Genomic DNA, 72,089 nt, shown 5'->3' with positions numbered 1-72,089 from the left:
GTTGGTGGGACACAACTTGATGATTCTACCCCCACTACTGAAATGAGTGAAGATGAATTACATGACGATATCATTTATGGGAAGGACAAGGAGGAGGGTTCTACTAATGAGCATGCCAAGGCACAAAATTTTGATGTCAAGGCAAAAATAATTTCTTTTCATGCAGTTAAGGACGCTAGACCTCCACCACCCTTCCTGCAAAGATTGAAGAAGCATAATGATGAACTTCAGTTCAATAAGTTTGTGGGCATTCTTGATCAGCTCCATATTAATGTACCTCTCTTGGAAGCTATTGAACAGGTGCCAACGTATGCAAAATTTCTTAAGGAAATTTGTACCAAGAAGAGGAAAGTAGAGACTTATGAGACATTGCCAAGGCAACAGAATTTTGTTCTTCATTGAGTAAGTTGCCACCAAAGTAAAATGATCCGGGCAGCTTCATTATTCCATGTTCTATATAAGCTAATTTTGTTGGAAATGCACTATGTGATATTGGTTCAAGTGTAAACTTAATGCTGAAATTTATATTCTTGAAGCTTGGCATAGGAGATGCAAGACCCACATCGGTTATTTTACAACTTGCCGACAGATCCCATGTTAAACCTGAAGGAAGAGTCCAGGATGTCATAGTAAGGGTGGATAAATTTGTGTTTCCAGTCGACTCCTTAATTTTGAATTGTGAAGTTGATGCCAAGACACCCATCATTTTAAGAAGACATTTCCTAGCCACTGGTCATATTTTGATAGATTGTGAAAAAGGTGAACTCACCATGAGAGTGGATGATCACTGTGTGACTTTCAATGTGTTTCGAACTATCAAGTATGTCGATGACACTTAAAAATGCCAAGGCATTTCTGAATTGAACTCAGTAATTGAAGAAGAAACCGAACAGCTTTGCCAGAACAATTTTTCTCATCTAGCAGACAATGAATATTGGATGGATGATGAAAGCGTAGTGGAGTATCACAACTCCCCAATTTTGGAGGAGCAATCTATCTTACCACTAGCTAGATCAAGTATGAATTTTGATGAATTTATTCCTCCTAAGCCATTATTATTGCTTGCACCTACCCTAGAGCTAAAGACTTTGCCAGGACATCTTAAATATGTTTACTTGGGTAGCGATAAAACTTTACCAATAATTATTTCCGCTAACCTTACTGCTAAACAAGAGCAAAGTTTGTTAAGTGTTTTTATGCAACATAATAAAGCGCTTGGTTGGACTATAGCTGACTTGAAAGGAATTAGTCTCACGATTTGCATGCATAAGATTCTACTCGAAGATTGCCACGGTAATTCGATTGAACCAAAAAGAAGACTCAACCTTGTTATGAAGAAAGTGGTAATGAAAGAAATTCTAAAATGGCTTGATGCTAGAGTGATTTACCCTATATCAAATAGCTCATGGGTGAGCCCTGTACAATGTGTACCAAAGAAAAGAGGCACTAATGTGGTTATCAATGAGGATAATGAGCTATTACCCACTCACACTGTTACTGGATGGAGGATATGCATAGATTATCGTAAAATCAACAAAGCTACAAAAAAGTACCATTTTCCTCTACCTTCCATCGACCAATGTTGGATTAATTGGTATGCAAAGTATTCTATTACTTTTTGGATGGGTACTCAGGGTACAATTAAATTGCCATTGCACCAGAGGACTAGGAAAAGATTACATTTACTTGTCCCTATGGCATTTTTGCCTTTAGGAGGATGCCTTTTGGACTCTGTAATGTCCCGACAACATTTCAGTGTTTTATGCAAGCTATATTTTTAGACATGGTTGAGGATTTGCTAGAGATATTCATGGACAACTTTTTTATTTCTAGAGATGATTTTGAGCGATGCCTCGACAATTTGGCAAAAGTTCTCAAAAGATGCGAGGAAGCTGATTTGGTCTTGAATTGGTAAAAATGCCACTTTATGGTGACTGAGGGCATTGTGTTAGGCCACAAAATATCTCACAAGGGCATTAAGGTTGATAAAGTAAAAATTGAAGTAATTGAAAAATTACCACCACCAACTTCGGTCCAGGGTATAAGGAGTTTTCTTGGACATGCTAGAATCTATAGAAGATTTAACAAAGATGTCTCCAAGATTTCTAAGCCCTTGTTCACATTTCTTCAACAAAACCAACCCTTTGTGTTTGATGAATTATGCCTCGGTGCATTCATTGAGCTGAAAAAATGATTGATCTCGGCACCTATTATAGTTTCTCTTGATTGGACATCATCATTTGAGCTGATATGTTGTGAGCGATTATGTTGTAGGAGTTGTTTTAGGGCAACGACAAGGTAAACTTTTTCATGTTATATATTACTCTAGTCGTACATTGAATGAAACACAATTAAACTATACTACCACTGAGAAAGAATTACTTGTTGTGGTATTTTCTTTTGATAAATTTAGACCATACCTAATAGGCACTAAAGTTATTGTTCACACTAATCATTCGGCTATACAATACTTAATGAATAAAAAGGATGTAAAACCTAGACTTATTAGGTGGATCTTACTTTTGCAAGAATTCAACTTAGAGGTTTTAGATAGAAAAGGTGCTGAAAACCAAGTTGCTGATCATTTATCTAGATTATAGAATAATTTTGAATGTCATGACACAGTAAACATGTAAGAGGAGTTTCTTGGTGAGAAAATTTTATATGCCACGGCAATCCCGTGGTATGCTGATCTTGTTAATTTTCTTGTTAGTGGAATACTGCCTTTTGATTTGAACAACCAGGGTAAAAATATTCAAGCACGATGCAAGGTATTATTTTTGGGATGAGCCATATTTGTTTAAGAATTGTGTTGATCAGCTCATTAGACGATGTGTATCTGAAGAAGAATAGCATGACATTTTATACCATTGTCATTCAGCCCAAAGTGGAGGACATTTTGGAGGAGCAAGGACTGTTACTAAGGTCCTGCAATCAGGCTTTTACTGGCCAACTCTGTTCAGAGATGCTAAGGCATTTTACAAATCTTGTGATCAATGTCAACACACTGGAAACATATCCAGACGACACAAAATGTCACTTCAAAATATTTTGGAAATAGAGATGTTTGATGTTTAGGGCATCGATTTCATGGGACCATTTCATCTTTCGAATGAGATCTATATATCTTGCTTGGTGTGGATTATGTATCCAAATGGGTAAAGGCAATATCAATATCAAGGAATGACTCTAAAATCGTACTCAAAGTTTTTGCACAAACATATTTTCACTCGGTTTGGAATACCTCGAGCTATCATTAGTGATGAAGGAACCCATTTCGATATCAAGTTGATTGCCAAGGCATTAAGGAGATATGGAGTTCGTCATAAGATTGCCACAACATATCATCCACAGACAAATGGTCAAGCAGAGATATCCAATCATGATATCAAGCAGATTTTAGAAAAATTGGTGAACCCAAGGAGGAAGGATTGGTCACCAAAGTTAGATGAAGCACTTTGGACGTATAGAACAACATTCAAAACTCCTCTGAGCATGTCACCATTCAAGTTGGTGTATGTAAGGCTTGTTATCTCCCAGTTAAACTTGAACATAAGGCGTACTGGGCCATTAAGCAATTGAATTTTGATGCTTAGTTAACTGGGGAGCAGAGATTACTGGAACTTAATGAAATGGAAAAGTTTAGAGCACAAGCATATGAAAATGCACGAATATACAAGGAAAAAACCAAGAAGTGGCACGACCAAAAACTGATGCCATGACATTTTCATGTTGGCCAGCAAGTATTACTTTACAATTCCAGACTTAAACTTTTTCCTGGGAAGCTTAAATCTCGATGGTCATGATCAGTTGAGGTGCATTATGTTTATCCTCATGGAGCCGTTGACATCAAGAATATAGATGATAAGATGATTTTCAAAGTCAATGGCTAGTGTCTGAAAGCTTATAATGGAGTTCCACCTCTGCAGGACAAGGCAGTGTTGTACCTGCACGATGTTGAAGTATTCCCAACTGAAAACCAATTTTCAATGCCACGACATTGAATTCCGCTGAATGTGCATAAATAATAAATTTATTCTTTCCTTTATTTTTATTTTTATTCTTATTTTATTTTGTATATAATTCTGGTTTGTTTTGTTGGGGACCCACAGTACTGCAGTTGTGCAAGGAGTGGTTATCAAGGGATAAAAGGACAAAGAAATTAAAAAAGGGGAAAATATTCTTTTTGATTTATTATTTTGTTTTATTTTATTTCCTTATTTTACTTTTCTCTCTCAATTGTCTTGTTACATCACATTTAATTTTACAGTTTACTTTTTCTTTTTCTCACATGCCCATTTACCCCATCAATTCATTTCTTTACAACCGTCCACTCACTCAATTTTTTTATTCACTTTTTCCTTTAATCTTTACTCACATCTTCTTCTTCCCTCATTTTCCTCCATAGCCAAAACTCTTCAAGCTTACCAAGCACACAAAGCTCACTCATTTTTCATTTTTCTTTCTTCAAAACACTGAGAAAAAATGGTACGTACGAGACCTACCAAGGCAGAATCTCCTATTACTCAGTAGTTCAAAAATGATGAAACAAAAAATAAGGTTTCAAAACTTCAAAAATATGAAGCTTTTCTTTGAGTTAGGGTTCATTTTTACATATGAAGAGGATGGCGGTTTTGGACCAGACGTGATGGATATAGTTGTTCCACACAAGTGGCACAAGTTTGCAAGGCACCTTGGTTCAATGAATGCATCATTGGTGAAAGCATTTTATGCTAATATTTCTAAACCGAACTAGCATGCAATTTTTGTATGAGGTAAGTATATTTGGTTTACACCAACTACTATTAATCGTTACTTTCAATTGCAAGGTGTTGAAGACCAACATGCAAAGTTTGAAAATGACACTGACAATACCACTTATGATAGAGTTTTGGAGGATTTATGCTTTGCAAATACATCTTGGAATGGCCGCCAAACAAGTCGCTACTCGGTTAACCGTGAACACCTTCAACCGCGTACCAAACTGTGGAACCATTTCCTGAAGCACAAGTTAATGCCAACATCCCACAATACGATAGTACCTCTTCCCCGATTAATGCTCTTACATTTTATTATGGTAACCCGTTCTATTGATGTGGGTATGATTATTGTTCAACAAGTACATGAATGCTTAGGTAAAAAGGCTAGTGTTTTAGTTTTTCCAAATTTGATTATTGCTTTGTGTCGCAAGAAAAAAGTATATGTGAATTCCTGTGATGAAATTTTATCTAGAGTTTTGGGTACTACTAGGGCCCGCTTACCATTATTGTTGGGACTTAAAAACCCAAAATCTAAGGCCCATGTTAATGAAAAGTCTGCAGATGATGCACAATATAATGTCGTGGTAAGACTGGTTGCTCTCAAAGAAGCTTTTATGCAAACTCAGACTCATTTACACGCTTTACACGGTGACATCAAAAATTTCTTTGGTTATGTGAAACACAGAGATGATGTGGTGGAAACTATGTTCCAAGAAATACTTCCCCATGTGCAACAGAATTTTTCAGGTTTTCCGGATGAAATTCTGCCAGTATTCAATGCAGAGGCATATCCAAAACCAGATGACGTCGATCCTCCTTTTGAAGAACCGAATCCAGACCCTCAACGTTCCCAGACTCCTGACTCGCCTGTTGTTCCAGCTGAAAAAACCCCCAGTCCAGTTCCTGTGACTAAACCCTCTCCTTCACGACGCAACAGCTGATGTACAAAAACATCGACTGGGCACATCAGCATCTCGCATTATTATTCTACATCTTCATATTCTAGCCTTGCACCACTTCGCAAGCGTACAAGACGAGGAGCTGCCAGCACCTCCACAACAACATCACCACAAAAAATATGAGGTACCTCCATTTGCATTCATTTTGCATTTCATTACATGGCATATAATTTTATTTATTTTAGTTCTCTTTAAGCATTAAGGACAATGTTTCCCTTAAGTTTGGGGGAGGTAGTGTTCTTTGTAGAACATGTGCATGATAGTATTAGCATAACATTATGACATGGCATCAATAATTGGTAGGATAGTTACATAAAATGTCTTGATGAAACACGATGATGATGAACTTGTTAGGCTAGAAATTGAATATAAATGACTATTAAAAATGATAGAACTGACTCTAGGGCTTAATGCTTTGTGAATTATTCTTACACGATTTGTATGTTCTCTATACTTAGGAATTTAGAAAATTTTTATGAAGTAACTCTAGTTAGTCTTGGCATTGAAATTTTGTATTGTGCTTGGAAGATAAATAAAAAATAACTCCCTTATATCTGAGATTGTGAATAAATGCTTCGGCATAGTTGTAAAGGGACACTCTGCTTTGCCGTGGAATTACCTAGAACTCTCTTTAATAAATGACAGCCAAACACATATGAGTGAATGAAAGTAGTCACTGGATGACTCTACTTAACTAGCTTGGGGGTGGAAGGTATGCTCCCTTTGACCTAGAGTATGAGAAGATAGGTGTGATGAGCTGACTCCCTTCGTAGCAGCAAATATTTAAAAAAAATAGTAAGTAAAAAGGGAGTATAAATGTGCTTAATGAATGAGTAAATGTCGTGGAAAAAACTAGGGACTTGATTAGAAATTATTTAAATTTATTAAGTATATATTGGATACAATCACGCACACACACTACCACAAAGACTCTTGACCTAGGGAAAATACTTGAATTATTGATATGTCTAGCATGTTGAAGCCAATTTTTATGAGGGATGAAATTCAATTTTTGTCCTTCTGTCCTACTGTTGAAAATTGATATGACATTTCGATTGTGTTAATTGTTATCCATTGCTTGATGACAAGAAATAGTTTAAGTTTGGGGGTGTGATAACTTCCTTAAAATGTTACTTTTAAGGCCTTTTTCACTTAAGTTATTGTTTGTTTAAAAGCTCATTTTAGTCATTTTAGGATCATGTAGTTACATATAGTTGCATTAGTGGTGGTATTGTTATTTTATCTTTTAAAGATGTTGTGTAAGAGAAAGGTGTAGTTGTTTATGGTGTGCAGGAAATAGCAAGAAAAAGGTTGCACTGGAAGGAATGTCGAAACATCACATGTTGCTGAAGCAGATTGAAATGCCTTGGCATTTCTGGCGTAGAAAAGGACTAAAAGATATTTTTGTAAAATGACAACTGGCAAGGCACATGCCTAATAGTTATAACCACCTGTTGGGGACCACTACCACCTGAGAGGATAAGATTCAAACCCTAGGAGTGACTCTAGGGATATGATGGGTATTTTGAGTGCAAAATTTCATTAATACTCTTATATATTTTTATTATTTAATACACCTCACATGAGAGAGAAAAGGTAGAGATCACATTCAGCAAAATCTTCTTACCTTCTTCTTCATATCCTTCTTTTCATTCTCTAGTGGTGTTCCTCCATTGACGAGCTCTAAGGAGTGGCAAGCTAGGTGTCCAAGAGGAGCTAGCGAGCAAAGGCTATCATGGTGGTTGAGGAGAACTCTGGCTGCACTCGTTGAGGAGCTAGCGAGCACAGGCTAGTCATGTTTGTAGGAGGCATGAGAGTGTACATTACTTAGATGAAGGCTAGATGTTCGAGAGAAACTTAACTATTAATACTTGTAGTATTCGAGAGAAATACAAGTAAGATACACATAATGGGGCGTAGTATTTTCTTAAGCTTTGAACTGGCCTAGTAATACTATATCCTAATCCCTTAGTACTTGAGAGAGACTAAGATAGGATTTCAACGACTAAGAGGGGTAGTTTTTATCAATAGTGTAGGCTGCCATAGTTGAGACTGAGAGGAGATGTCGTGGCATTCTATTCTATTAGGTTCCTTTGACTAGAGATAGGGGAGCATTCTCAGCAAACCCTGCCGAGCAAGTAAATTTTAGATAGATTAAATCTATTTGAGAGATAAGTTTAGCATCCTTAAATCAATCCTTACCATGCATTCCCGTGGAAGCTTGTTGTGTGAGGATTATCAAACTATCATTTACTTACTTTTTTTACTGTTTTTAATTGCCTTGACATTTCCATCATTTTCAATATTATAATCTGCTCTTGCCACTACATTTTTATTTGCTACCCCATCAGACTTTCAATCCATATCCACAAACATACACTTTCCATTGTCGTGACATTTTTCTTTAGTACATATCAACACTAACTATACTTAGATAGAGTAGTGCTTTCTTTGGTTAAACTTTTAATTTCCACCAATCTCTGTGGAAACGATATTCACTCATCACTTTATTACTTGAGCGTTGTGTATACCTGCATATTATTTGCGTATAATTTATAATTTTATAGTACTCACAACATGAAACAACATACTTACGTAGATTAGTCAGAAAAAAATCTTAAGCCTCTATCTTTTCTCCTTCAACAATGGCGAATGCAATCGGGAAGATATTTCGTTGACCATCTTGCGCAACTGCTATCAATAATATATGTTTATATTGACCGTACAACCACGTACCATCTACTTGCACCATACATTTGCAAAATGGGAAACCTTCTATACATGACCTGAATGCCCAAAAGAGTCTATCGAATATTCTCTTCCCTTGATCAAGTTGACCTTCTGGGTTGTATGCAGGCATGGTCTGAGACTTCAAGATGGTTTCAGGTATGAATTGTTTCATAGCTTGTAACAAATCAGGTAGCTCACTGTATGATGTATCCCAATCAACATATATCAATCTCCTTACCTTCTCATTCGCATACCAAACTAGTTTATATTTTTATATTGTATCCGAACTGGTCTCGAATAGATGTAGCTAACACCGATCAAGGGATCCTTGGATTTTTTTCAACCAACACCTTCACATATTGACATATTACATCGGAGTCTAGTAGTCGGTGATCTTGTTTGATAGAGTTTTGCAAACATGTGAGCGAACCATTGTACCTTGTGATGACCCAAGCATATTTCATTTTCATTTTGGACACTCTGATCAGCCACTTACACTTGGACCCTTATTTAACACACTTCACATACAAAGTTTTCTTGTTGGTCTCTGCAACCTTGCAATATACATGGCCTTTTATGCAATACTCTTTAATCACCATTGTAGCTTCTTTTTTTCCTCTATATTGCTTCCCAACTGATAATTCACCAGAGTTTTCAGATGATTCAGTCATGTAGCCTGAAGTTAAATGTGGCATCTTCGGGATTTTAGGTGCCCTCATCCTATCATAATCTATCTCGTGCATGTGAGGAGTATGTTGATACAATGGGGAATATTCATCAATATTGATATCAGGTTCATCGCCATCGAAAATATCATCATCCTCAGCTAAAACGGGTTCCTCGATTTCTTTATCTTCACTGGAATCATCAAGTATTTCTCCCCAGTGGTTTTTAACGTCAACATCAATAGTCGAATGCAGATGATGTATGCTTCTTGCCCCATACTCTATGGCTCCAGATGTTCCACCGACTTCATTTGCACTTTCCAACATCGCCACAAAATTATTTATAAACCTATATATCAAGTTCTCAATCTGACTTTTGAAAGCCATTTGAGATGAAGTTTCAACCATATTTCTTGATGACCCATGTACATCAGATATATTACACACCTCAACAAACAACTCAATAATTGGAATATTTGTTGAGCCATGTAATTCAATAATAGTTGTAATATCATCATCTTCTTCAAGTGGTATTGCAGCATACCTGATTGGATTGGGACATATCATAAACTTGTACCTCAAACCATCAATTGTAGCTCGAATTTTCCTTTCTATCATCTCATTCATTTCTACAAATGTAATGTCCATTATAAACATCATATTTATAGGTCATTCATACTGAAAAATAACTTCGACCTTATTTTCCATAATCTGTTCATTGTAATGGACAATTGTGAAAAAATTGTTGCTCATTTTCTCTACACATAAAAATATAGATATTCAGAATAAATTAAAACTTTTATAGTAATGACGATAAATTACATTTATGATTAAAATGAAAATAAATTAATTTCTAAATATTATTAATTTAATTATAATAAATATTATTAAAGTTTCAAAAAAATGTAAATATATTAACAATATATTTTAAACATTTTTACTAGAAATACTAAATCAAATGTTGATCTAATTATTTTAACATTTTTACAACAAATACTAAATCAATCTTATTTAAATTATACTAAAGATTTGTAAGGTAAAAATGTACAATTATATTAATGACAAAAAATAAATTTCTGATTAAAATTAAATTAAATTAATTACTATAATATTTTTTAACCTTGCAAAAAATGTAAATATATTAACAATATTTTTTATAAAAATAATGATTAAATACTATGATTACATTATAATAATGATTAAATTTATTATTTCGAATTTTTTATAATTGCTTATGATTACTTCGAATTTATTACTCCCCAATTATCAACCAAAACATCCCATTTTATAACATCCCGGGGTATTCATTATACTTTCCCGTTCAACCACCAACCAACCCGGGTTATTAATGGATAATTAATTGTGCCATTATTTTTCTTCATTATAATAAATATTATTTTTTTCATTATAATTATATTTTTTTACATTTCTACTACAAATACTAAATCAAATACGTTCATCTAATTATCTTAACATTTCTACTACAAATACTAAATCAATAATGTTAAAATTATAATAATGATATTTACATAACAATAAATCATAAACTGATATTTACTAAGTCAAAATGTAAGTAACAATAAATCGTAAAATACTTTAAATAAAATATTTTTACACTTACTTGAGATTTTCTTCCGACAAGTTGATGTTATAAAAAAAACATTTTTGAATTTCTTACTCACTTCTTTTTTATCTGTAACAACATATTAAAATTAATATTTCAATATTAAATAATACGAGATAAAATAGAGATATTTTATTCGAATATGTATATAATTTTATTCGAATAATACTTACAAATTAAATATTGGAAGAAAATTTCGTTCAAAATTTTCTCTAATATTCTTCCTCGATGTTCACTCTTTCAATTCTTCCTCCATATTTTGCCTCTTCTCCCCTTTCCTCGCCATTGCTTTACTCCCCAATTCTCAACCAAAACACCCTATTTTATAACATCTCGGGGTATTTATTATATTTTCCCGTTCAACCACCAACCTATTCGGGTTATTAATGGATAATTAATGGTGTCATTATTACTTACATGCTTCCCAATCGGAGGCAACCTATCACCCTAGACTGAAGACGCCAGGTAAGCTTGGAGTCTTCCTATTTTGCCTGAAGACGCCAGGTAAGCTTGTTGGAGTCTTCCTATTTTGCCTGAAGACGCCATGCACTCTTGGAGTATTCCTGGTTGGCCTGAAGACGCCATGTAAGCTTGGAGTCTTTGGTTCGATATTGTAGATTTCACCCTAGATGAGAAAATAATATGAGAAATGGATTATTTTAAGAATTAAATATTCCAAAATGGATTATTTGTGCATTTGCGGAATTTTTCTTTAGTTCGTTTCTAGATGAATAGAATGTTCAAACATGTTTTGATGATACAAAAAAAATTACGAAAAGGAAAGTTGTAGGAGAAAACATTAAAAAGAATGTTAAAAAAATTAATTATTTTATTTAAAATGTCAAACAAAATCATTTAAAATATTATAAAACTATTTATATTTTATGAATATATGAAAAGTTTTACTAATTGCTTAAAAGTTACTAGAATTATACATTCTGTAACGAGTGTTGTAATTTTTACTTGATAAGATTTGATTACACAACTTTTAAGTAAATATAAAAGAATATTACACGATAATATAAAATTTGAGTAATTTTGTAAATTTTTAAATAATAATTTTAAAAAGTATAATTTTTTTTGAAATTTAAATATTTAAGAAATTTTTTTAGTATTACGAGTAATTATTTTTTATATAATAGAATTATTTAGTTTTATTATAAAAGAGATGATATTTAATATTACAATAAACATATAATTATGACAAATCCCTATAATTATTAATATAGGAAATTATTCAATTGAGATCATATAAAAACTATATAAGAAAAAGATAAAAATCCAAAAAAAAAAGTTCGAACAAAAGATATACAAACATATCTGACTGTATTCGTAAATCCAGGCTATTATGAGAGGTGTCAAATGATGGAGGAAAGTGTGTCATAAAACTAAACAAAAACATACCATAGAGATAGAATTATTAGAAATTAAAAAAAAAAAGAAAAAAAAAACAAATTGTGATATAAACAAATAAAGAAAAATAAGAAATACATACCTTCCATAATCAATACTAAAACTAATGTTATTGTCTATCAAATGTTATGAATAATTATTTAAATATATTATAGTATTTATAATAAATGTGTAATTTTCGTGAATTTTTAAATAATTACTAGTGTGAAAATGTGGCCATGATGGCCAAAAGTTATGAACAATCGGTGGCCGAAGTGTGCGACGGAAAAAAAACAAAGGTGCGGCTAGAGAATGTATTAACAGAAAATAAATAAAATCTCCAAATTCAATATCGAAATATGAGTTGTAATATATAGTCACATCTACTCTTTTTTCTTTTTTCTTTTTTCTTTTTGTGATCGTTGATGGTGTAGACACTCATTTTCGTCCATATTTTTTTATTTATATATTATATAATTTTGAAAACATTTTGAAAATATATGATATATAGTTTTTAAAACATTTTAAAAACATTTATATATTATATAGTTTTAAAACGTTTTTGAAAAGAAATATAATATATAATTTTCAAAACATTTTTGAAAATATATATATTATATAGTTTTTAAAACGTTTTGAAAATTAATATATATATAATTTTTGAAAAACATTTGAAAGCATATAATATGTAATTTTTAAAACATTTTAAAAATTATATGGTTTTTAAAAAAAGATTTTTGAAAATTATATAGTTTTTTAAAATGTTTTTTTTATGTTTATATATAATATATAGTTTTTAAAAGAAACAGTTTTAAAAATGTATATTATATAGTTTATATTTATATATTATTATATTATATTATATTTATTATTATTTTTTATCACTTATTTTATTTTATTTTTTCCCGTTTCAGGTTCAAATGGGTCAACTGTCCAGTCCAACAAGTCACGGTCAAAGTCCAAACACAGATGGGCCTGATCCAGCCTGGTAAGTTTAGGGTTTGGAAACCCTGAATGATATCAATTTCAATGGCACCGCAAAACCGGGGAGATGAACGGTCAACAGTGCCAACGACCAGCCGAAATCCCCGGGACTGACCCATCCCGGGGTGACCGGCCACAACGGCCACGAGCACCCTTATTTCGGAACCGACAGGCCTCCGATGGGGGTATAAATACCCCCACCAAGCCACTGCCATGGGGGAACCCCCGAGCATCAAGTATCACCGAGAACATCAACCAAACACACGGCCAACAGAAAACCAGAGTACACAACAGTTAGCCAAACGGCAGAACCGAAAACACAGAGCCATCACAAACGATAGTATATCGAGAGAAACCATAAAAACAGTACCAAAATACTACCAACGGATCTAAATCACAAGAGAAATCCAACCTCAAAACAATAAACACAACAAAGCCAAGCAAAACAACAGACAAAGAGCCTCAGGAAGAAGAAAAGCCGTGGAGGAAGGTAAAAACCCGAAAGGTTTTTCTTAGATCTACGCCGGTAGAGGTAAGTTTTGGTATTTTAAGTTTCAGATTTGGGTGTACGGGGTTAAGGAGAGTTTGTGGGTTGAGTTTGGTTTTGCCAGCCGCCGCTTGCGGCGGCCGAAGTGGCGGTCGACGGCGTTAGGCTGGGCGGTCGGTCTCCATCCGGTGGAAGAGGGCTAGAGAGAGGCGAGAGAACCTAAGGTTCTCTCTTTTTATAGAGGGAGAGAGCTATTGGTGAGAATGAAGAGGTGGGCTGTTTTGGCCTTTGAAGCATTTATTTATATTAAATACGAAACGACGCCGTTTTACTGAGGACCATTGGGCAAATACGGGTTTCTTAAATTCATTCCGCAGTCCCTGGTGTTTTGATTCGCTTTACAATATGGTCACTGTATGCAATTTAGCCTTTGGGTTTCGATTTATTTGATTTAGTCACTGTTTACACTTTTTATACTTTGCGAATTAACTCCCTAATTTTGTTTATTTTCTATTGCAGTCCACTTTTTTCATTTCAGTCCATAAATTTCAATCTCATTCATTTTGATCCTTTTTTTGTTTTTATTTATCTTTTTAATTTTATTGTAGGTATTATACTATCTGTTGAGTTAATCGATTGACGGAATCGGCCAAGAGGGGGGTGAATTGGCAATTAAAATTTTTGTGGAAGCTTTTGCAAAAAATTGAAAGTAATTGCACAGCGATTTACAGTGGTTCGACTTTCTTAAATGAAGTCTACGTCCACTACCTTAGCTATCCACACTAAGGATTTTCCAACAAATTCACTAATTTGTTCTTTCTTTTGAGGCCAAAGAGATAACCTTACAATTCCCTCAAGAGTATACCCCAACTCTTGAGAACACTCTTTTTCCCAAAGAGAAGATTACAAATTTGCAAACTTACAAGAAAACTTCACAAGGTAAGATGTTTGCACAATTCTAGAACAAAGAAAAGAACACTCAAAGATGAATACAATTGAGCACAAAAAGTGTTCTTGAAAGCAAAATGAATATTGAATGAAAATAGGCTTGAAATGCTCAAACTTGAGGTTTGATGCTTTCTCTTTGACTCTCTCTTGATTCTAGTTGCTTGATGTTTCTTGTTGTTGATCAATGACTTCTAAGCTTGCTTAAATACACCTTGGATCACTTCTGAACGTTGGGGATGATTAGAGAAGATATTATAGCCGTTTTAGTGTGAAAACATTTAATAAAACATCTTGGAGCGTGGGGGGAATCGGTTCCCCCTTGAAGGGAATCGGTTCCTAAGTGTAAAATTCAAATATTTCGACCGTTGTACAAGGGGGGAATCGGTACCCCCTTGGGGGGGATCGGTTCCCTCCGAGCATACTGGAATTCTCGGAGCAAAACTGTTTAGGGGGAATCGGTTCCTCCTATGGGGGGAATCGGTTCCCTCCGAGCATTCTGGAAATCTCGGGGCCAAAACCATTTAGGGGGGATCGGTTCCTCCTATGGGGGGAATCGGTTCCCTCTGAGCAATCTGTAATTTTTGGCTTTGAATTGGTTCGAAATACTTTGTAAAATTATTTTGAAATTGTTTTATGATTAAAACTTAATTTTACACTTAAGTAAGGATTAAAATGATTTTTGAAATATTGGAGTAATGTTTTGATATTCGAATAGTTATATCGAATATACTTAGAAAATCATTTGGAAAATCTTAAAATCCATTTAACTTAATTTGTTATATCGAAATATCAAAATGTTTCAACAATCTCCCCCTTTTTGATATAACAAAACATTTTAGTAATTTTAAGATTTTTGAAATCAAGTTTTGAAATTACTCCCCCTTACTTTAACACTTCTTCAATTTATTATGTAAAACATTTAACACCTTCAATTTATTATGTAAAACATTCACCTATTCTTCTCCCCCTTTTTGTTAAATCAAAAAGACATTGTAAAACAAGGTTTTGAAATCATTTAGCCAATTGATTTATTAATTATAAGCTTAAGCTGCTAAGATCACATCAAAAGAGAGGTTAGCCATTAGTTTCATAAATCAATATTCATAAATAATGTGATATGGCAAAATTGGTCATATTGCTAATGATGATGTAAAAATGAATAAAACATATAAGTTCACACTATTCATAAATCCAAAATCCAACAATCCACAAAATCAAACAACCCAAAATATCAAAAATGTTGAAACAATATTCTTTTAGTTCAAAGTCTTAAAACTAAACACATAATCAAACATCCGGATCGGTAGGAGGAAAACGGGCTCGCATAGCAACCATTTCATGAGTTAGTTCATTAATACGAGCATTGGTTACTTCATTTTTTGCACGCATCTCCTGAAGAATCTGTAATTGTTGAGCTCCCATTGTGGATAAATGAGACTCTATAGAGGAAAAGCGTGAATCCATTGTCGCATAACGGAAATCAAATGTCTCCATAAAGGATTGAAAATATGGAGGCATTTGAGTCGATTGTTGTGCGTGCTCCTCGGGTTGTTCAGGTTCTTCTTCAGCTTCATCGATATCCCTCATTAATTGTTCAAACTCGGGATCTTCGTCAGCTTCGGGTGGAGCTTGTGAAGAACTAGCTCCCGGAGTAGAAGATCGAACCCATGCACTGGTTTCCTTATTTTTGACCCATCCCGCTCTTGTTAAAGAGAGAAGATTGATTTGTTTCTTAAGAGGAAATGAGGCATCTAGACCAACTCGGAGTTCGGCTTTAGAAAAGAGATTACTAAGGATACAACCGTAAACTAGTGAAGAACAGAGTTTCTTATTTGGCACTAAGTTAACGGTTTCAACGATCTCAGCAAAGATAATCTCGGAAAGGTTTATTTTTATATTGTTTTCAAAACAATGCAACCACCAAAGGTCGAAAGCTCTAAGAGTAGAATAACGGCCCCCAGATGGTCGAAACCACCAAGTGATCATAAGATGAAGAAAACGCTCATGGAGATCTAAAACACTTGTACTATCATTCCGTTTATATCGTGAGCCTAAAACTTGTTTTTCGTTTGATAATCCTTCATTGTCCAAGCCTAAGGCATTGGCTATGTAATCCGGATCAAGATGGAAATATTGACCTAGGAGGTAGGAACGCACTCCTATGGTTTTGGTTTTGTCACGATTTTTGATACAAACGGCATTACAGTAGAAGATACGAACAAGTTGATGACAGACAATGGGTTCAAGTTCGAAAAGTTTATCAAATTTCCATTCGTGCAAGATAGGGAGATATTTAAAGTTAATATCAACCATGTTTGAAGAGATGGGATACGTTCTTCCCTAATCTTATGAGTCAAAATATTGGTAAAACCAATAACGATAATCTTTAGGACCCGGTTGATTGAAACAAGAATTTTGGATAGTCAAGTTAGGATCAAGATTTGGAATAGGATTTTGAGGAATAGGAGGAGGATTTGGTTGACGACTAGAACGACTAGATGAAGACCTAGGACGTTTAGGATTTGACATGGTAAAGAAAATCGGAATAGATAGAATAACCTGCAATTTTAAAACAAATGTATGCAATTCAATTAATCCCAAAAATTCAATTGAGTCATCAATATTTCAAGGTTCTCTAAATCAATCCTAATGGGCAAAGCTTTTGAGAAACTTTTGAAAAATATGGTTTTGAGAAACAATATATGTATAGTTTTCATAATAACAACATAATTTAATCAAAACACAATAATTTAAAAATAAATTTTTTTTTTTAATTTCGATTTTTTTTTTTTTGAAAATTCTTGTGTTTTTGATGAAATTAGTTGTAACATCTAGTTTCTATTCACTAAACAATCAATGCCCGATCACTATTTCAACCTAGAACTAATTAAAACTAATCCTATGTTCAAAAATAATAAAATAGAGAGTTTAGAAAAATTACCTTGAAAGATGAAGATTGAGGGGATTTAGATGTTGTTTGCACGATTTTAATGATTCCAACAGATTTAGAAGATGATATTTGATTCGAATTCCGATTAATATCGTTGATTTGAGGCAAGAAAGGAGATTTGAGAGGAGTTGAGAGGGAACGGTGGAAGAGAGGGTTTTGAAAATTTGGGGGTTTTGGGTGTTCTGCCCGATTTTAACAGAACCCCAGGGGGGTATCGATTCCCCTGTGGGGGGAATTGGTTCCCCTTCAAAGGGGGAATCGGTTCCCTCAGGGGGGGATCGATTCCCTCTGCACCAAAATGCTAAAATCCGATTTTTTTAAGCACAAAATGCTAAATTAATCTTTTCTAGTGGTATTGGCAACTCATATATCAAAAATTAATTATGTTCAAACAATTAAATTAATCTTTAATCGATTTTGAACATAATTTTCACTAAGAATCACAAACTCCCCTAACTAATAGCAAGAATGCAATCAAAAATTATTATAAGCATTTTTCAAGATTTATTAAAAGTGCTAAAATTATTTTAAACACTAAGTGAAGATAGGTTGGTCAAACCTAATTCTCTCCTAAGTGTCCAAAATCTTTCCTTGTCTAAGGGTTTTGTAAAGATATCCGCTAATTGGTGCAAAGTATCAACAAATTCTAGAACTACATCTTCCTTAGTGACATGGTCTCTAATGAAGTGATGTCTATTTCAATGTGCTTAGTTCTAGAGTGTTGGATGGGATTTTTAGTGAGACAAATAGCACTAGTATTGTCACACTTGATAGGAATGGTACCTACTTAAATTCCATAATCAAAAAGTTGTTGTTTCATCCATAAAACTTGTGCACAGCAACTACCGGCTGAATGTATTCCGCTTCAGTGGTAGATAATGCAACACAATTGTTTCTTTGAAAACCAAGAAATCAACATATTTCCAAGGAATTGAAAAGTACCGGAGGTGCTTTTCCTATCTAATTTGCATCCTCCATAATCCGCATCAGAAAAGGCATGCAAGCTAAAGCTAGAGTCTCTAGGATACCAAAGTCCTAAACTAGGAGTGTCCTTAAGGTATCTAAAGATTCTCTTAACAGCTAGTAAATGTGATTCCTTAGGATATGATTGAAATCTAGCACATAAGCAAACACTAAACATAATGTCCGGTCTACTTGCAGTTAGATAAAGCAAAGAGCCAATCATTGACCTATATAATTTAACATCTACACATTTACCTCCTCATCTAAGTCAAGCTTTGTTGAAGAGCTCATTGGAGTGTTATGAGGTTTCCCATTTTCCAGTCCAAACTTCTTGAGCATATCTTTGACGTACTTAGCTTGATTAATGAAGATGCCATCTTTTCTTTGCTTGATTTGGAGTCCCAAGAAAAATGAGAGCTCTCCCATCATGCTCATCTCAAACTCACTTTGCATTAGCTTAGAAAATTCTTGGCAAAGAACATCATTAGTAGAACCAAATATTATATCATCAACATAAATTTGAACTACTAATAAATCTTTACCTTTTCTCTTTAAAAACAATGTAGTGTCAACCTTCCTTTTAAAAAATCTTTTTCAATTAAAAAATTTGACAATCTTTCATACCAAGCTCTAGGAGCTTGTTTTAAACCATAAATAGCTTTTGTCAATTTTAAAACATGATCCGGAAAATTTGAATCTTCAAAACCTGGAGGTTGTTCCACGTACACTTCTTCTTTTATAAAACCATTTAAAAATGCACTTTTAACATCCATTTGATATAATTTAAATTCATTGAAACATACAAATGCCAATAACATTCTAATTGCTTCCATCCTAGCTACGAGAGCGTATGTTTCATCATAGTCTATGCCTTCTTGAGTATAGCCTTGAGCAACAAGTCTAGCCTTGTTCCTCACTATATTACCACTTTCATCAAGTTTATTTCTAAAAACCCATCTAGTACCTACAGTAGATTTATTACTAGGCCTTTCAACTAATGTCCATACTTTACTTCTCTCAAATTGATTTAATTCTTCTTGCATAGCCATAATCCAATGTTCATCTTTTAATGCTTCTTTGATGTTCTTAGGCTCTATGCATGAAATAAATGCAACATAATTACAGATATTTCTAAGAGAAGATCGAGTAGTTACCCCTTTTGATGGATCACCTATAATTTCACCATCCTTGACATAGTTGTACTCTCTTGGAAAAGATACTTCCCTTTATTCAATGGTTGGATTCTCGAGAGGATCATGAGTTTCTTCATCTTTTGTTTCTTCCTTTGATGATGATTCTCCAACGTCATGTCTAACGTCATTTGCTTGTACAATACCTACATCATCATTAACAGAAGAATCCTTCCTTGGAAGGGGATTATCATCGAAAACAACATGTATAGACTCTTCTACAACTAAAGTTCTTTTACTAAATACACGATAAGCTTTAGAATTTAAGGAATAACCCAGAAAAATTCCTTCATCACTTTTAGCATCAAATTTGCCAAGATTTTCTTTACCGTTGTTTAAAACAAAACATTTATATCCAAAAGGATGAAAATAACTAATGTTAGGCTTTTTATTTTTGAGAATTTCATATGGAGTTTTCTTTAAAATTGGCCTAATCATTACTCGATTTACAACATAACAAGCGGTATTTGTGGCTTCCGCCCAAAAATATTTTGGCAAATTATTTTCACAAAGCATGGTTCTAGCCATTTCTTCTAAAGTTCGATTTTTCCTCTCAACAACTCCATTTTGTTGAGGGTTCTAGGTGCTGAAAAATTATGGCTAATACCATTAGAATTACAAAACTCAATAAATCCAAGATTTTCAAATTCAGTTCCATGATCACTTCTAACACTAGTGATAGAGTAACCTTTTCATTTTGGATTATTTTTGAAAATGTGATGAAATTTTCTAATGCTTCATCTTTAGTACTTAAGAATAGAACCCAAGTGTATCTAGAATAGTCATCTACCAAGACAAATGCATATTGTTTTCCTCCCAAGCTAGTAGTTCTAGTTGGCCCAAAAAGATCTAAATGGATCAATTGTAATACTCTACTAGTTGATACATCATTAATAGATTTAAAAGAAACTCGTTTTTGTTTTCCTTTAGCACAAGCATCACATATTTTATCATTATCAAATTTAAGCTTAGGCAACCCTCTTACTGAGTCTCCTTGAATTAACCGTTGCAAAACACTCATACTAGCATGACCTAGTCTCCTATGCCATAACCAACTATCATGCTCATCCTTAGCAACTAGGCATAAATTAGTCATATCAATAGAATCTAAATGCACCATGTAAATGTTTCCTATTCTATGACCAACAAGCATAATCCGATTAGATGCAATGTCAATGACTTTACAACCATTAATTTCAAATAAGACATTGAATCCTTTATCGTATAATTGACTAATACTCAATAGATTATGCTTTAATCCATTCACATATAAAACATTCTTAATTTGTATGGAAGAGGTATTACCTATTGTACCAATACCTTCAATGTGACCTTTTGAATTGTCTCCAAAAGTCACTTCTCCTCCATTTTTGGCGTTAAGCTCAATGAACCGGCTTTTGTCTCCGGTCATATGTCTTGAGCATCCACTATCAAGGTACCATGAATTTGAATTTGTTTCCCGTGCCTTGTAGCAATGCTCATTTCCCTACAAACATAGATTAATTTTTGATTTTTGGTACCCAAATTCTTTTGGGTCCATATTCATTAGTTTCCAAAATCCTAGTCCCCTTAGGTATCCATTTGTGTAGGATATTTTTATCTTTAGTAGTAATGAGTTCTTTAGGAACCCACATACTTCTAATGATTTTCCATTAGAGGTTCTTTGGGGACCTCTATGATTGTAGTTTCTAAAACTTTTTCTAACAAAGTTGGATTTTGAATTTCCACCTTTTCAAAATGTTTTGTTCCAACTTTATCAAAAGAAGTTTTAAGATCATCAATTTCTTTTGATGATCATCATTGATCTTTGAAAGTAAATTTTGCAAATCTAAATTTTTCTTTTCAAACTCTTCTAGTTTGATTTGCAAATCTTTGATTTTACTTTCAAGAACGTTGTTGGTTTTGGATATGAGTTTGTTTTCATTTTTCAATTTTGAAACATCATTTTTATATTTTAAAAACAATTTCTCATAATCCGAAGCCAACCCATTGTACTCCTCAAATAACTCATCATAAGATAAATCATCAAAATCGGATGAGTTAGAGGTTACCTTAGAATCTTCCCCGAATGCCATCAAGCACAAGTTTGCTACTTCTTGTTCCTCTTCATCGGAACCTTCTTCATCGCTCCATGTAGCCACATGAGCCTTGTGCTTATTCTTTGATTGACCCTTTTTCTTCAATTGTGGGCAATCATATTTGACATGCCCTGGTTTTTTGCATTCATAGCAAATGATTGGGTCCTTCTCTTTTGGTTCATTTTTGAGGCCTTCGTTTCGTTTGAATTTTCTTCCTTGGTAAGGTCTCATCATTTTTCTGAACCGTTTGGCAAACAATGCCATTTCCTCGTCATCATCATCATTATTAGAATCACTCTCATCTTTTGTGGATTTGAGAGCAACTCCAATATTTTTCTTCTTCTCCTTTTCCTTTGGTGTCTCTTCAACTTTATCAAGGTCCACCTCATCTTCGAGGATCATCTCATGAGTGAGGAGTGAACCGATAAGTTCTTCAAGAGTTAAGGACGATAGGTCCTTAGACTCGATGATTGCCGTCTTCTTTGATTGCCATGATTTTGGGAGGGAGTAGACTAACTTCCTCACAAGCTTTTCATTTGAGATGATCTCTCCATATGATTTGAGACCATTGACAATCGTTGAAAATCTATCCGTCATAGCTTTGATGTCTTCATTTGGTTTCATCCTGAAATTTTCATAGCTATGCGTTAGAATACTAATTTTGATTTCTTTACCTCATCTGTACCTTCATGTGTGACTTGAAGTTTGTCCCATATTTCTTTGGCGGTTGTACACGATGAAACTCTTCCGTATTCATCTGGTCCAAGAGCACAGAAAATAATATGGATGGCTTTGGAGTTGAGCTGGAACATTCTTGTCTCTCCTTCACTCCACAACCTTGGATGAGTGAGAGGTTTGATGTATCCTTCTTCTACAGCATTCCATGCTCCCATGTCACTTGCTTGAATGAAGTACATCATTCTATTCTTCCAATAGGCATAGTTAGCTCCATTGAAGAAAGGAGGCTTGTTGACGGGCATCGAATCGAGACCGGAGTCGAAGTTTGAAGCGGAGGCCATTGATGACTTTAATAATCGATATAACTCTTCCCGAATCGACTCAAGAGGCGATAAAACCTTCAAATGAGTTAGGTTCTGATACCACTATCTTATTTATTTATTTTTTTTTTTTTCTTCTAACTCATTTTTTGTTCTCTTTAATTTTTTTTTACTTTTTATTTATTTCACATTTATTATCTTTTTATTATTATTTAGTTTTTACTAATGTTTTTTTATTGAAGTACTCCAATCGATCAAAGGTAAGTAATTCGAATCGAATGTTTTAAATTTCAATTCAAATTTTAATTTTCGCAATTAAAGACAACCGGCAAATTAATCGGTACCGAAAGGGCGGTTCAAGGGTGCTAATCCTTCCTTGACCGTAACCGACTCCCGAACCCGACACGTTTATGGTACAACGAAGATCAGGTAAGATGGTGTCTGACCCATCTAAATTCGTTTTAAATTGGTCGGTGGCGACTCCAAATCATTTTTCCTAAGTCGAAGCCCAATTTTGGGGTCCAACCGAAAGACGGCTCCGACAGCTTGGCGACTCCACTGGGGACAGGTAAGTGAGTCAGGCCAGAATTAATTTTCCGTTGTCTTTTTATGCGAAAATTGTAAATTTAAATTTTAATTTATTTATTCGATTCTAATTATTTACCTTTGATTATTTTTCAAATAAATAGTTGTACTAACGTTTGTTCAATGATTTCAGATTTTTCAAAATTTTCATCTTTGGCTCTATACCCGAGCTCCAAACCCTTTTAAGTGGGGTGAAAGCGACGCATTCGTGTGAATTTATTCACCACATATGCCTAGCAAGTAGCCTTCGGGATTCATATACCTTATGTCTTCGTGTGAATTTATTCACCGTGCGGGCATAAGGGAATGTTTCCTCTCGAGTTTAACTTAGTCCACACAAGCTTGTAATGGGCTTAGGACTAAGGGTCTGACAAGCCCAAGGGGGCACCAGCAAGGAGAACTCGAGTACATTTTTAGAACCTAAATCGGGAGATTATGGAGAACTAGAGCCCACCCCGAAACCTCTTTCCAAACCCTAGGCTGCTTTGATTTTATTTCCTGCTTTACTTTTTGTTCAAAGCATGTGAACTAGAAATGTATGCGGTTAGGAGTAGTTCAAAATTAGCATGCGGGATAGAGATCATGTCCGGGTAGGAATAATAAGCATGTGGGGTAGATATCATGTGGGGTAAGACTTTTCATTTTCATCATTTTTTTATTATCATCATTATCTCACTAACTTTTTTTCCTCCTTTCATTTTTATTCTTTGGCATTTTTTTATCATTCGTATCATTAAATCGAGGTTTTGATCCACCAAAATTGTGTTTGCTAAACGTAAATAATCTGCATTAATGGACAAAGGAGTTAGAATACAAAGAGATAAAAAGCTCAGAAGTCCAACCGTGATTAAAGAATACTTAGAGGCAAAGGTTGCAGGGGCAAGACGAGGAAATGGTTACTGACCCGGAGAGTCCTTTCGAAAATTACGAGAACAAGATGGTGAAACCCTAGCTAAGCCGGAGACCATCATTGATGAATTCCAAAAACAAGTCGACAAACTTCGGATGGAGGGCTCCAATGGCACTTTCGTTTGGAACGAGCTCGACATAGAGTGAAGGCCGGAGATGCAGTCATTCGAGACCTTTTTTGGGGCAAGCAACTCATCACCCGCACAAGTTTAGCCAAAGGAGCCAGAATAGTTCGACAGGATATTCAACCGGTGAAAAAGCGGAAGACGAATCAACTTTCCCAAGGTTGTGCGGGATTTATACCATCAAAGAGTTTTTTGTCTCTTCAGACGTAACATTCTTGTCCCCAATAAGGATTATTCAGAATAATAGGCACATTTTTCGGATCAATGCCTCGGACATTTCATGCATTATGCATTTAAACATTTTTCATTTTGTCCATTTCTTTACATTCACATTAACTATCTTCACATGTTTCATCAAAAATGGGAACATTTCGACCCTATTCCCATGACCTACAAAGAGCTCTACAAATAACTTTTTGACACACATATGGTGTCACCATATCCAGGGAAATCCATTAAGCCCCGTACCCCAGGTGGTATGATGAGAACGCTCATTGCGAAAATCATAGCGGAGTCCCAGGGTGCACTATCGAGAATTACTCCACAATCAAGAGAATCATACAGAAGATGCGTAACCAGAACTGGATCGACTTCAACAACTTGGGGCATCCAAGTGAGGGAGATCATTTCATCATTTGAGGCATTCTGTTTGAACTTGTTTTTTTCCACTTTTTCAAGTTTTTGTAAGAACATTTGAATAAATTTATGTTACTTTAATGATGACGAGCAATGAATCATATTTGTAAACTTGCAATTCTTTGAATATCATTTGAATTAAGAAACTCTGTGAATGGTTCAAAGTTTCGGATCTTTGACAAAGTAACATGTTTTAAAACAAGGACCTTGACCTTACCCAGAATATACCCTCAAACACCGTACCCTGCTCTTACAATTAACCAATACAACACTTTCTTTTCATAAGGTGCGGACAACACGGGGCATCATTTGCATATAACAATTACTATGTTTTTTATTTAAGACGTTCAATGACGATGATGATCTTTACAAATGAAAGAGTCGAGTAGGTGAATCCAGTTTAGGTCAGTTGCTTGAAAATTGAACTCTAAAGATGAAATTTTTGACTTTCAACAAATACCTAGGCTATAACAGGTTCTTCTTGACAATCTTAAGAAATTAAATCTGTAAAAACTGAGCTATTCCGCTAAGGCAATTGGTTATAGAGGAAACTTGAAAGCCCTGGCCTTATGAGTAGATTACGTTTAAACCATGACATTGCTCGGACACTTGGCAATTCGGTGTTTGCTCCACTGCTCTTGTCAGGCTGAAGACTTTGTGATGAGATGAACCCTTCAGTTAACTTGATAAGAGTGATTATAATATTAAGTTGTCCCTCTAAAGCAATTGGTTAAACGCCCTGGCTTTATGGATTCAGCTAGCCAGACAATGGTAAACTAAATCAAATTTATCTAAGCAAGAAATTTTCGGTAATGATGGACTAAGGGAGTTAAGGAACACCTGTTATAGTCAACTACACACGAGCACTCAAGAATTTCATTTTTAGACCGATATTTTCTGCACTGCCTTTGTTAGAGGAGCCTACAAAGCTTGAACAAATGGAAGATTTCAGAGGACCGAAATAAAAGGTCTAGTAATTAATTATGTTAGTTGCATCATTTTGTCCGCGCCTAATTGAAATGCCAAATCATGGTTCGATATTTCAAAAAATGACATCTTTGGTTACCAAAACCTTATAAATGAGGCCAACCTAAAGCCAACCCATCCATTTGAACATTTTTCAAAGAGCTGTAACTCTGAAAGCATTAAAAGAGCTATTGATTCCTTTGATATTTTTTGAACTCACGTTTATAATATTAATTCAATTGTGAATAATATTTTGCAACATTTTTATCATTTTCTCTCCTGAAACAAGAAAAAGGAGAAAAACATTTTCGAACAGAACAATCTCAGATATGAAATATCCGTAAAGCCCAAGCTCGAGAAGCAAATGGGGCACGATCGATTCCATGGACCAGATTGGCAGACAAAGCACGAGACTCCATCCAAGAAATAACACATAATTCATTCATGTTGCATGCATCTTAGACATAATTAGGTGCATCACATTCATCATTTTAGCATACAAGATTTTTGCAGCTTTTAGAGTCCAGTTTCGACTTCAGGATAAAGGATACTCGATTCGCAAGCGCCTTTAAAGAACGTTGGTGATTGCTTAGCTCAGCAGTGAGAAGCTACACCTCAACCGACTTGACATATCTACAGATCTCGTAATCAATTTCAGATAGGTTCGAGAACCAATTCAGAACAAATCCAGTCCAGCTCAACTCAACAATGAGCAGCATGTTTCCAGTTAATGCCTTCAAGCCAGATTTCAATTCCACAACGGAAGATATCCGGCTATCAGAATTTATCAGTGGGCTTTTCCGTAAAAGGGGAGTCATCCAAAGATTGTCTCATTTGGTTCAGACTAGCTCAAAGGAACCACCTGAAGAGTCATGAGGGAAGCCATTTTTTAAACAAATTATTTGCAGCATAACTCAAGGCTATAAGGGTTATCTGTCACCAAAGACCTTCGAGTTCGATTACACTCAGCTTCGAGGGCACATCATTTGCAGCATAACTTAAGTCGAGAAGGGTTATCTGCCAACAAAAGACCTTTGAGTTCGACTACGCTCAGCTCAACGGCACATCATTTGCAGCATAACTTAAGTCGAGAAGGGCTATCTGCCAAAGACCCCCGAGTTTGATTACACTCAGCTTCGAGGGCACATCATTTGCAGCATAACTTAAGTCGAGAAGGGTTATCTGCCAACCAAAGACCTTCGAGTTCGATTACACTCAGCATCGAGGGCACATCATTTGCAGCATAACTTAAGTCGAGAAGGGTTATCTGCCAACCAAAGACCCCCGAGTTCGATTACACTCAGCTTCGAGGGCACATCATTTACAGCATAACTCAAGGCTAGAAGGGTTATCTGTGACCAAAAGACCTTTGAGTTCGACTACGCTCAGCTCAACGGCACATCATTTGCAGCATAGCTTAAGTCGAGAAGGGCTATCTGCCAAAGACCCCCGAGTTCGACTACGCTCAGCTCCAGGGCATATCATTTGCAGCACAACTTAAGTCTAGAAGGGTTGTCTGCCAACAAAAGACCTTTGAGTTCGACTACGCTCAGCTCAACGGCACATCATTTGCAGAATAGCTTAAGTCGAGAAGGGCTATCTGCTAAAGACCTTCGAGTTCGATTATATTCAACTTAGAGGCAAATCAAGCTTACAGAATAGCTCAAGGCAAGAAGGGCTATCTGTCAATAAAACTGTCGAGTTCGATTCCAATCAGCTCGATGACACCTCAATCACACTACTGTCCGGCTGTAATTGAGGTTTTCAAGTCCAGAAGAAGACCTGGGTTAACCGTGCCTCAGTGATAAAAAAATTGTTTTCCAGCAACATAACTTAAGTCGAGAAAAGCTATTTGTCAACGGAGACATTTATGAGTTCGATTCCGTTCAACTCAAGGGCCTATCAACCATATGGTGGAGTCAATGAACTACTTTACAGTCGAATTTTTAACCAAGGTCTTTAAACCGAGAAGAATACCGAGGTTGACTACAATTGGGCAACGAGAAGCCACGTTCCAGTTCAAATTCCAGACTACGGTTTCAATTCCAAATCATTTCACGATGGACTCGACTTCGCGACGGAGGAGCCATCCACAACCTAATTCGATAGGGAGTTATTCTTCATCTCCACCGAACGAAAATTTGTGTCTTTTTATCTTTGTCCTATTTTTCGTTCCACGAAAAAGACAAAGAGGGGCAGCTGTAGACACTCATTTTCGTCCATATTTTTTTATTTATATATTATATAATTTTGAAAACATTTTGAAAATATATGATATATAGTTTTTAAAACATTTTAAAAACATTTATATTATATAGTTTTAAAACGTTTTTGAAAAGAAATATATATAATTTTCAAAACATTTTTGAAAATATATATATTATATAGTTTTTAAAACGTTTTGAAAATTAATATATAATATATAATTTTTTGAAAAACATTTTGAAAGCATATATAATATGTAATTTTTAAAACATTTTTAAAAATTATATGGTTTTTAAAAAAACATTTTTGAAAATTATATAGTTTTTTAAAATATTTTTTTAAGTTTATATATAATATATAGTTTTTAAAAGAAACGGTTTTAAAAATGTATATTATATAGTTTTTATATTTATTATTATTATTATTATTATTATTTATTATTATTTTTTATCACTTATTTTATTTTATTTTTTCCCGTTTCAGGTTCAAATGGGTCAACTGTCCAGTCCAACAAGTCACGGTCAGAGTCCAAACACAGATGGGCCTGATCCAGCCTGGTAAGTTTAGGGTTTGGAAACCCTGAATGATATCAGTTTCAACGGCACCGCAAAACCGGGGAGATGAACGGTCAACAGTGCCAACGACCGGCAGAAATCCCCGGGACTGACCCATCCCGGGGTGACCGGCCACAACGGCCACGAGCACCCTTATTTCGGAACCGACAGGCCTCCGATGGGGGTATAAATACCCCCACCAAGCCACTGCCATGGGGGGACCCCCGAGCATCAAGTATCACCGAGAACATCAACCAAACACACGGCCAACAGAAAACCAGAGTACACAACAGTTAGCCAAACGGCAGAACCCAAAACACAGAGCCATCAAAAACGATAGTACACCGAGAGAAACCATAAAAACAGTACCAAAATACTGCCAACGGATCGAAATCACAAGAGAAATCCAACCTCAAAACAATAAACACAACAAAGCCAAGCAAAACAACAGACAAAGAGCCTCAGGAAGTAGAAAAACCGTGGAGGAAGGTAAAAACCCGAAAGGTTTTTCTTAGATCTACGCCGGTAGGGGTAAGTTTTGGTGTTTTAAGTTTCAGATTTGGGTGTACGGGGTTAAGGAGAGTTTGTGGGTTGAGTTTGGTTTTGCCAGCCGCCGCTTGCGGCGGCCGAAGTGGCGGTCGATGGCGTTAGGCTGGGCGGTCGGTCTCCATCCGGTGGAAGAGGGCTAGAGAGAGGCGAGAGAACCTGAGGTTCTCTCTTTTTGTAGAGGGAGAGAGCTATTGGTGAGAATGAAGAGGTGGGCCGTTTTGGCCTTTGAAGCATTTATTTATATTAAATACGAAACGACGCCGTTTTACTGAGGACCATTGGGCAAATACGGGTTTCTTAAATTCATTCCGTAGTCCTTGGTGTTTTGATTCGCTTTACAATATGGTCACTGTATGCAATTTAGCCTTTGGGTTTCGATTTATTTGATTTAGTCACTGTTTACACTTTTTATACTTTGCGAATTAACTCCCTAATTTTGTTTATTTTCTATTGCAGTCCACTTTTTTCATTTCAGTCCATAAATTTCAATCTCATTCATTTTGATCCTTTTTTGTTTTTATTTATCTTTTTTTATTTTATTGTAGGTATTATACTATCTTATTTATTTATTTATTTATTTTTCTTCTAACTCATTTTTTGTTCTCTTTAATTTTTTTTTTTACTTTTTATTTATTTCACATTTATTATTTTTTTTATTATTATTTAGTTTTTACTAATGTTTTTTTATTGAAGTACTCCAATCGATCAAAGGTAAGTAATTCGAATCGAATGTTTTAAATTTCAATTCAAATTTTAATTTTCGCAATTAAAGACAACCGGCAAATTAATCGGTACCAAAAGGGCGGTTCAAGGGTGCTAATCCTTCCTTGACCGTAACCGACTCCCGAACCCGACACGTTTCTGGTACAACGAAGATCAGGTAAGATGGTGTCCGACCCACCTAAATTCGTTTTAAATTGGTCGGTGGCGACTCCAAATCATTTTTCCTAAGTCGAAGCCCAATTCCGAGATCCAACCAAAAGACGGCTCCGACAGATGGCATAAGATTTGGTATTTGTATCTACAGTTGATATTTATTATTTTTCTTTACCTTATTATAGTGTATATTTGTTTTTTTATTCTTAATAATTTTATCTTTTTGACATATTCTTTTATCTTTATGGCACTTTTTTTTTGTCTCTATGAAACGGTTTCGGTTGTTTGGATGTTGTTTTTGTTTATATTATTTAGGGTTTGATTTGATATAATCACGATTGATCAAGATGACGCTTATTTGTTATCATGATGATCTTTCCTACTTTGGACCATTGGATTGAATTTGGATATGTGATTTGCATTCGTGGATAATATTTCCATATCGATCGATTTTGATTTGTGGTATGTCGATGGTCTTTCAATGGCTTTATTCCCTTTTTGGTTCGTTTATTGATGCAATCAGATCTATTCGTATTTATTTTTTGTTTGAGTTTATTTGGTTAGATTTTTAACATTTTCCTAGTCCTTGTGTGATTTTAAGTAGTTAATTTATTGTGTTTAGGAAAATGTTATTATTATATGTTTAGTTTACAGTTGTAGTTGTAATCTTTATTATAATTTGAATATTTTTTATTTTTAATAAAATTAGTTGTTTTTATAAAAAAAATATATGAGTTACAGTATATTGTATTTAAAGTAATCAAGCCTATTATACTAATGGGTATATAATAGCCCATGTCTAACTAACCAAAAACTAATTCAAACAGCCCAACTAATTTTTAACAAGCTAACGAACCAATTACTATATTCTTCTAATCAGATACTATGTTGAAACTCCGGCACAGTGGTTGAAGACAATAGAATGTTAATAATCGATGGAGAAAAGAGAAACGATGTTGCGTAATAGGAGGATATCATCAGCGAAAAATAAATAAGAAATTTTTGGACCGCTTATATAAATTTTCACAGTTCACTTTTTTTTTTTTGTTGAGCACGGTTTTTAGATTTGTAAGTTCGGATACTCCATATACAAGAAACGCAATCGATAATGAGTTTCACCGGTTTGTCAACAACTTTTTCGGACAAAACTGCACTCTAGCTTAGAGATGTGCATAACCCTGGATTAAGTTTTTGATCAATCTAACTCAGTCCGATAAAAATACATTATCTATTCAGAATTTGATCTGATTCTAGATTAAGGTGATTTTACCTAATCCAAAATCCAACCTATTATTTGAGATAAAATTCGTATGCAATCCAAAACAAATATATATATAATAAAATAAGCATCTAATTGAAAAATATAACATGAAAAGACATATTATTGTAATTATCCTTAAATATATAAGGTATAATTACATTATTTTCTTAGATCGGGTCATCCTAAGTCTGAACTCGATCTGACCCTCACTCGTAATTTAAAAAATACAACTTGATTTGAATTTAATTTTTTTATAAAGAAAACTTAATCCTATTAGATTGAGTTCGGAATCTGTGATCATCCCTATTTTAACCTATCATATATTTTTTCTCTGTCATTCTTTTTGATCATATTGCCCATCTTTCCCTTCTTCCTTTTAAATAGGTATGGTTTGAGAGGAAGTTGGGACGACCGTCTCCCTATAATTTTTAATTATCATATATTTTAATTTTTTAAATATATTTTTATTAATAACTTATTTTTATTCTTTAAATTCTTATAAATTTACCTTTCTTGCAAAATAATGGCATTATCAATGTTTAGGACGAAGTTCCCCTGGAGTGGAGAGATCAGTTTCTAGAGCAACGGTCTTCCTTCTAAAGGAATGTATCGCTTCAGTTGAATCTTACAAATAATTAAATATATCCATAATATTTTAAATATTTATATTACAAATAAATTATTATTAATGGAATTTATTACACCAGACGGCTAGCTCGAATCTCGCGGATGGCAAAGTGTATTTTGTTCATCTTTTGGGTCTTAAATAAAGCGAGATATTGAGATGTTGTTCATTATTTAATAGATAGTAGTCGCTTGACGTAGAGCGAGATTCTTTCGTTTAACATTTTGTTTACTTCTTCCACCAAAGCAAAAGCGTTTCCCTTGTGACCCAACGGATCCTCTTCACCTCGGTTGGTAAAACCGGAGATATGACGTCATATGGGGTAACGTCGACGCCTAGGAGGAAACCTTCGTTGAGGGAGAGAAAGAATAACAGGAAGAGAGAGAGGAGGAGGAGAGCCACTGCTGCTAAGATTTATACTGGGCTTAGACTTCAAGGGAATTACAATCTACCTAAACATTGAGATAAGAATGAAGTTCTCAAAGCTCTTTGTACCGAAGCTGGTTGGGTTGTTGAAGAAGATGTCACCATTTATTGAAAGGTATCTGTTTTACCCTTTGCTTCCTCTCTTTTCTCTAGCTACCCATTTGTAGATCTATTCAGATTTTGTTCTAATTTACTTGGATCTGGTTTCAACTTGTTTTTAGGTTGATTTTGCTCTCCGGGACTTTTTGATCTGTTCAATTTTGATTTTGTGTTTATCTACTTGCTTGAAATGTTGGGTAAAAAATGGAAGTTATTGACTTTGAAAAAAATGAAGAAATAATATTTGTCTTATTTCTTGAATGAGTACAATGCTCTTTTTATACATAGGGAAATGACAACAAAAATTGAAACTAATTTGAGCCAATATTTGACAGCTTCTACTTTCCTATTTTTTTTTTATTTACATCTTTTACTTTCTATATTTACATAGAAAATAGATCCTAGAATATCTCACAGATTATGATTAAATCAAGGCTTTCAATGACCAAATTTCCAACACTCCCCCTCAAGCTGGTTTAAAGATATCTTCCATAGCCAGCTTCCTAGTCAGCTTACCAAATTGCTTCTTGTGTAGTCCCTTCGTTAGTACATCAGCTAATTGTTCATAAGTTGGAAGATATGTCATGCATATTATTCCCGCATTGACTTTCTCCTTGATAAAATGTTTATCCACTTCTATATGTTTCGTGCGATCATGAAGAACTAGATTATGAGCGATAGCAATAGCAGCTTTGTTGTCACAATAGACCTTTATTGGAGTCGAGTAAGAAAACTTCAATTCTTCAAGAATCCTTTTTATCCACATCGCCTCGCAGATTCCATGGGCAACGGCTCTGAATTCTGCTTCAGCACTACTTCTAGCTACCACATTTTGTTTTTTACTCCGCCATGTAACTAGGTTTCCTCCAACAAAGGAACAATATCCAGACGTTGATCTTCTGTCTGTAACACTTCCTGCCCAATCTGCGTCTGTGTAGATTTCAACTTGAAGATGTCCATGTTTCTTGAACAATATGCCTCTTCCTGGAGTTCCTTTCAAATATCTTAAGATCGTATAGATAGCCTCAAAATGCTCCACCCTTGGTGAGTGCATGAATTGACTTACCATGCTAACTGCAAAAGCAATATCAGGTAGTGTATGAGACAAGTAAATCAATTTCCCTACAAGTCTCTGACATTGTTCTCTGTCCTTTACTTCTTCAACCTTAGAAGCTTGTAACTTCAAGTTTGGCTCAACCGAAGTTTCAACCATCTTACAACCAAGTAGACATGTTTCTCCAAGGAGATCAAGAACATATTTTCTATGATTGACAAATATGCCTCCCTTAGATCTTGCAAATTCCATTCCAAGGAAATACTTAAGAGCTCCCAGGTCCTTAATTTGGAACTCCTTTGCTAGTCTTTTCTTCAGAATAGCTAATTATGTTTCATCATCACCAGTGAGAATAATATCATCAACATAAACAATCAAAATTGCAACTCTACCATCTTTTGAATGTTTATAAAATATTGTGTGATTAGCTTGACTCTGCAAGAAGCCATAACTGATAACTGTTTTTCCAAAGCAGTCAAACCAAGCTCTTGGTGACTGTTTGAGTCCATATAGTGACTTATGTAATCTGTATACATTGTTACTGCCAAGTTTCTTCTCAAATCCTGGCGATAGGCTCATATACACCTCCTCTTCCAGATCACCATTGAGAAATGCATTTTTAACGTCAAGTTGATGTAGAGGCCAATCAGAGTTCACTTCAAGAGATAACAACACTCTAATAGAATTTATTTTAGCAACAGGAGAAAAAGTCTCTTGGTAGTCAATCCCATATGTCAGAGTAAAGCCTTTAGCCACCAATCTCGCCTATTATCTCTCAACGCTTCCATCAGCTTTACTTTTTATTGTAAACACCCATTTACACCCGACTATTTTCTTTTCTTTAGGTAGATCGACAATCTCCCATGTACCACTTCTCCTTAGAGCATTCATCTCCTCCATGACTGCTAATTTCCAATTCGGATCATCCAATGCTTCTTGTATATTCCTTAGAACAAACAAATGTGAAATCCTAGATGTGAAAGCTTTATGGATTTTTGATAGTCTGTGATAGGAAAAATATTTTTGCAATGGGATGTTTAGTGCAATTTCGGACACCTTTCCTAAGTGCTATAGGGACATCAAGATCAGGAATACTAGGTGAATTGTTGGACAAAGTGGAGGAAATCAAAGGTGTAGTAGGGATAGGATTACCTGAAGTTTCGACACCAGAACTTAGATCTTCAGATTGGTTTCGTACAGGGTTGATATTTGAGTCTTTATTTATCAGATGAAATCTCTTCCTAGTATAAAATTGAAGCTCAGAATTCAAATCACGTTGATTAGTTTGTAGTACTTCTCCCCCTAAACGAGAATCTCCTTCACTAGGCACCAACAAACCTGGTACTCCTAGGCAATCATTATTAGAAACTGTTGAGTTAATCGATCGATGGAATCGGCCAAGAGGGGGTGAATTGGCAATAAAAATTTTAGTGGAAGCTTTTGCAGAAAATTGAAAGTAATTGCACAGCGATTTACAATGGTTCGACTTTATCAATCAAAGTCTACGTCCACTACCTTAGCTATCTACACTAAGGATTTTCGAACAAATTCACTATTTGTTCTTTCTTTTGAGGCCAAAGAGATAACCTTACAACTCCCTCAAGAATATACCCCAATTCTTGAGAACACTCTTTTCTCAAAGAGAAGATTACAAATTTGCAAACTTACAAGAAAAAACCTCACAAGGCAAATATGTTTGCACAATTCTAGAACAAAGAAAGAACACTCAAGAATAAATACAATTGAGCACAATAAGTGTTCTTGAAAGCAAAATGAATATTGAATGAAAAATAGGCTTGAAATGCTCAAACTTGAGGTTTGATGCTTTCTCTTTGATTCTCTCTTGATTCTAGTTGCTTGTTGTTTCTTGTTCTTGATCAATGGCTTCTAAGCTTGTTTAAATACACCTTGAATCACTTCTGAACATTGGGGATCATTAATGAAGTTATTGGAGCCGTTTAAGTGTGAAAACAATTAATATTTCTCTTGGAGCATGGGGGGAATCGGTACCCCCTCATGGGGAATCGGTTCCCTAAGTGTAAAATTCAAATATTCGACCGTTGAACAATGGGGGGAATCGATACCCCGTGGGGGGAATTGGTTCCTTCCGAGCACACTGTTATTTCTTGGAGCAAAACCATTCAGGGAGGATTCGGTACCCCCTTGAGGGGGAATCGGTTCCCTGTGGACAAACTGTAATTTTTGGCTTTGAAACGGTTCGAAATACTTTGTAAAATTGTTTTGAAATTATTTTAAGATTAAAACTTAATTTTACACTTTAGTAAGGATTTAAAATGAACTTTGAAATACTTTGAGTAATATTTTGATATTCGATTTAATATATCGAATATGCTTAGAAAAATCATTTTCAAAATTAAAATTATTTTAATTTAATTTGTTATATCAAAACATCAAAATGTTTTCAACAATCTCCCCCTTTTTGATATAACAAAACATTTTAAGATTTTCTAATTTCAAAATGAATTTTGATTTTGAAAAATTCTACTCCCCCTTACTTTAACACTTTCTCCCCTTTAAAACACTTTTAACATTTCTCCCCCTTTTTGTTAAATCAAAAAGACTTGTAAAAGATATTAAACAAATTTTGAAATCATTCAGCCAACTGATTATATATAGATAAATAGCTTAAGCTGCTAAGATCACAATCAAGAGAAACGTTAGCCATTAGTTTCATAATCAATATTCATAAACATGTAATGGATAATTGGTCATATATGTCTAAAGATGCAAAATAAACACGAAATCCAAATCAAATGTATAAAACATAAGTTCGAACAACCAAAAATAAACAATCCAAAAGCATTCAAAATGTTTTAACAATTTTAAGTTTTAAATTCAAACCAAACACAACTAAAACAAAGCAAGATCTATTCATTCATAGAAGGATCGGGAGGAGGAGGAGGATATCGAGCTCTCATCTCAAGAGAGAGTCCATCCAAACGATCGTTCATCTCCCATTGTTGAGCTCCCAAGGAAGTGAGTTGAGACTCAATGAAAGAAAAGCGTGATTCCATGGATGCAGAATGTAAGTTAAATGTCTCCATAAAAGATTGAAAATAGGGTGGCATTTGATCCGCTTGTTGTGCTTGCTCCACGGGCTGATCTGGTTCGTCTTCATCGTCAGAATAGTCATCAACTGCTGGTGGTGATTGTGAAGAACTAGCTCCCGGAGTAAGTTCAGCAGATCGAACCCATACACCTGTTTCTTTATCCTTGGTCCATCCCGATCTCGTTAAGGAAAGAAGATTGATTTGTTTTTTAAGAGGAAATGAGGCATCTAGACCAACTCTAAGCTCGGCTTTAGAAAAAAGATTACTCATAATGCAACCATAAACTAGAGAAGAACAAAGTTTCTTTTTGGAACTAAGTTTACGGTTTCAACAATTTCAGCAAAAATAATCTCAGGAAGATTTATTTTAATATTGTTTTCAAAACAATGTAACCACTAAAGATCTAAAGCTCTAAGAGTAGAGTAACGACCTCCGGATGGTCGAAACCACCAAGTGATCATTAGATGAAGAAAACGCTCATGAAGATCTAAGACACATGCACTATCCCTTCTTTTATATCGAGAACCTAATAATTGTTTTTCATTAGATAAACCATCATTATCTAATCCTAATGCATTGGCTATGTAAGCCGGGTCAAGATAGAAGTATTGTCCTAGAAGGTAGGAACGAACTCCTATGGTTTCGGATTGATTTTGATTTTTAATACAAACAGCATTAGAATAAATGATACGAACAAGCTGATGGTAAACCTTAGGTTCAAGATCACAGAGTTTATCAAATTTCCATTCTCGTAAGATAGGGAGATATTTAAAATTGATATCAATCATTGCTTGAAGAGATGGGATACGTTCTTCTCTAATTTTATACGAGTCAAAATACTAATAATACCAAAAGCGATGATTTCTAGGACCTTGATTGAAGCACGAGTTTTGGATAGTTAAATTAGGATCAATGGGATTAGGAATAGGATTTGGTGGGATAGGAGGAGGGTTTGATTGACGGTTTGAATGACTAGACCTAGCTCGTTTTGACATGGTTTAAGAAATCCGAATAGAATAGATAACCTGCAATTTAGAAAAACACATGTATGCAATTCAATCAATCCCAAAACCCAATTGAGTCCTCAATATTTCAAGGTTCTCTAAAACAAATCTAATGGGCAAAGTTTTGAAAAAAATATTGAAAATAATGTTTGAAAAACTATAGTATGTATAGTTAACATGTAAATAACACAATTAAATCAAAACACAACAATTAAAAATAATTTTTTTAAATATTTCGAAAATTCAAAAATTATTTGAAAAGTTGTGAGATTTTGATGAAATTGATTGTAAAATATAGTTTCTAAACACTAAACAATCAATGCCCAATCATTATTTCAATCTAGAACTAAGTAAATCTAGTCCTATGTTCAAAAATTAACAAAATAGAAGTTTTAGAAAAATACCTTGAAGATTTTCGGATTTTGTGAGAATGTGATGATTTTTGCACTAGTTTGATGATTCTAACAGGTTTAGGAATTGAAAGATGAAGAGATTCTGAATAAAAATCGATGTTTAAAGCAAAGTGGAGATTTTGAGTGATGGAAAGAGTGAGAGGCGGCAAAGAAGAGAAAGAGAGATAAAAGAGGAAAAAGGGATTATGGACGAGTATATCCAGAATCCTTGGGGGGTATCGATTCCCTCTGCCATATAATTCAAAAATCTGTATTTTAAACCTTTACAAATGCTAAATTAATTTGCTCTAGTGGTATTGGCATCTCATATATAGAAAAATTAATTATGTTCAATCAAACAATTTATCCTTAAACTACATTTGAACATAAAATTAATTTTAACTAAGAATCATAAACTCCCCCTAACTAATAGCAAAGAATGCAATCAAAAATTATTATTATTATAAGCATTTTCCATTTATTCTAAAAGTGCTACAATTTATTTAAACACTAAGTGAAGATAGGTCAGTTAAACCTAATTCTCTTCTAAGTGTCCAAAATCTTTCTTTGTCTAAAGGTTTTGTAAAGATATCCGCTAATTGGTGCAAAGTATCAACAAATTCTAGAACTACATCTTCCTTAGTGACATGGTCTCTAATGAAGTGATGTTTAATTTCAATGTGCTTAGTTCTAAAGTGTTGGATGAGATTTTTAGTGAGACAAATAGCACTAGTATTATCACACTTGATAGGAATAGTACCTACTTCAATTCCATAATCAAAAAGTTGTTGTTTCATCCATAAAACTTGTGCACAACAACTACCGGCTGAAATGTATTCTGCTTGAGTGGTAGATAATGCAACACAATTTTTTTCTTTGAAAACCAAGAAATCAACATATTTCCAAGGAATTGGCAAGTACCGGAAGTGCTTTTCCTATCTAATTTGCATCCTCCATAATCCGCATCAGAAAAGGCATGCAAGCTAAAGCTAGAGTCTCTAGGATACCAAAGTCCTAAACTAGAAGTGTCCTTATGGTATCTAAAGATTCTCTTAACAGCTAGTAAATGTGATTCCTTAGGGCATGATTGAAATCTAGCACATAAGCAAACACTAAACATAATGTCCGGTCTACTTGCAGTTAGATAAAGTAAAGATCCAATCATTGACTTATATAATTTAACATCTACACATTTACTTCCTTCATCTAAGTCAAGCTTTGTTGAAGAGCTCATTGGAGTGTCATGAGGCTTGCCATTTTCCAGTCCAAATTTCTTGAGCATATCTTTGACGTACTTAACTTGATTGATGAAGATGACATCTTTTCTTTGCTTGATTTGGAGGCCCAAGAAAAATGAGAGCTCCCCATCATGCTCATTTCGAATTCGCTTTGCATTAGCTTAGAAAATTCTTGGTAAAGAACATCATTAGTAGAACCAAATATTATATCATCAACATAAATTTGAACTTCTAATAAATATTTACCTTTATTCTTTAAAAACAATGTAGTGTCAACCTTCCCTTTTGAAAAACCTTTTTCAATTAAAAAGTTTGGCAATCTTTCATACCAAGCTCTAGGAGCTTGTTTTAAACCATAAAGTGCTTTTGTCAATTTAAGAACATGATCCGGAAATTTTGAATCTTCAAAACCTGGAGGTTGTTCTACATACACTTCTTCTTTTATAAAACAATTTAAAATGCACTTTTAACATTCATTTGATATAATTTAAATTCATGAAAACATGCAAATGCTAATAACATTCTAATTGTATTTTTGTTTTTCAATTTTGAAATATCATTTTTGTATTTTGAAAATAGAGTCTTATAATCCGAAGCCAACCCATTATAATCCTCTAATAACTCATCATAAGATAATTCATCCAAATCGAATGAGTTAGAGGTTACCTTAGAATCTTCCCCGATAGTCATCAAGCACAAGTTTGCAACTTCTTGTTCCTCTTCATCGGAACCTTTTTCATCGCTCCATGTAGCTACATGAGCCTTGTGCTTCTTTTTTGATTGACCCTTTTTCTTCAATTGTGGGCAATCATATTTGACATGTCCCGACTTGTTGCATTCATAGCAAATGATCGGGTCTTTCTCCTTCGATTCAGTTTTAAAGCCTTCATGACGTTTGAATTTTCTTCCTCGGTTGGGCATCATCAACTTTCTTAATCGTTTGGCAAATAATGCCATTTCCTCGTCATCATCATCGTCATTCGAATCACTCTCATCTTTTGTGGATTTGAGAGCAACTCTAATGTTTTTCTTCTTCTCTTTCTCCTTTGGTGTCTCGTCAATATTATCGAGGTCCACTTCATCTTCAAGCATCATTTCATGAGTGAGAAGGGAATCGATTAGTTCTTCAAGAGTTAAGGACGTTAGGTCCTTAGACTCGATGATTGTCGTCTTCTTTTATTGCCACGATTTTGGAAGGGAGTAGACTAACTTCCTCACAAGCTTTTCATTTGAAATGATCTCTCCATATGATTTAAGACCATTGACAATCGTTGAAAATCTATCCGTCATAGCTTTGATATCTTCATTTGGTTTCATCCTGAAATTTTCATAGCTATGCGTTAGAATACTAATTTTAGATTTCTTTACCTCATCGGTATCTTCATGAGTGACTTGAAGTTTGTCCCATATTTATTTGGCGGTTGTACAGGATGAAACTCTTCTGTATTCATCTGGTCCAAGAGCACAAAATATAATATGGATGGCTTTGGAGTTGAGCTGGAACATTATTATCTCTCCTTCACTCAACAATCTTGGATGAGTGAGAGGCTTGATGTATCTTCTTCTACGGCATTCCATGCTTCCATGTCATTTTCTTGAATGAAGTACATCATCCTATTTTTTCCAATAGGCATAGTTAGCTCAATTGAAGAAATGAGGCTTGTTGACGGGCATTGAATCGAGACCGGAGTCGTAATTTGAAGTGGAGGCCATTGATGATTTGATAATCCATGTAACTCTTCTCGAATCAACTCAAGAGGTGATTAAACCTTCAAATGAGTAAGGCTCTGATACCAATTGTTGAGTTAATCGATCGATGGAATCGGCCAAGAGGGGGTGAATTGGCAATAAAAATTTTGGTGGAAGCTTTTGCAGAAAATTGAAAGTAATTGCACAGCGATTTACAGTGATTCGACTTTATCAATCAAAGTCTACGTCCACTACCTTAGCTATCCACACTAAGGATTTTCCAACAAATTCATTAGTTTTTTCTTTCTTTTGAGGCCAAAGAGATAACCTTACAACTCCCTCAAGAATATACCCCAATTCTTGAGAACACTCTTTTTTCAAAGAGAAGATTACACAAATTTGCAAAATTACAAATTTGCAAAATTACAAATTTGCAAACTTACAAGAAAAAACCTCACAAGGCAAATATGTTTGCACAATTCTAGAACAAAGAAAGAACACTCAAGAATAAATACAATTGAGCACAATAAGTGTTCTTGAAAGCAAAATGAATATTGAATGAAAAATAGGCTTGAAATGCTCAAACTTGAGGTTTGATGCTTTCTCTTTGATTCTCTCTTGATTCTAGTTGCTTGTTGTTTCTTGTTCTTGATCAATGGCTTCTAAGCTTGTTTAAATACATCTTGAATCACTTCTGAATGTTGGGGATCATTAATGAAGTTATTGGAGCCGTTTAAGTGTGAAAACAATTAATATTTCTGCTTGGAGCGTGGGGGGAATCGGTACCCCCTCATGGGGAATCGATTCCCTAAGTGTAAAATTCAAATATTCGACCGTTGGACAGTGAGGGGAATCGATACCCCCTGGGGGAAATCGGTTCCCTCCGAGCACACTGTTATTTCTTGGAGCAAAACCATTCAGGGGGAATCGGTACCCCCTTGAGGGGGAATCGGTTCCCTCTGGACAAACTGTAATTTTTGGCTTTGAAACGGTTCGAAATACTTTGTAAAATTGTTTAGAAATTATTTTAAGATTAAAACTTAATTTTACACTTTAGTAAGGATTTAAAATGAACTTTGAAATACTTTGAGTAATATTTTGATATTCGATTTAATATATCGAATATGCTTAGAAAAATCATTTTCAAAATTAAAATTCTTTTAATTTAATTTGTTATATCGAAACATCAAAATGTTTTCAACAGAAACACTTGAATTTGGATTTTCAAAGTGACCACTCTCAGAAATGCATGGTTTTTGTGTAGGATAATGACATTGGGTAGTGGAATAGAAATGTCCCAAAAATTGTCTTCTACATCACTTGTCTCCCCCTGAAGAGAATTTTTTGTGAAATAAGGTTTTGTTTCCAAAAACGACACATCCATACTCACATGAATTTTTTTTGTTTGAGGATCAAAACACTTATAACCCTTTTTATTTGAAGAGTACCCCCAAAAAATGCATTTAATAGCATGTGGGTCAAGTTTTGAATGAAATTGTGTTTTGTATGTTAACACCTTGTTATAGGAAAATCATAAAACAACCTTGTTCTAGGAAAAAATGATTTTAGACAATCGAGTTGTGTTTTGTATGTTAACACCTTAGTAGGCATCCTATTTATCAAGTAAGCGGCTGTTAAAACTGCTTCACCCCATAAGTATTTGGGAACATGCATGTAAAACATTATGGCACGTGCTACTTCAAGTAAATGTTTATTTTTTCGTTCTGCAATGCCATTTTGTTGAGGGGTATCCCGACATGTAGAGTGATGAAAAATCCCTTTCTCTTTCAAAAAATCACATAAGTGCTCATTAAAATATTTTGTTCCATTGTCAGAATGTAAAATACTAATCTTGGTTTGAAATTGGTTTTAAATCAGAGTGTAAAATTTTTTGAATAAATCTTTCACTTCAGACTTCTTATTCATTAGATAAATCCAACATAACCGTGTGTGGTCATCAATAAAAGTAACAAACCACCTTTTACCAGAAATAGTAGTAACTTTAGAAGGGCCCCAAACATCATTATAAATCAGATAAAAAGGTTTGGAGGCCTGATAATCTTTTGGTAAATAAGAGGAACGATGATTTTTTGAAAAAACGCAATTTTCACAATGAAAAAAAGAACAATCAATCCCTTTAAATAATTCTGGAAATAAGTATTTCAAATAAAAAAACTAGGATGTCATAGTCTATAGTGCCACAACATTATTTTTCTCGAACAGAAATTGAACTAGTACCACTAAAGCTCTGAACTGTTTTATTACTGATAGATATTTCATCAAAGTAATAAAGACCTTCAATCATCCTAGCACGTCCAATCATCATCCCTGAGTTCCGATCCTGAAATTCACAATGTGATTCAAAGAAGGTAATGCAACAATTAGAATCTCTAGATAGTTTACTGACAGACAAAAGATTGTAGACTAATTTAGGGACATGAAGAACATTATTGAGATTAATTTTCTCTCTCAGTTTAATGAGTCCTTTTCCTGCAATAGGTGAAAAACTACCATCGACAATTCTAATTTTTTCATTTCCAGGGCAAGGTGAATAGGTATTAAATAAATGAGAAAAACTAGTCATGTGATCTGAGGCTCCGAAATCTATTATCCACGGAGAGGAATTTGGACAAGAAAGGGCTTTAGGATTACTACCTGTTTGTGCTAAAGAAACACTAGGAATACCGGATGAGAAATTGGATTTTATCAGCTTCAAGAGTTGATCAATCTGCTCTTTGTTGAAGGGACCTAAGTCAGCTTCACTTGTAGTAGGAATTCCACGATTCTTCTCTCCTTGCTTGTTGATTTTCCAGTTAGCAGGTTTGCCATGAATTTTCCAACATGTCTCACGTGTATGGCGGGGTTTGTTGCAAAAATTGCACCAGACCCGTGGTTTATCATCAGACCTGCGCTGGTAGTTTGCTGCCTTGTAGGCTGCAACATCACTCAATAAAGCATAATTTTCAATTAACTCACCAGTACTCCTCTTTTTGAGCATGACATTCCTTCGGTTTTCTTCTCTTCTAACTTCAGAAAATACTTCGCCAATGGATGGAAGAGGAGGTCTGCCAATAATCCTTCCTTGTACTTCATCAAACTCAACATTGAGGCCGGCAAGAAACTTGTAAATACGGCTATCTTCTACAGTTTTCTTATGGTGATTACAGTCGTCAGTACTTTTCCATTCGTATGTGTTAAATATATCAAGATCCTGCCAAAGCCTTTTCAACGAATGGAAATATGTGGTGACAGAATTATCTCCTTGACGAATCTCCTCCAATTTTAAAGTCAACTCAAAAACCTGAGATTGGTTGCCCAGGTCAGAATACATCTGACTAACATTATCCCATAATTCTTTTGCAGTAGGATAGCACATGTAATTGGAGCTTATGTCCTCTTCCATGGAATTGACCAGCCATGTCATAACCATGGAGTTTTCAACATCCCAAGTGGCGTACAGCAGATCATTAACAGCAGGAGACTTCTTGTCACCAGTGATGTAACCGATTTTCCCTTGCCCACGAATATACATTCAGACTGATTGTGACCATCGGAGGAAGTTGTCACCATTTAAGCGGACGGTGGTGATTTGGACGGAATGAGAATTGGGGTGGTGTTGCGGAGTGGCCGCAACAGGGGTTGAGGTGATTTCCGATGCGACTTCGGACATGGCTACGGTGATTTTGGAATTGATGTGTTTTAGGGTTAAGGCACGATTATGGCTATGACACCAACTTAGAAAAGAATGAAGAAATAATACGTGTCTTATTTCTTGAATGAGTACAAGGCTCTTTTTATACAGAGGGAAATTACAACAAAAAAAGGAAACTAATTAGAGCCAATATTTGACAGTTTCTACTTTCATACTTTTTCTTGATTTACATCTTTTACTTTCTATATTTACATAGAAAACAAATCTTAGAATATCTCACAGATTATGACTAAATCAAGGTTTTCAATGACCAAATTTCCAACATTGTTCTTGAACTAGCAGATGTTAATTAGATAATCATTCATTGATCTGTGATGGAACTGGAGCTTCATTATATAGTTGAAATGAAACATTGATGAATCGTTAAATATTGGGTGAAAATGGAAATCATTGTTCTTGAAACTAGCAGTTGTGAAATAACAATCATTCATTGATCTGTATTAGAACTGGAACTTCATTAAATAGCTGAAATGGAACATTGATGAACATTGAACAATATTTCGTAATTAGCTTGGTATTAATTGCTCATTCTTCTCTCTTTTTTTGGTTCATTGCTTCCTGTATAATTCTCATGGCTCTTTGTTGATAAATGTAAGTACTTTTGATCAATTTGGTTTTTAATTGCATTTGTTGCTAGGGATGTAAGCCACCTCTGGCTTCAGTTTATATACTTGGCAGTTCAGCTAAAATTACCCCATTTTCCTCCCAAAATCCAAGCCCATTGTCGTCTGCATTTCCAAGCCGATTCCTTCATGTCAAGGTAGTCCTTCCTCCTCTTCTTTGCCTAGTCCCACCAGGCTAGATGCTAATAGCCCATCCAGTCTCCTCCCGTTACTTCGATGTACCATCCCTTCATCTCTGTCACCTCTCCGAATCTCAAACAGTGCCCCGGTGACACCACCACTTTCATCTCCAACCTCAAGAAATCCTAAGCCAATTCCAAACTGGGAAGCCATTGACAAAGAGTCCATAAACTCTTTTAACTACCCTTTGTTTGCAGTCTCTGCTCCGGCTAGTCCAACTCACTGTCATTTTCATGGCCCGGCTACTATACTTGAATGTGACGAGTCTGATACATCGACAGTTGAATCCGGTCAATGGATAAACTTTCAAAACTTTGCACCTTCTACATCTCAAATGCCAACTTCTCCGAGTTTTTTCTCATGAAACCCTTTGCTCCACGAAGTTGGCGCAATGATTTGATCAAAGAGAAAGGGCATGGTTCGGACTTTTCAGTTTGAGAGTGGACAAGTGAAGCCATGGGAAGGAGAGAGGGTCCATGAAGTAGGATTGGATGATCTCGAGCTCACACTTGGAAGCAGGAAGGCCCCGATGTTAGAGCGAGGCTAACAAACTAAAGATGTCATTGTGAATGTATGCTAAAAAAAGAACTCTGTTGTCCTTCCAGATTATTGCAGTCGGATATGGAAAAACATATAGGAGAATATCTTAAATAGAAGGTTGGAAGAGTTACATTTTCATCTGCAATTGTTCCTTTTTTTTTTTTTTGTAAGTTGATTGTCACACACCCTGGTTAAATTGTTAGAGAAATTGGATTATTTTTAGAATCAAAATCAATACTTTGTAGATACTGTCGGCCTTTTTTCTGGTTGACAGAATTATTTCATCCTTCTCTTGGAATTGGGGAAAACCTCACAGAATGAAATTTATTTTACTGGTTTCTGTTGTTAAGATGAATTTATGACCTTGTTTCCAAGCTTTTTTTATATTAAAATATTGATGCTTCTCACTTGTGGATTGAAGGAAAAATGCAAATGAAAAGAGTTATTAATGCATTTACATACAGTCTGATATCAGCAGAACCAAATTTCGAGCTCAAATGTAAACATTTCATAGTTTTTCTTGAAGTAAAAAAAGAAAAGAAAAAAGGACCAGGTTTCAATATCCTCGCCACATGTTCTTAAGAACCCCTAGTAGAACTAGCTAATGAGCAACCTGCTCAGCGACTGAAGGACTCCAACAATGGGATCAAAAGGTAATTTCATTTTGAACATGGACATATATTATGGCCGATGAGCACCCTCCTTCGAGAGTTCTCGATTTTATAGTTGGCTTTTCGATGCTGAAGATATTCAGTGTGTGCGAAGCTCTAAACGATATACTTTGAGAGTAACTCGCGATCTGTCTCGTCTCATTTACAACCCTAAACCTGTCCAACCTCGGTGCCCCGTCCGAGAACAATAAAACTAACAAGAGAATTTACTTCATCCTGTGATTCCTTTCCAGTTTTCATCCACATGCATAAAGGAAAGCTGTTTCGCCATTCAGCCATTCTCATTTATTGCAGATTTTAGTTCTTGTGATTTACTATTGTACTTGCTTCTATAGATAAAGAATCTTTCTGTGCATCTCTCTTCTGGTTTGATGACGGCTTTTTCGGATCACAAAAGGGCAAACAAAATCTAACAAATACTGAGATCTTGCTGAAATTGGGACCTGAAATTCCATAATCTGATATGGTACAAGTTTGGTACAGTCACAGTCCATTGAGATGGTAATATTGGAACAGCTTAAGGGTGGTAAGCTGTTTCTCCAAATTTTATACGATTCAAACATGCAAATAGATAAGATTACAACAAATCACATTTCCAGCTCCCAAGTAGTCTCGGCAATAAATTTCGGGTCCTTAGATTTTTCAGCCAGGTCGACAGATGCTGAAATCTGGAATGCAAAATCGATCATGGTTAGAAATAATCTCAGACGAGGACTCAAAGTAATTTATGAAAAGTTGTTAGTTAGATCGCTAACTAGGAAGTCACCATTTCAAGAAAGCACCTCATAAATCACAAAAAATGGATGTTCCTCTCTAAAATACATCCAGTCTTTGCAGAGTACACTGAACCATCTGCCATCTCCTTGGTCTGAGAAAAATAGTTATTCAAGTGATTCCGTATAAAGATCGCATTGGCATTTGTAGGCCTCCCAACAAATCACTAGTTCCGCTTCCATAAAAGCAACATGACCTAGCTTCACTTTTGATATCATTGTTAATCAGTTGGAAATAATGAGAGGCACCTTCAGTTTTTAAGTACTCCAAATGACTCGATCATTGAATAGAACCCTTGCCTTAAGCAGATAGAAACGAAGCATGAATTTGAGAAAGACATGAGCAAAACAATCAAGGAATTGAAAGCCTAGGCTGCCTAGCTTTGCTTCAAGCTCTTAACGTCTGAGGCAACATTCCGGCAGTGAGTTGTTGCAGTGACCACATTCTACATCCTTCTCAAACACTAGAAAACATTCCGGGATGTAATGAAACATCAGCTAACTAATTATCTTCCTCGGAACCCCACCAGGCAGCCATGTTGTCTCTTATAGAAAATGTCACACTTCCTAGGCTTCATATTACTTCAGTTTTCATTGTTGCTCTCATCTTGAACCTATGTTGCTCTGACTCTTCATTTTTCGTAAAGTATATGTGTCCAGCACATATAGGAACATGGATATCACCATATGATCCTCTAAGATTTCACATATACACAGAAATGTTGGAAAAGAAAATTGAACATATCCGAACCAGACAGGGTATAACACTCAGACCTAAGTCCGAATAACATACAGTTCACTGTCACCAACTTCTTTGCTGAAAAAGAACCTCTCTCTATATTGTAATAAAATGGGGTAAATGCAGTATTATTCCCTACGATCAAGACTTAAATTGCAGACTTCAAGGCCATAGTGACTAAAAAGTTCAATAAAAAAGATGAAAGAAAATGATCTAAGTTAGTTTTAGTTACCTTAAAAGTCCCATTAAACACACGATTTCTCAACCACTCCAAAGCCAAATTCTTGCACCACGTCTGATAAGTCGCCTTAAAGACATTGTCGTATAATCTCCTGGAAATTGCGAAATCCCACACATTCTTTCCCAAATCATAGCAAGGCTCCAATGTTGTAACACCTCCATGCAAGTAACTATACTTGAGCTTACAGTTCCTCGTACCAAGCATGTAAGAAGCCGACACCTTGCTACCAGAATCGAACACCAGTGCCCCGTCGTATACCGTCCGTTTGTCCCCTCTCTTGCGACTGTAAGTTAGCTCAAACGGTTTCTTCGCAAGCCTAAATGTGTTCCTTAACTGAAACCCAAAATCCCACCGCAAAGAAAGAATGCGAAAAGCTCAATTGGTTAATTAAATCAATGATTTGTTCAAAAGAGTTGTTAAAGGAAGAGATCTTTTCAAGTAAAGCTCGCCTTTTTGGGGACGTAACGGTAGAAGCCGGGTTTTTTAACTGCAAAAGTCAAACCAGTCAAGCTGGGACCATTGACGATCCTGGCGTCAGTCATGGAGGCGCGTAGTTTGACATCGCCGGCGTTGGAGGCGGAAGAATCGGCTGCAGTGCTCTTGCAATTTGTGTATCTTCTTTCCAAAGACGCATTCATTTCGTCGGAAGATGCAAGGATCGGACACGACAGGACAAGGTTGGCGGAAAAGTCGAGATTTTCATCTGTTTATTTACTTTATTTATTTAATTTCACCGGGAATTTGACTACTTAACGCCTCCGTTCTTTCTTGGGCTTCCCAGTGGGCATCATCGCCAATGAAGGAATATTGAATACTCATGGGCCAAAAGTAGTATGATTTAGAGTATTATGTAATTTGTTAAATTAAAATTTTGAAAAAAGTAGTATAAATACACATCTATACTAATTCAAGTATTTGTTAAGAAAAATATTATTGAAGAATTTTTTTATTAATATTTAATTTAAATATTTTTAATAATAAAATATCAAAATACATATTACATTTTATTTAATAAAAGTAATTCACAATATTTTGTATATTTTAACGAATACAACTAATGAAGTTTTATCAACGGAGTTATCTTATAAGTTATAACCCTTCCCTTTCGTTCTCAAAAGATTATTGATTTCTTAAATGAACTGTGTATGGTTCGTCCAGTCCAGCATGTATACAATAACGGACAGGAAATGAGCTTTAATTATTAGTCTTCCATTCTCGTATGGATCCTTAAAAATTGATTGTTCTTGTTGAAATGCCTGATGCATCAACTGTGGTGAATAGTTTAGGCACAGACATACCCCCGGAGATCACAATTTCTGCAGAAAAAAAGAGTTGGATGATAATGGGATGATTTGCTTTTCGAGTTTCAAGTTTCGAGTTCGAGTTTCATACCGATCCCTTCTTGAACGGATATATTAGGCCTCAAAATATCTCTTGAACTAATGAGAAAGATATCACCAAGATACAGATGGTTTGTAGGAACATAAACACAACAGAGTTCTTCTTCACCTACACCCTTCTGAAGAACAACTGTAGAAGTGATGAAACCGAACATATATTGTCCCTTACCGGGATGCCGAATGATCGCGACTTCTTTGAAAGCATTAGAATTCTGATCTGCGAAATCGGTTTTCGAATTTTTTGTGCCACGTTCGAGTTAGTTTTGGAAACTGCAGACATTAAAGGTTCATATATGGGAAGACTGAAGACTTACCTGGTGAAATCGCAGTACTTATTTGCTTTGAGGCACTATAAATATAGCTCACGAGAGGCATCTTCTTAATGAACAATTCGCTGAGAGTAAGAACTGACGCTCCTAACCAAGACGACATGAAAATACCTACTAAAAAGGTGAATGTGATGGATGTAGCAAATCCCAGACCTGCACCATGTTTTCTCAATTCATTCAAAGCAGCAAATGTTTAATTTGAATGGAATATTGATTCCAGGTTATGTTTTAGGAAGAGCTAAAAGATGATCAAAGAAATTAAAGGAATACAATTCAGCTTACCGAAAATATTAATGCCTAGATGATCAAAGACTGGGGAGAAGAAACCATCAACGAGGTGAATTAAACCCCAAGTAACATAGAATGTAATAGCTAGTGGAAAAAGGATGACACTGCAAAGTAATATATCCCATTTCATCACAAAAACAATTCAAACAATTTCAAAACAATGGACACCAACAAAAACATATGTTTTAGTCACTGAAATGAACAGTTTAAATGCCATGAAAACAAAAAAATTGGAGGAAAGGTTGAAGATGAAAGGGAGTTACCATCCTGTCATAAACTTTTTCCAAACCCAGCTGCGGATGACTTTTAAAAAAGCCTATGCCAAAATGCAAAACAAAACCAGAACTATAGTCACAAACAAGAAGCTCTATGAATTTTTTACTGTCTGATATATTCTATCTTAAACATGATAAATCACAAGTGGGTAACGTTGTTGTCTATATTTTCTGTTCAAATTTCAAACCTAACTGATGGTTCAAACAATGTCTGTAATTTTCGTAAAATGATGGCATTGGAACCCCAAACCTGTCAGAATGCAATTTTAACCTAAAGCTCCTATTGTCTCATGTAACCTTTCATATATAAACTAAATTTTCATCTCTAGTGGTTGCACATCATGTCCCTCTAGAAACCCAATATGAGAATGAATAGACGCCAAAAGAAAGAAGAAAGGCACCTCTCGGCCATGGGAGGCGGTGGGAATAGCGGGAGGGGTGGAGGATTCGGAGGCTTCATCTTCACAGATTGACGCTACAGGGATTAGCATCTCCAGATCTCTCTCCCTCGTTCCCATTCTCTTCCTTTTTGGTTCCTTCTTTGCCTCTTTCTATTGGATCAAGGTGGTTAAGATTACTAGAAAATATGTTAATATGAAAATATATACAACCATAACTCTTGAGTTTTTAAATGAATAACTTACAAATAAAATATTTTATAATTATTTTATTTTATTCTTCAAATGTCTTTAAGAATATCAACGAATAATTAAATTTTATGTAGTTACACACATTTACATTATATCATAATTAGTGAGTCTCTAAAGTAAATAAACTACACATATAAACATATTAAATATTTTAGTGGTCGGAGAGAATATTGTTTTCTAAATATAGTGGTTGAAATAATTGTGTCTGCGAATGTATATACATTATCAACGATTAAATTTTTTTATAAACAAATACTATCTTATAATCACTTTAACTAATAATAAAAAAAACTACCATATAAATGGGTCATAATTATGTTTTCTTGTAATTACTTTGTGACATTTAAACACAACTTATATGAATAATGTTTAATACATTAAATATTATATTTTTCTTATACCATACTCTTTAAAATCAGAGTCAACCATTCTAAATAAACTATATATTATAAATTTTTTAAATAAGTTACGAGTAAAACCTTTTATTATAATTTTATATTTTTTTGACTTGTTCATATAAGTGATTAAATTGTACGTGGTTACAACGTTTTAATATCTTTTAAATAGGATTTGGAGTTTGAATCTTATGAATGAAAATATAATGTTTAATACTTTTTATTTTTATTGATGGGGTTGATTCAAGTAATACGTAGTTTGATTGTTTAAATAGGTCTCAAGTATGAGACTTTATGTATGCAGAAAAACGCCATTGATGTAACATCCTCAATATCGGGTTAGTGATCAAATTGTTAAATTTTAGAATTTAGTGACTAAAGTAGAATAATTAAATAGTTCAAGAACTTATATGAGGAATGTTGTGTAGGATTAAATTGTAAAGAAGGAAGAATGAAAGGCTACAAAGGTCATTTGATGGTAAGATAATTTTTGGGTTAGGGTATTAAATTAACCCACGTGGAAGTGAAGGAAACCAAAGACAAGTTTCCAGAGTTCTCCTCTTCTTCATCTTCTTCATACGTGAAAGCCAAGCTAAAGGCGAGATCTCTTGTTAGTTAATTTCTTGATGAATATAAGGTTGATTTATGATCATTAGACGATAACTAAGCTTAAGGAAAGCTTAATTTATTTTAAAACAACAAGATGAGGGGTATAGGAATGATTAAAGAAAGGAAGTGGAAAAGTGAAATCTTGATAGGAAAGTATTAATTAGATTTCAAATCTAAATTTGACTTGTCATTAGTGGAATTAAAAGATGTTGGGATTTTCGGACGCTCGAATCGACAACCGAAACGATTTGCAAAGAGGGGTCGGAACGGTTTTTGTTTAGGGAGTAAGGAGATTGAAAGATAAAGAATTGCACAACGATTTATAGTGGTTCGACTTTCTCAACCAAAGTTTACATCCACTACCTTAGCTCCTCACTAAGGATTTTCCAACAAATTCACTAATTTGTTCTTTCTTTTGAGGACAAAGAGATAACCTTACAACTCCCTAGTTTTTCATGGGTTAAACTAGAACCTTTCCCTAGCTTTTATACGGGCTAAGCTAGAACCTTTCCCCTTTACAAAAGGATAAAATAAGTAAACAAGAAAACCTCTCTAAGGTAGGTGTTTACAAGATTGAGCTCTCAAGAACAAAATATTCACAAGAGAAAGATGAAATAAGAATGAAAAACTCTTCTCTTGTGTTTGATTGCTTGGATAGTTGTTCTCTTGCTTCTTCAAGTGTCCTCAGCTTGTATTTATAGCTTGGAATGTGTTTGATATTGTATATAGCCGTTGGGGATATTTTGGAGTCGTTTGTGGATGATTTTTCTACTCAAAAAGGCTGCCCATAACATGATGCATCGATGCATGATCAAGGTGCATCGATACCCCTTCATTAAATTCAAATAAACTAGCCGTTACTAGCCGTTGCAGCCTTGATGCATGGATGCATGGCAGGATGCATCGATGCACTAATTACATTCGATGTTTGGATGCATGGATGCATTGCCTGATGCATCGATGCATTAGTGCAGATGCATGGATGCACTGCAGGGATGCATGGATGCATTGCAGGGATGCATGGATGCACTTTGACACCCTTTAGCATTTTTGCTCAAATCCAAATTTAATGGACTTTGAATTATTTTTGAAACCTTTTGAAAACTTTGAATAAATTCAATTCAAATCCAAAAACATTTTTCAAATTCAATTCAAGTCCAAAAACATTTTGCCTTAAATTGTTATATCAAAACATAGTTCAACAATCTCCCCCTTTATGATATAACAAAACATTTGAAAAATTGTTTTTGGCAAAACTCCCCCTTAATAAATTGTTTAATGAAAAATATATCAATTGTTACCAATTGTTGGAAAATATATGAAAATGTTAAGCTCCCCCTTTTTCATTAAGAAATTGAATTTTTCAAACCAAACTTCTCCCCCTTTTTGTTATATAAAAAATAATTCAATCTTTGAAGTTCAAAATAACTTTGGAGAGTAAGTAGTAAATTTGACATTTAAAAATCATTTGAAAAATCAAAGCTCCCCCTCAATAAATGCATTCCAAACAAAATTTAGCTTTTGAGTTCATGACACTTAAACAAAATATTGAATTTCTACAAAGAATAACAATCATGTTAGAGGCATATGAAATTCAATATATCCAAGTCTAAAATACTTTATGCAATACCAATTATTAAAATTTGATATTAATACCAATTGTTAAAATTAAGTGCATTTGCATAAAGTTTTCCAAAAATGTTATGCATTTTGAAAAATTTGATATCAATTGCTAGAGAGATATCATTTTCATTTATACCACATGCATAAACATTCAAATTTAGGCCAAAAATTAAAATTTATAAAATCAAAGTATTTTGAAATTTGATATCAATTGTTAGAGAGATATCATTTGTATTTAAAACCAATTTTGACCAAAATTCATTATGATGAACTAAAAATTCTCAAAAATTAATATAACTTTAAAATGTTCATCATAATAATCTTTTCAACATACATGAGATTAAAACAATGATGCATAATCATTTAAAACCAAAACTCATGCATTCTTAAAATCAAATGAGCAACCAAATAACCAAAATTAAAAGCATTAAGTTTAGAGGTTACCCATTCCTTTTTCATGTGTGGCTAGAGCATCTTGAATATCATCACTTTCATCACTATTGCTCCCACACACCTACAAGAGACATTTATTTTGATTGTGGTATCCAAATTGCTTTGGATCCTTGGACGTTAGGTTCAATGCCCTTGTTCCTTTCGGAACCCATACTTGTCTAATTTTAAAACGATTTCCTTTCTTCAAAGGACAAATATGTTCCTTATGACCATGATAATGACAATGTGAGCATATTGTCATTATTGAACTAAATGAATTATTTAAAATGATTTCTTTTTCTTTTGTTAAGCATTCAAGCTTAACTTTTAAATCAAGATTTTCTTTTTCAAAACTTTCAGTTTTTATTTTTGAAAGCTCTAAATCCTTTTTCAAAATTTCATTTTGGCTTTCAAAATCTATTTTTGTTTTCAAAAGAAAATCGTTTTCGATTTTAAATTTTGAAATCATTTTCTTATATTTGGAGTTCATGGTCTCAAACTCCGAATATAACCTATTAAAAGCATCTTGTAACTCATCAAACGTATATGAATTAAATTCATTTGAGTTAGAAGATACCTCAGGCTCTTCACAAGCCATTAGAGACACCACCTTTGTTGGTTTTTCTTTCTTGTTTCCATGGATTTCCTCAAGCTTATTCCAAAGCTCCTTGGCACTTGAACATGAAGAAACCCCTTCATAGATTTCATGACCAAATGCACAAAACAGCATGTGCATGGCCTTGGCATTAAGTTGAGCTTTCTTCCGTTCTTTGTCACTCTTCTTCTTCTCCTTTTTCTTTGGAGAAGAGTAGCCGTTCTCGATTATCTCCCATGCATCAAGATCATTGGATTGGATGAATACCTTCATTAATTTCTTCCAATGACTATAGTTGACTCCATTGAAGTATGGAGGCTTGTCCGTTGGTAGGGAGTCTTCCATGTGGAACGAGCCAGAGATGGAAGCCATCTTCTCGGTTGTGTCGGGAATTGGTAGAGCGTCTTCTAGGACCGTCTCAAGGTGGTTAAACCTTCTTAACGAGTTAGGCACTGATGCCAATTGTTGGGATTTTTGGACGCTCGAATCGACAACCGAAACGATTTGCAAAGAGGGGTCAAAACGGTTTTTGTTTAGGGAGTAAGGAGATTGAAAGATAAAGAATTGCACAACGATTTATAGTGGTTCTTTCTTTTGAGGAAAAAGAGATAACCTTACAACTCCCTAGTTTTTCACGGGTTAAACTAGAACCTTTCCCTAGCTTTTACACGGGCTAAGCTAGAACCTTTCCCCTTTACAAAAGGATAAAATAAGTAAACAAGAAAACCTCTCTAAGGTAGGTGTTTACAAGATTGAGCTCTCAAGAACAAAATATTTACAAGAGAAAGATGAAATAAGAATGAAAAACTCTTCTCTTGTGTTTGATTGCTTGGATAGTTGTTCTCTTGCTTCTTCAAGTGTCCTCAGCTTGTATTTATAGCTTGGAATGTGTTTGATATTGTATATAGCCGTTGGGGATATTTTGGAGTCGTTTGTGGATGATTTTTCTACTCAAAAAGGCTGCCCATAACATGATGCATCGATGCATGATCAAGGTGCATCGATACCCCTTCATTAAATTCAAATAAACTAGCCCGTTACTAGCCGTTGCAGCCTTGATGCATGGATGCATGGCAGGATGCATCGATGAACTAATTGCATTCGATGTTTGGATGCATGGATGCATTGCCTGATGCATCGATGCATTAGTGCAAATGCATGGATGCACTGCAGGGATGCATGGATGCATTGCAGGGATGCATGGATGCACTTTGACACCCTTTAGCATTTTTGCTCAAATCCGAATTTAATGGACTTTGAATTATTTTTGAAACCTTTTGAAAACTTTGAATAAATTCAATTCAAATCCAAAAACATTTTTCAAATTCAATTCAAGTCCAAAAACATTTTGCCTTAAATTGTTATATCAAAACATAGTTCAACAAAATATATGAAGTGTTAGAATTAAATTCAGAACAAGTAGGAAATGTGGTATAATTTTTTAATGCCATATAAAGGATATGATTTTGAGTTTAAAGAAGTAAGTATTGAATAGTAATGAGTGTAAGTACGTGTATGAAAGTTAGGAATATTAAAGGAGGTGAAACATAAAGGGTTGAGCTAAAAATGAAGTAATTTTCGTGCTGAAAATGTGATTATGGGCTAGGGGTATCGGTACCCATTCAACAGGTACCGATACCTCCAAAGTAAAATTTAAGAAGGAATTCAAAGGGTACCGATACCCTGAAGAACAATATCGATACCCAAGGTTATCGATACCTTAAGGAAGGTATCGATACCATCTTTGAGTGAAATTTACAGAATGCAACTAGGGCATCGATACCTAGTATAGGGTACTGATACCTACAGTAATTAAAAGGATGAAAATAAACTTTCTTTTGGTCTAAGAAGTGATAGATTAGAGGATATCAATTAGAATTCTGATTTGGATCCATGTATGATTATGTAGATACTAAACGTAATCTCGTTCCGGAACAATCGAAGGATTATGATCAATTCAAAGCAACAATACTAAGGTGAGTGCATACTGTAGATGTAGTTAAAAGGAATTATGACTTGTGATAAGTCTATTCCTATGATTAATAATTATAGCATAGTCATTATGAACATGCATACATTATAGTCTTTATTAAACATGCATAAGTCATATATGTTGACATATGATTCGATACATGTTATATGATTCATGTGAAGGTACTGAAATAATTATGTTACATGATATGAGATTAATGGTTACATGCACATGGGAAATGTGATAGAAGAAAAGATATATGTGATTACAAGGGAAATGATATAAGCATATGGTTATATGAAAAATAATATTAATGCCCATGTTATGTAATGTGAGAGCTATAGGTATAGTTGGCATGCCAAGAGTTGAGGGTTTCATAGGTCCTTCGAGACAACTCATAGGTCATTCGGGACATATTCACAGGTCCTTCGGAACAAATCTCATATGCCACTCAGTGGAACTTATACGAGTTTTGGCGACATTAGATGTACAACCTCTATGCACTCGAATACCTTAAGTTCTCAATATATACATGGGCCTATAAATAATGTGAAAAATATGTGTATTGCATTGTAGATTATCGTATTAGTTTTAATTATAATAAATCATAGGAGTGAAATGGAATCATGAATGATAGTGAGGATTTTATATGAATAGTATGCTACATGTTCATACTCATAAGAAATACATTATCATTATAAGTTTATGCCTCACTAAGTCGATGACTTAGCGTGTAAGTGATTTACACGTAGGTACAAAAAAGCAAGAAGACCGGTCTTAGGAGTAGCAGAGCAGCATATCATCATTTGAAGATCAGATCAGAAGCACCTTATACATTATGTCCGCTTATGTAATATATGTGTTGGCATGTAAATAGAGTCATATAGTATGTACGCCTGATCGAGGTGTAATGTTTTGAACTTGGTAATATAAATATAGTTTTATGTTAATAAAAGTTTTAAATTTACTATGGTTTTTATAAATGTATGTGCTTTAAAAAGTCAATGTGACACCTCATATTCGTATCCGGGTCGTATATGGGTTGGGGGTGTTACAATTGACAAACTCATCCACCAAAATCAAGTGTGCGATATATGTCAATCCGAATTAGTCAGGATAAAGTCTTGAGGAATAGTGAAACGACAAAAAAAAATTATGTTATACTTTTAAAAATTGGACCTTTCTTGAGATGATAATGATTTGCAGCCATAGGCACCATAGACGAACAAGGAGCCGAAAATATATAAGAGAAAAGCAAATAGAACAAGGAAATGGGTTCATGAGGCAAATAAGGCACAATTCTTATAGAAATATTATTACCGAAAGGACCAATGATAGATTCAACAAAATTCCATTTCACAATAATTTGTTAGGCCTACGTAAAACTTTCACTACTCTTACCGTTGTTCAGTAATTTTTTTAAAAATAATTTAGAGGTATCATAAAATAATATTTATTTATTTATTTAATTATTGATAATGTATAAATATCTTACAAATATATATACTTGAATCTGAGATTTTTAAAAAAGATAATAATCTCTTTAACAAATAAAATCGTTTGATGAGTTCTTTCGTCCATTAACTTTTAAGTATCAACGTTTTCAAAAAAAAAATTCCTATGTTTTAGAAACGTGTTTTCATATTTTACAAATCTATCATATATTTAAAAAGTAAAAGATTTTAAAAAATGTTACATTAGATTAGGGTTGTAAATGAGACGAGACAGATCGCGAGCTACTCGAGATCGACTCGATCAAGGCTCAATAAATACTCGGACCAAATAGACTCGACTCGAGCTCGACTCGAATTCTTAACGAACTGAAACGAGCTACTTTATATTCGACTCGAAAAGCTCGTGAGCAGCTCGAAAATATAATATATTAAAATTTTATTTTTTAAATAGATTATTAATAATATTAGTATTTACGTATTATTTTTTTTTAAATGCAATAAGATTTTCATGTATTTAAGGTTTAAGTTTAAGTTCGAGTTTGAGGCTTTAACCGAGTTAAGTTTAAAGTTTTTTTTCATTTCGAACCTTTTCGAGCTGGTCACGAGCTTCAGTTCTGGATTTCGAGTTCGAGTCGAGTTTGAAAATTTTAAGCTCGCGAGTTTTTGAATCGAGTCGAGCTCCATTTCAGAGTTTTTGAGTCGAGTAGAGCTCAGGAATACTTAAAGTCGACTCGATTCGTTTATACTCCTACATTAGATATCAAACGTGGGACATGATGAGGAAAGAATTTGAAAGTTAAAAATTAGATGTTTTTTGGAAGCAGTGATTTTATTTTCATATTTCGGTTGACAGTATGATTCGAGAACTTCCAGTATCGGTTATGGCCTTGAAAAATCTTATCAGCTTTGAGTTGACCTGGAATGATGTGGCTTGACCAGATCAATGGTTGACTTTTTACATTTCATTATCTAAAGCAAAACTTCTTTGCGTTTCTTAAACCGTGAACTCTTTTTCTACTTTCTTTTTGTCTTTATCATAAAACCATCCTTTCCGATATGTTATTTATTCATTTTAGGATAATCTGTCACACTCAATAAGTACGAATAAATATTGTTAACGATGGATATCATTAAATTAATTTATAGAACGTTAAAAAGTATTAAACGTATAATTATAAATTAGTTATAAATTAAATGTAATTTAATTAAAATATAATATTTATAAAACATTAGTTTTTATAATATTATTTTAATTATAATTAGATCAATTATTAATTTGAAAATTTTATAAACTTAATTTATTTTCATAGCTTTGAAGCTTCCGTCGTTGATGTCGTCGTCGCCGTCGTCGGTATCATCTTTCACCATCGGCTAACGACAAAGACTAAATTGTCGGTGAAATATTATATCGACGACGGCGACAGGAGCTTCAAAACTATGAAAAAAATTAGATTTCATAAAATTTTCAAATTAATATTTCATCTAATTATAATTAAAATAAGATTATAAAAACTAATGTTTTATAAATATTTTATTTTAATTAAATTACATTTAAATTTTTAAGTAATTTATAATTATACATTTAGTATTTTATAATTTATGTTTTATAAATTACTTTAACGGTGCAATCCACGGTCGACAAGTAGAATTTTTTTTTATTTTGTTAATATATATATATATATATATATAGTTAATTACATCATATATCCTCAAAGTATGATACTTATTTTAAATTGATCCCTAAACTTTTAAATATTCCAATTTTATCCGTAAATTATGACTATCATTCTAAATCAGACCTCAAACTTTTTATCATTTCAATTTCATCCTTAAACTATGTCCCTCTTTCTAAATTAGTCCCTAAACTTTTTGAACATTCCGATTTCATACCAAACCATACATATATACCAATCACGTCACTTGTTAATAAAATTGGTAGGCCAAGTTATATTATTATATGGTTGAAACTAATTACATATTTGGATGAATTTGGGATGAATTGGACTGTTCAAAAAGTTTGGGGACTCATTTAGAGAGAGGGCCATATTTCAGGGATGAAATTGAAATAATCAAAATTTTAAGAACTAATTAGAATGAGAGTTATAGTTTGAGGATGAGATTGTAATATTTAAAATTTTAAAGACCAATTTGAAATGAGGGCTATAGTTTAGGGACATATAATACAATTAACTCATTATATAATATTTTAACCTTTTTTTTAACAATTTTTACCTAAAAAGGAAAGAATATAAATTTTATTCTTAATGGGTAATGAGGGAATTTGATACCTTAACATTTTACTTCTTTCTTATTCATTTTTCTTTAATTTAAAGACGTGATATATATGCCTAAGGTCACATAATGTTATCAAAGATTAATATAATAAAAAATCTAACAATATAAATGATATAAATAAAAGAAAATTATGAAAAATATTTTTTTTATTTTTTTAAAAAAGTAAAAAGAATATATATAATTTTAGAAAATATCAAATGAAATTCATATTGTTTTTAAAAATATTAAAAATATATTTTTTAAAAAAGTAAAAAGTTTATATATATATATTTTAGAAGAATTGTAAAGTTTCGTATGTTTTAAGTTTATATAAATAAAGTGCACTTAGCGTAAAAAGGTTATATAAATAAATGGTCAAAATTTATTATAGCCTTTGAATTATACTTAACTTATAGATTTAATTTGTGTGCTTTAATTTAGTTTTTCTAATATTTTTTGAATTTAAAAATTTGACCCTGAATTAAAACAGTAATAATTAAGCATGTTTATTCAAATTTTATTATTAGTCTCTATAGTATTAATAAGTTATATATTTAGTTTATATTATCTATTTGATTATTTTAGGTCTTTGTATTTTATTTCCACTGTCCTGTAGTATTTGGATCAAGACTAATATTTTAAAACTTGAAAGTATAATGACTAAATTTGACCAAATTAGAATATATAATTAAATATGTAACTTATGAAATAGTATAGGGACTAATATCAGAATGCTACCATTTTTCAGAAGAGATTTACGTTTTAAAGATCAACATATGAAAAGGAAGAATTGTAAAAGTCTCCCGATATATAACTTCCGAGTTCATGGGGCCAATTTTCACACCAGCTCGCAAATAAATTATGTTCAAGTTACAGCTGCTAGACAACTGTGACCTCCTGATAAGGTGTCTTTCATACGCGGGACGATAATGTTATATTAAAATCTACAATTGTGGATATATTATTATAAAATATGATATAAAATTAAGTAATGAATTATGTGATTTGTGTTATAGGTATATTAAAATGTCATGGAATTAAAATATAGATAAGTTATATTTATAATTTGATGAGTGATAGAATTATAAATACTTAATAGATTGTCATAATATTCATTCTATATAAAGAGATAATAGTTCCCGAGAAATAAGTTAACATATACTACTCTTTTCTTCATTAGAGAGTTTTTACGGTAAGAGAACTTTTATTCTTGGAGATCATAACCAAAGAAAGATTCAAGGATTTCAACCTATCAATTAATTCAGTTACGCTTCCGCATCTGGTATTGTATTCTTGATGATTTGACATGACTAGATCTTGAGTTTCAGTCTTATATCAATTAGGTTTTGGTATTGTATTCCTTGAGGTCCTCAGTTCGAACATCATTAATGTTAGGGATCTGAACATTCAATGTTAAATGGTTAAAAGTTGTCTTTGAACATATATTACTTTGCACTTATTCCATACTAATAAAAAGGGTAAATTATATATGTTTATATTTTTTAATATAAAATAAATAAATAAATAATAAGTAAAAGGGATTAATAGTTAAGTGATCATTAGTATAATTTATCTCTTTTAAATATAAAATAAATAAATCAAACGTGATAATATTTTTAACCTCAAATAAAGATATACATGGGTCATTATCACCTACCCAATTGCATGCATGCTACATGCAAAAGCATCACGGCGTTGAAAAATTGCAAGGAAGAGAATAGTTCAATGTGTAAAATGATGATAAGAAAACGTATGGTCAAAATATTGAAACAGCTTGTTCTAGATTGATGGCGATACATTAAACGCGTTTTACCTATGAATTGATATGCCGTAGTGCACGCTTTGAAAACACCCAGAAACTTCAATTTCTAATGTAAACTGTTTCAATTAACATATTAGCTGGGAGTTCGGTTTTTGTTTTATTCCTCTATGCTATATGTTCAAGTTCAACAATTTGTGTGTTTTGTTTTATATGATTCTAGAAACTCACTACGGACAAGATTTTATATCCCACATTTGTACTGCGCAAAATAGTGGAAATGTAATGAACAAAATAATTAGTGGAAATGCAGGCCCATACACAGCATGTGCTATTTTTCTTATAAGAGATATTTTACTATTTAATATTGAACGTGATATACATACTCGAACTCAATACTTCAAAATAATAATAATAATGCTTTAACTACTAAACACATGACTATTTAACTTTTTGTAACATGTTAGTAGTTATATCACACATTATCTTTTAATCATATTATATATAACGGGTTTGTGGGGACTTGCTTTTGACTTTGGTGCACTAGGAAAAAGTTAAGAAAAAGAAAAGAATGTGTAGCCACCTTATAATGGCGTCGATATTATGGAATTATGCCACTTGCATTTCTATCTTCCCATCAGATTTATATTTTCTCAGTTTTGTATTTTAGCTGAAAATTAATTATACTTAAAACTCTTGAACACAAAGCAGACTTAGGGTTATTTGTTTGGCTCTGAATGGAATTATTCAGCGTTCAGCATTCAGCGTGTTTGTTTCTCACCTCTAAATGAATCAGTGCTGATTGATTCAACAAAACAGTGCTGAATGATTCAGCATCAAAGTACATTATGAATCATTCAGAGTCATTATCAAACAACATGTCACATTCAGAGCTAATTCATACAGAATCTCTGAATCATTCAGCATTTGAATCATTTAAACAAACAGCCCCTCCCCTTATATAACTAACCTCCCTTGGAAGAGACAAAAGCTTGCAGTGTCTATTTTATTCAATTGAATACACAAATAAATGTCTGAAATAAATGATTCTGAGCTGGAAGCAAATATGGATTGTCCTTTTAGGTGGCAGACAATGAAAAATGCAGTCGATGAATTATTAGTTCGCACGCAACAAAGTCAAATGGTTTTTTGATTTATTGAGAAATCCATATTATAAAATATCTCATCTCATTTTTTAGATTAATAATAGAATTGATAATTTGATATTTGTATAGGACAAATACAATTAAAGAAATGGAAAAAGACTTGCATTAATATAGAAAACTTTATTACAGTTCTCATGGTACTAAATAACTCTATTAAACTAAATCAATACACATGTACGTATTCGGAAGAATTTTGAAATGGAAAAGAAAAGAAATATATATTCACTTGAAACTAATGAATTAGAAATGTATGGAAAAAATGTAATAGAGGAATTGTTAAAAGTTCTCTTTATGGAATTCGAACTTTGTTGAGGTTTTGTGTGAGAAATCCGATGCTAATTGTCTCAACTCCTTGGTGAGTGCGGGTGCCCCACAGTAGAAAACTCCTGCATCATTTAATACGGCCATGATGATTTAGTTAATCAACAATGGCTGACGGATGAAAAAAAGGGCTGGTGAAAAGGGTGAGAAATACTGACCAATTCTAGCGTCACGATGGTGTAAGGCAATCTTTTTGTAAACTTGACGCCAGTTTGGCTTTGCGAAATGTGATTTGACTCGAGTCCCCGAGACGACGTCGACGCCGTTCTTGGCGTGGTGAAGCGACTGAAGCATGGTTATGAGGGCCGATCGAGCGTCGCCTTCTTCGTAAACGCTGGTGCAATAGTTGTGGAGCTCTATCACCCGTTTCTCATCCATTTCGGCTACTTCGTTCATTATCCCTTTGAACCACTCGAATGAGCCCTGCTCCCTTGTGACCCAGTAAAAGTAGGCTTTCTGTGTTTTGAACCCTTTGCTGTTGCTATTCTTGTTTTTGGGATTGTAATTCCCATTCTCTAAACTTGATCCTGGATATGAACCCTCTTCCATCTGCATGTTGTTGATGATGTCCTTGACAATGCTGATCATTGGGGTGGCTCCGATTCCGAGCCCCACCAGGAGGACGACATCGTACTTCTTGTAGTCCTGTGCCGGTGCTCCGTATGGACCGTCGATCAAAATCTTCGGAAAGCTGTACACCGATTCATACACGTCATTACTCGGTTTAACATTAATCATTCATCTAACTAGCTTGCACCTAATTGAAACCTTCTAAGATGTGAAAATTTTACCTAGTGTTGGCTCCTTCTGCCCTGAGCAGTCCACTCTTTCCAGCAGGTGGAGGCTGACAAACCTCAGAGAAAACAGTTTTGAGCTGCCTTGTCCAATCACCCAGAGTTCGAATATGAACACTGAGGTAGTCGTCTCCGGGTGCTGAAGTTATGGAGAATGGATGCCTGAAATTGCCAATGGTTTGATCAGCTTAAATAATACTCGGATCCATATCCGACATTCACAACTTAGTCCGAGTGACTGAAGAACAAAATGTACTAACCATTCAAATTGGGAGACTGCAGAGCAATTGACAAACATGTATTGCCCACTTTTATATTTGAATCCCTGGGGTTTTGACATGTGCAACGACAATACATTTCCAGGATATACAGCAACCTTCCATAATTAGTAAACAAAGAAGAAAACATGTCAGAATTTGTATCAAAGAAATATGAATGCTCCAACTGCAATATTGGGTGAAATGTATATACTTGAAGCACATGATATACCTTGAGAATTTTAACTGCCTTGATACTTGATCTAAATGCTCGAGTTAACCTTTCGCAGGCGTAAAGAACAACAGGCACTGCTACATACATCCATGTCTGAAATTTAAGGTATCGAAATCGAGTTAGTGAAATCGCACTATGATATTTGTGATGAATGAAGAGATTGAATGAAAATGAAACGGATGACGGTGCTTACTGTTTTTTGATGCCATGTCTTAGTGAGGTAGAGATAATAACCATGAACGATGAGGAGAGCGTAGACGATAACGAAAAGGTGATGGGAATACCAGAAGGCATTAAATCCAGTGAGCTTCTTAAGGAACTTGGGAAGGTTCAGTTTGTTTCGCCTGAACCAAGGAGTAGCTAGTGTGAAGGCAATGGCCATTAGGACCACCATTATAATGCCTGTTACACCTTCCACTCCCCTCACAAACCACCAGTAGCTTGTAGGTTGCTCCTCCCCAAAGTAAGGTTCCATGGGCTCATATTGTTCTTCTGTGGCATGAAGTAGCCGCGGGAAGTCGCAGGTCAAATGTGCACCTCCGTGTAGGATCACCCCAACCGTAATCCCAACCGCAATAACCTGCAGTTATGTTACATTACATTACATTACAAAACTATACTAATGTTGAGTTCTACGAGAGGTTTGATTGTTAATAGTATGGCCTACCTTGTGGAAGTTCAGGTTATCATCGAAAGGAACAACAACGCCTAATTTAGTCTTGTTCCGAAGCCAAGTTATGGTGTTTCGACACACTGGTAATAAAATCAAGGCCATATTGAATTTAAGAGTCTCTGCACCTCCTTTGGCAACGCAAACACAGTATCCCATGACATCGAAAGCGGCCTTGTTCCGATACTGCACGAACTTATACGCAAATAAGCCCCCACAAATTCCAAGCCACAACATCATAACCCAGATCCTTTGCCAGTTATCCAATATGAAGTACTTAGTTCTCTGATACAACCTTTTTAATGGGTTGTTCTCTTGAGTTGGCTTGAGTTTCTGACTCAACATTTGACTTAGAATCCGACTATCCCCGACCCTAACTGATTGATTCGGAGCTTGTAATAAGAGAGTTTCCAGGTTATGAATCTGTTAAGAAAAAGTAAAATTAGGAAATAAAGGCAGAATGGGACAGGAAAAAGATTTGTCTTTGGGGAGTGTCGATTTACCATGATGTATCCAGCATTATCTGGATCAAGTTCTTCCATGATCAAAGCTGCATATTCTTCAGCTTGTTTCTGAATCGTTGAAAGTTTATTTGCAGAAGCACTGAGACTGATAATCTACAGTGTAAAATAATTCATATTGTTAGAATATAATGGAAAAAGATCATAAAATAAATATATTAAAAGTTACGTAAATGTTAAGAAAATGTTGTCATTTTAAGTTAGGTGAATGTCGATTCCTACCTCCCTGACTTCTTCTTCAGTGATTCTTCCATCAGCATCTTTGTCAACCCTGCATGATTAGAGCTTAAACTTAGTAAATAAACCAGATTTTTCTTTCAGTTCATCAGATTTTGAGGGAGAAAAACTTACATGTCAAAGAAAGTTTGAAGTCTAGAGTCAAAGCTTCATCAGACATCTGATCCCAAAACTGTTTGAGTTGGACTTTATTGACTGAGTCACCGGTTACATTAGTCTCCGAGCAAGCGCTTGAAACAGCTCAATGGCGAATTCTTTAGACTGGTTCATTCCTGTAGTTGAATTTGAAAAAGATGAAATTTTGTTTTCTTTTTGCCAAAAAGTTACTCATTTTTTTGTTCTTTCGATCATAAAGTACGTACCGATGCATTCGGCGAATTGGGATTGGTGAAGAATGCCATTTGTAGAGGCGGTCAAGTTATTGAATCGATTCTCGACGGCAGACCATCCATTGCCGGAGGCCCCTGTTTTGGTGGTGATAAACTTGAGCCCTTTCAAGGCATGAACTGCCGCCGATTTGGTCCTATCGAATCTCCGGCCGGCGTTAGATGGTCTTCTCGAAAGGACTTGTTTCAGTTCCTGAGAAACTTGTTTAATTTGATTCGACGTGTTCCTCAACAAATATGAACGGAATGAAGCCGACTTGTTTTCCAGTGTTTTCTTAGCTAACAAAGCCAACTCTGGGTCTTCGCTTCCACCACCGGCGCCTTGAACACTGTGAACCGCCACGGAATCGTCTCGGATATCGAGGGTGATTTCGACGTAACCGTCGTCATTGTCAGTTGCGTCGGCGAAACCAGCAGCGCTGGCCCCTGAGTTAGTCTTGGCCATGGCGATTTCCGGTTGAAGGTTGAATCTTGCACTCTTTTTCGAAGCTCTTTTTTTAGATACAGCGCCGCCGCCGCCGCCTAAAACCAAAGGTCCACTAAACGCCGCCCTGTCACTTGCTATGCTTTCCGTGTCGGAATTGTTCTCTGAAAAAGCTCCTCTCCCATCATCGCTCCTCATTTTCCCCCTTGTTATTCTTCGTTACAATTTGGACAACAACTTTGGCTTTGTAAAATAAGGATTGAAAACTGGTTCCTTAAATGTGAATTAACTAATGAAAAATTGGAACAAAAAGTTTGTCTGTAAGAAAGCGATGAAGGAAGATTTATCTAAAGGTTTTCAGACAACCATTTCATCTCTTCAATGTTTTTGGTTTTAAATTGCAAGGAATCGAGCTTCCTTGTATTTATATTTATAGCTAACAGTAGTAAGGGAAATGAGAAACTTACAGGAAGCAAGCTTTCATGGCGTCGGTCAAAACAGACGATCAAAGACAACTCATATTTATTTATTGGGTACAATCGTAAATAGTCCCTCAATTATATGCCATTTTTTACATCCCGACTCTGAACAATTAGAAAATTGTCATCTAAGTTTAAAAATAATAAATTAATTATTTTTCATTAAAAAATTTACAATAAATTATGTGATAGTTAATAAATATGACATGTTAATGAATTTAATATTTAATTTTTTATTATATTTTAATTTGATATTAATTTAAAAAATTAAACCTTAGTATTTATACTTTATTTCAATTTAATTATTATTATAACATTTTTCTTATTATTAATTTTATCAACTTTGTACCATTGAACCATCACAAAATATGATATTATCGTCGATGTCATAGTAACTTCTGTTGCTTTACTATGAGAGTCTTTTACCTCGTGACTAATTTTTTGGCTCCCCCGGCCATATAGGGTAGTAGGAAAATGTTGAACGTTGTTAAAGAGCTGAAGCAGTAGGGAGGATATTGAGCATATTCTGGAAGGTGTCAGCTCAGCACGGTTGTTATCCAGCTCAGTGTAGTTAGTTAGGAGACTAACAACCTCAGTTAGTTTGTTATAACGTGTGTTGTATAAATAACCAGAGCTATTAATCATCAAATAACTATGAAACCTCATTTAGTTTTGCAAGGAAAGTCACATTTTGAGGTGCTGCATAATAAGTTAACTGACTATGAATTCTTGAAAGTGTTCGGTTGCAGGTGTTTTCCTCATCTTCGACCTTATCAAAATCACAAACTAAGCCATCGCTCGCAACTGTGCACGTTTCTTGGATATAGCTCACAGCACAAGGGATACCAATGCATGGCTTCTGATGGGAGAATCTACATATCAAGGCATGTCGTTTTTGATGAACAGTGATTTCCTTTTACAAGTAAACAAGACGTTTGTGTTCAAAGTAGTGGACAAATGTCATAAAATGGCCCATGCATCTACCTGTGATTGATGGCGCTGGAAGGGTATGTGTGCAGCTGGGTGTGCCACACGAAAACCAATAGGGATCAGCCACCTTGAATGAATTCTGTCACAGGGTCTCAAAATGAGGAACAACAAGTGTCCAGCGCCAGTTCCCCTCCGAGCTCAGCTAGGGGAAGCGTAAAGCACTCGAATGCGAGTGAAGAAAGCACTCAACATCAACTGCCTAATGATGATCTGACTCAAAGTGAGCCACAAGAGATGCAGAACGGTTGTAATGAAGTGCAGTCAGTGGTTGCTCCTGTCACTGGACATTCGATGATGACCAGAAGCAAATGTGGCATTTTTAAGCCAAAACTCTACTCCATGGTTCATACAGAAACTGAGAAAGAACCATGCTCAATATATGAGGCATTGCAGTCTCCTCAATGGAAGGCAACAATCCATGCAGAATATGAAGCACTGGAACGAAATAACACGTGGTCACTGGCCACTTACCTGAAGGGAGATTAGTAGTGGGTTGCAAGTGGATTTTTCGAATAAAAATGAATGTTGATGAATCTGTGCAGAGGTATAAGGCCAGACTTGTGGGCAAGGGTTTTACTCAAGTTCCTGGGCAAGATTTTCAAGAGACCTTCAGCCCAGTTGTCAAGTCTTCCACCATTAATGTCATACTAACACTTGCAGTTCAAAACAAGTGGCAACTGAGGCAAGTGGATGTAAATAATGCCTTTTTAAATGGGGATCTTCATGAGGATGTATTCATGCAGCAACCTCAGGGCTTTAAGAAGAAAGTATCAAATGGCTCTCGGCTGGTGTGCAAATTACATAAAACGTTGTATGGACTTAGACAAGCCCCGAGAAACTGGTTTGCTAAGTTGAGAAGATGTTATGTGCTTATGGATTCAAAAGTACACAGGCTGATAGTTCACTTTTCAAGCAAGAAAGTGGGAGAGTGTTATATCTTGGTTTATGTTGATGATATTATCATCACAGGCTGCTCGAACGATGAGATTGAAAAGGTGGTTGAACTGTTAAACAAAAAGTTCTTTCTAAAAGACCTTGGCAAATTGAGTTATTTCCTTGGTATTGAAGTTAAGCATGCAGGAGGTTATGTCTTTCTAAGTCAGAAGAAATACATAATGGAGTTGTTAACCAAGACAAGTATGGAAAGTGTTGCCTCAACACCTACACCCATGATATATTCTCTTAAGCTCTTCAAAGAGTCGGGTGATGACCTGAATGATGCAAAAGAATATCGAAGCCTAGTGGGATCTCTCTTTTATGATTGTCATACAAGGCCAGATATTGAGTTTAGTGTAAACAAGTTGGCTCAATTTATGCATACACCCCGAGAACAACGTTTTGCTGCAGTAAAACGGGTCATGCATTATCTTCGAGGGACGCTTGACTATGGACTGGTCTTTCTCCGAGTGATGAGTCGTTCAACTAACATCATTTGCAGATGCTGATTAGGGGGTAGTATAGATGACAAGCGCTCAATATCAGGGTGTTGTGTGTACCTAGGAGGCAATTTGGTTATGTGGAGTTCAAGGAAACAGAAGACTGTGTCCAGGTCTACTACTGAGGCTGAGTATCAGAGTTTGGCAGATGCAACATCCGATGTAACTTGGTTGGATGCGTTAATAGCAGACATGGGAGTTCAAATGCGCACTTCACCAGTCATTTGGTGTGATAATTCAAGTGCAACTGCAATGAGTGAAAATCCTGTGTATCATTCGAAAACTAAGCACGTTGAGCTTGATGTTCATTTTGTTAAGGAGAAAGTAGCAGCAGGGAAGTTGAAGATCAATGATGTACCTACGGAACATCAGGTGGTTGATGGATTAACTAAAGCGTTGACAAAGGATAGTTTTGCTGCATTTCGACAAAAGCTATGAGTATGGTCATTTGAAGAGCTAAACCAGCAGGGAGGATGTTGAACGTTGTTAAAGAGCTGAAGCAATAGGGAGGATATTGAGCATATTCTGGAAGATGCCAGCTCAGCACAGTTGTTATCCAGCTCAGCGTAGTTAGTTAGGAGACTAACAACCTCAGTTAGTTTGTTATAACGTGTGTGTATAATAACCAAAGCTATGTAATCATCAAATAACAATGAAAATCACCATTCTTGATATTCGTCTATAATGCTTTCTCAACAGAAAAATATGGGTAAAATTAGTTCAATAATACATACAGAATAATTAATTAGTAAAATATGACACCTTCAGATTTATTTTGAGATTTAGGTCATTTATTACAGTGTCCGTAGAACTCGTTAAACTCATGTGACGAGTTTTATAAAATATATTAAAAAATACACTTGTCATATTATATGAGATAAAATTGTATGAAACTTTTCACGCCCCTGTGACGAGTTTTAAATATATTTTATGAAACTCGTCACTCACACGTGACGAGTTTCATGTGCACTGTAGCAAATGACCTATATCCTAAAATAATTCTCAATCACCCTTATTTTTCAGAAAAAAAATTATCTAGTTTTGCCAAAAAAATATGTCCCGATATAAATATTCACCATATTATTTCCTGAATTAGGTCATTGTTATAATGTCACTAAAATGAACTACTAACATAAAAAATTTCCAATTTCAAGATAGATATGTGTCTACCTCCGCCAACGACCGAAACAATGACACCAAAAAAGCAAGCAAAGACAGTAACAAATTCCCAATAAAATGGAAAAACTCATAATCATTCACCCTCGGATGCCAACAAAATTAAGGGTTAAGTTTGTTAAAATATCAATTTATTAATTGACACATTATTTTAAAATTAAATAATTATTTATAACTTATAATTAAATACGTAAAAATAAATGTTTTATAATTAAGAAATTATTTATATATTTTACTCTTATTTATTTTAATTTTCCCGTAAGTTGTTTAATACTTAGTTAGTCGAAGTATTTTTTTAGGTTTAAGAAAATCCATTTTTTATTCTTCGAGATTGATCTTGAAATGTAATATGAATCAGGACTAATATAATATTGTTACATGTACATAACAAAATTAGTTAAAAGTTCGTCTGTTATTGGCTCAATTAGTTGTAATAAGTGAAAATCTCACCGTATTAAAGCACGTTCGTGT

The 72,089-nt window shown here is 34.5% G+C and overlaps 2 protein-coding genes, 1 long non-coding RNA gene and 1 pseudogene across 3 annotated transcripts; 1 reads left to right on the top strand and 3 right to left on the bottom strand.

The window, feature by feature from the left end:
- The first annotated feature begins 32,550 nt into the window (after positions 1 to 32,550).
- Positions 32,551 to 46,409, top strand: LOC120205030. The gene is made up of 2 exons (XR_005523995.1): positions 32,551 to 32,666; positions 45,342 to 46,409. It is a non-coding gene; the product is annotated as an uncharacterized LOC120205030 (long non-coding RNA).
- A 752-nt stretch (positions 46,410 to 47,161) lies between these two features.
- On the bottom strand, positions 47,162 to 49,175 carry LOC120205028 (outer envelope pore protein 24B, chloroplastic-like). The gene is made up of 3 exons (XM_039204981.1): positions 48,921 to 49,175; positions 48,463 to 48,804; positions 47,162 to 47,386 (listed from the first exon to the last, which is right to left on the bottom strand). Exons 1-3 carry the CDS (start codon positions 49,107 to 49,109, stop codon positions 47,306 to 47,308), a joined length of 612 nt encoding a protein of 203 aa, XP_039060912.1. The 5' UTR covers positions 49,110 to 49,175; the 3' UTR covers positions 47,162 to 47,305.
- Positions 49,176 to 49,588: 413 nt separating this feature from the next.
- LOC120205029 (protein LIKE COV 3-like) lies at positions 49,589 to 50,819 on the bottom strand. The gene is made up of 5 exons (XM_039204982.1): positions 50,752 to 50,819; positions 50,483 to 50,592; positions 50,186 to 50,353; positions 49,864 to 50,088; positions 49,589 to 49,787 (listed from the first exon to the last, which is right to left on the bottom strand). Exons 1-5 carry the CDS (start codon positions 50,760 to 50,762, stop codon positions 49,699 to 49,701), a joined length of 603 nt encoding a protein of 200 aa, XP_039060913.1. The 5' UTR covers positions 50,763 to 50,819; the 3' UTR covers positions 49,589 to 49,698.
- Positions 50,820 to 63,891: 13,072 nt separating this feature from the next.
- LOC120205027 lies at positions 63,892 to 67,921 on the bottom strand (annotated as a pseudogene).
- Positions 67,922 to 72,089: the final 4,168 nt, after the last annotated feature.

This window comes from Hibiscus syriacus, unplaced genomic scaffold, assembly GCF_006381635.1.
Source record: "Hibiscus syriacus cultivar Baekdansim isolate YM2019G1 unplaced genomic scaffold, ASM638163v2 tig00012064_pilon, whole genome shotgun sequence".
Taxonomy (NCBI): domain Eukaryota; kingdom Viridiplantae; phylum Streptophyta; class Magnoliopsida; order Malvales; family Malvaceae; genus Hibiscus; species Hibiscus syriacus.
The sequence above is the reverse complement of the archived record's forward strand: the minus strand, read 5'-3'. Positions and strand labels throughout refer to the sequence as shown.

Bases quoted from the DNA above. Each gene is read 5' to 3' on its own strand.
- LOC120205028 (XM_039204981.1), bottom strand. From the start codon at position 49,109: ATGAATGCGTCTTTGGAAAGAAGATACACAAATTGCAAGAGCACTGCA. The intron at 48,805-48,920 runs GCGAGCTTTACT...TTTGGGTTTCAG, and splicing joins ACCGTTACGTCCCCAAAAAG to TTAAGGAACACATTTAGGCT. The intron at 47,387-48,462 runs GTAACTAAAACT...TTTGCATTCCAG, and splicing joins TGTTTAATGGGACTTTTAAG to ATTTCAGCATCTGTCGACCT.
- LOC120205029 (XM_039204982.1), bottom strand. The intron at 50,354-50,482 runs GTAAGCTGAATT...AACATGGTGCAG, and splicing joins TCTAGGCATTAATATTTTCG to GTCTGGGATTTGCTACATCC. The intron at 50,089-50,185 runs GTAAGTCTTCAG...CCGATTTCGCAG, and splicing joins AAGTACTGCGATTTCACCAG to ATCAGAATTCTAATGCTTTC.